This window comes from Sceloporus occidentalis, unplaced genomic scaffold (assembly GCF_023333645.1).
Source record: "Sceloporus occidentalis isolate IW3139 unplaced genomic scaffold, rSceOcc1.0.p SCAF_4, whole genome shotgun sequence".
NCBI lineage: Eukaryota > Metazoa > Chordata > Lepidosauria > Squamata > Phrynosomatidae > Sceloporus > Sceloporus occidentalis.
The window spans coordinates 21,543,002-21,615,090 of NW_028316984.1; positions in this window are offsets into that span (position 1 = coordinate 21,543,002).

A 72,089-nucleotide genomic window follows, 5' to 3' on the forward strand; every position below is an offset into this window, starting at 1 on the left:
GTTTTGAACAAGAACACTTCAGAGCCCTTTCCCACTACACATATAATACTGCTATGATCCCGCTTTAATTGTCATGGCAACATGCTGTGGAATCCTGGGATTGGCAGATTACGGAGGGGACTTTTAGTATCCTCAGCCAGGAAGTTCCTCTAGTTTGCTGTTATTGTTGTGTGCCTTCAAGTTGTTTCCAACTTATGACCACCCTATCTTTGGTCTCATTCACACTCATGTTTTTGTACCAAGTAGATCCAGGAAGATTCGATAATGCGAAACCGAATTGAAGTTCCCACTACTCTCCATGGCATTTTAACCCTATTGACGTTCATACTGGTGGGGGGGGGATGGTAATAGGGATAGAATGCTGCAAGAGATTTGATTGTGGTGGGGAGAGAGAGAAAGAGGAGGGTGAGGAGGGAGGCCGCTGGAGGACACAGCACAAGGAAAGGGTGAAGAGGGAGGAGGATGCAGTGGCTTGGATCCGCATCGATAGTTCCCACTACCAAAGATCCAGATCCTTGCAACGCCACAAAAAAAAAAAAAAACCTCGCTAGTTGATCCGGTCTTAAATGCACTGGGTCAAGTGGGTTTTTTGATACCCCCCCCCCCCCCACAAGCTTCACCAAGTGCAGTCAGGGGCAATGTGAACACCTATGAAATAATCCGGGTTCCACACCAGGTTATTTCATAGTGTGAATGGGGTCACAATGTTCTCTTGGCAAGATTTGCTGTTGCCTTCCCCTGAGGCTGAAAGTGTGCTTTGCCCAAGGTCACCCAAGGGGTTTAATAGCCAAGCTGGGAATCGAACCCTGGTCTCTAGAAACACAATCCAACACTCAAACCACTACGCCATGCTGGTTCTCATTTCCTCTGGTGCCTCTTACGAAACTGCCAATCCCAAGATCCCATAATAAGAATTATCATGCTATGATTATGCTGTGTGAAAGAGCCCTTAAGTTTATCTCCCTGCTCATCTATCAAGCTATGGACTTTACCACATGGGGAAAAGCTGGGAAAAGCAGGGGTTTAAAAGCACATGAAAATTGTGTGATCGCGATGAAGATTTTCACACAACATCCCAATTAAGGAGGACTTATCCTGGCAATAACCAGGTTTAACCAGCAACAAATCATTCATGGGGAAATCCCGTGAATAATTTGTTGCTGGTTATTACCTAGTTATTGCTGGGATAGGTCCTCTTTAATCATGATATGCATGAAAATCTTCACTGTGATTGCACAATTTTCATGGGATAATGTCTGTTTAAAACCCCGCTTTCCCATCGTATGATAAAGTCCTATGAGGGTTTTGTTAACTTGTGTGCCTTCAAGTAATTTCTGACTTATGTTCAAACCTGTGGAGTTGCCAAAGTGAAAACTGGTGAGGGCTCCTGTGCTTTTAATAGTTGTGTTGAAGAAGTAATTTCAGTTGGAGTTGCTTGTTACCTGGTTGCATGACAAGCAACACTTGTCAAATTCCATCTTCTACAGAACCATTAAAAAGACAGGAGCCCTCGCCAGTTTTCAGTGTGGTAACTCTAGCTGAGCAACAGAAAACACTGTCCGTTCAAACTGGAATCTACTCCTGGTTATCTCCAACTCTACATCTTTCTCAATTTTAGTATAATTTAGTGGTAGCGATAGTGATGGACATTTCTTTTTTGAAGGGAGAGCTGCCATTGTCAAACTATTAGAAACTGTAGGAATTAAGGAATTCTCACCTATCTACTGCAAATCACCCAGGGAGCTACCAGTAGATGCCAATCTACCAGCCATTATACTAAGCCTTCCATAACCAGAAAATTTACTTGTTTAGACTATAACTCCAGAATCTGGCTGGGTGGGGATTGTACTGGCTGGGGTCCTGGAAATTATAATCCAAACAAGTAATTCCTCCCAACTAGAATTACACCTAAGGCACATTTGTAATGTAGAATTTTTGACTATGTTTCTTTTGAGTAGAAAGGGGGAAAGGCAAGGCATACCTTTTGCGTATTTACTTTCTTGTTTCTTTTTCTTTTCGGCAGGAGAAAAGATATAATCACACCTGAAAAGAAAGCAGTGGAAGGAGTGTATGTGTCTAAGTTGACCATAATGCGACAGATGCCTCTGTATCAGGCAAAGGTATCATTTGGAAAGGATCTCCTGGAGTGAAATCTGAACCGGTGGTCTTTCCTTCCTTCCTGACTCCTTGCAAGCTGTGACTGATAGGTGAGCTTTTTGAGCAGCCATATGGTGGGAAATCTTGAATGGGCAGATCTAACAGGAGGTCACAGCCAGAAGAGAAGGGGAACGGAAATATGGCAGATGATCTGAAACCAGATCTCTGAGGGAGAAACATCAAGGGGTGGTGGATGTGTGGGTTTAAGATGAATTGTTGGAGGCAATACTTCTTTCATACATAATTTTATTCCACACTTTCCTTCTCTATATTCATCATGACTCAGAGAATCTGGAGATAGAGAAAAGGTTTAGGGTCTTTTGTTCAGAAGTTCAAAGGAGTTCTCACAGAATCTAGCCCAAAACTTGCTAGGCTGCTGTACCCAATTGGGAAAATGGTGGGTTCATTATTTGCATGATTGTTGTTGTTGTTGTTGTTGTTGTTGTTGTGTGCCTTCAAGTCATTTCTGACTTATAGCAACTCTAAGGCAAACCTATCATTTATTTTTTTTTGCAAGTTTCTTCAGAGGGTTTGCCCTTGCCTTCCTCTGAGGATGAGAGCATGTGACTTGCCCAAGTGGGTTTCCATGGCTGAGCTGGGATTTGAACCTTGGTCTCCAGAGTCATAGTCCAACACTCAAACCACTACATTATGCTGGCTCCATCTCTATGATAGTAAAGTACAGTAACATCCAAAATCCACAAAATGGTGATGCCATTATTGATATGATAGTACTAACTCTAGCATGGAAGGTGCTACCAAGTGAACTGCAGCTGGAGCATACCTATGTGTAGTAGCTTATTTGGACAGAACATGGATTTATGTATGTTCTTTTAATTAGTTAAATTCAAATCCCACCTTTCCTAAAATGTGCTCACAGTGGCTCTCCTCCCTTCCTCACAATTACCTTATGGCACACCTTGTGTCATAACTGGGCCCTGCTGCAGTCAACTGCTTTACTACAGCTGCTTTTCTGATGGTTGCCAGGTGGGGATAAGATGCAGTGCTACCTGGCAGCCTTTCATACCCAGTTTTCCACCAGTGAGTTCAAGCTCTCCTCCTCCCCATTTTATCATCACATCAACCCTTTGAGGTAGACCAGGTTGAATGGTTTGCTTAAGATCAGTCAGAGAGTTTCACGGTTCATGATTTGAACCTGGATGGTTCATGACTTGAACCTGGATCTCCTAAATCCCAGTGTAGCAGTAGAACCACTTTGTTGTTGTTGTTAACTGCCTTCAAGTTGACTTTGACCAATGACGACCCTGCTGATGTGATATCTCCAAGATACCCTGTCCTCTACTGCTCTGGCTAGCTCCTGCAAATTCATACTCGTGATTTCCTTAATAGAGTCCATCCATCTAGCAGGTGGCTTTCCTCTTTTTCTACTTCCCTCTACCTTTCCTAGCATTATTATTTTTTCCATTGATTCATGCCTTCTCATGATGTGCGCAAAGCATGACAGCCTTAGTTTTGTCATCTAGGCTTCCAGGGAGATTTCTGTCTTGATCTGCCCTAGGACCCATTTGTTTGTCTTTTGGGCCATCCACGGGATCCTCAGCACTCTTCTCCAGCACCACGTCTCAAATGAATTGATTTTCCTCCTATCTTCTTTCTTAACTGTCCAGCTCTTACATCCATACATGGTAATAGGGAATACAATGGATTGTACAATTCTAACTTTTGTGCTCAGTATATCTTTGCATTTTAGAATCTTTTCTAGTTCTTTCATAGCTGCCGTCCCTATTCTTAATCTTCTTCTGATTTCCTGGCTACTGGGGCCACAGCACCCCATATATTTTTTTTAAAAAAACCCTTCCAATTTTTGTTCAGCCTCCAAATACAACCATTAAATTCACTCAAGGACCTTGAGCAAGTCTCTCTCTCTCTCTCTCTCTCTCTCTCTCTCTCTCTCTCTCTCTCTCTCAACCCGATCTATATCATAGGGTTGTTGGAAGAATAAAGTAGGGAACAGGAGAGTCATGTATGCTCCCTTGAATACACTGATGGAAATGTCAGCCATAGACTCCTAATTAATAATAAATAAAATAACAGCCAATATTTGTTGGAGGTAAAAAAAACCCACCCTCTGTTTCCCTCTTGTTTAGGATTAACCTGTTGCAGCTAAATCTAGTATCAGAAAATCCAGGTAAAAAAATATTCAGGGGTAGTTGTGTTAGGCCATGCAGCAAAATACAACAAGGTAGATTAACTCTCCATTAAAAAAAAAAACTAGGATGCAATTTTTAAACATACCATGCATTTATGCATTTTAAACTTTGTCACACATAGGGCAGAATCTCAATGGTGTCTTTGTTGTTCTTAATTACCACTGAGTTGGCTTTGACTTATGGCAATTTATGAATCAGAAGCCTTCAAGATACCTTATTGTCAACAGCCTTGCTCAGATTCTGCAAACTCAAGGCCATGGCTTCCTTGGTTGAGTCTTTCCATCTGTACTGCAGTCTTCTTCTTTTCCTACTGGCTTCTATCCTACCAAACATTATAGTGTTACACATACATAAGTTCGCCTGTCGAAGGAGTTGGACATTTTTGTCTGATGCACAGAGCCTACATTCAGATCAAGGTTGTAGAAGCAGTGTATTATCTATTTATTTCATTAAAATATTTATATTCCTTCCTATATCAAAAGATCTCAGAGTGGCTTACAATAACATTGAAATCGGTTAAACAGGTTAAAACAATAAAAAAAATATAAACAAGCCCCAAACATTATTTATTTATTTATTAAAATATTTAATTGCACATGCTAATACTGTAGTATTACTGTTTGTGTTTTTCCAGCTGATGTATGTCTGTATGCTCAGCAGAAATCCAGTTGGACTTTCAGTTCTGGGAAGTTACCATCCAATCCAAGAGACATGTAGCAGAATTAGTGTCTATGCTGCACAATCCCAATACAGGATATATGTCTTGCATGTGCAGTAAAATGCAACAAAATCCAATACTCCTGATTATTTTAATCCACTTTTGTTACACTAGATGTGCTGGTCCAAGCTTGCCATGCATATAACTAATTGAAACTGTAATAACTGGCAGAAGCTATAAATACACTTGGCCAGAATTTTTGCGCATAAATGGTTGTTAGTTTTTAATCTTATTGTCATTGGCTGCACATAGTAAACAGACCTAGTGTTCATAGAAATTCCCTTGGGAAGTCTTGTGTAAGGTCTTGTCAGTCAACAGGTATAAACGGTGACATCAGTGGGATTTCTCCAGCCAAAGTAATTTGAAGTCCAGGACAGTAATGAAGCAGATAAAGGTCAAACTGTTATTACTGGACAGGAAGTGACTTGTTTCCGATTTTTAATCCATCATGTGCTGCAAACAGGTTTACAAATAGGGTTGACAGGTTTTGTATTTTTCTTTGCCTGGATGACTCTTCTGGTGCTTTTGATTTGGAGAGATTCAGCATTTGGCATTTCCCCTCACGACTGCACTTCCATGACACCCTCCTCCAGCAAATCTCTCTTGCTGAATTTCTGCTTGTTCTGGGCTATTCATTTAAGGCACAGCAACAGAGTGCCCACATGAAAGCCCCTCTTCCACATCACTATCAAGGGTATACAAACTCAGGCCTCTTCTTTATTTCATCACCTTTTTGTAAGCTTCTGCTAGGGAAAAAGAAAACAAAAAGGTAAAATTGCAGCGAGCAAACGAAAGTGCTCTAGCTCCTTCAATAGATACACAGAAAACAGAATCAGGATGCAAAGGGATCTTGTAGCACCTTTGAAACTAATTGAAAGAAAGAAGCTGGTAGTGTGAGCTTTCCTAGACTTGAGCCTACTTCCTCAGATGCATGTTTGGACAGAAGAGAGAAGTTCAACTGATGTTGGTTTCTTGACAAGCTACATCTACTGATAGATGCATTTACTGTCAAGTCCAGATGTTGCACATCTAACATACATAACTAATGAAGAAGAATGATGGAAGCTCATCCAGTAACATTTGGAAGTTGCCTACCCTGCTTTAGAAAGGACCAGGATGTGTAGAGAATAAAGGCCCAATCCAACTGTTAGTATTGACTAGAGTAGACCCATTAAATCAGGGGTGAGCAAGTGTCAGAGGTTGGTGGGTTGCAGTGCCCCCCTTGGGACCTTGAAGCATCACCGCACATTTAAAAAGTGTTCCAATATCCTCTATATGGGATATAGGGGCATTTTTGCTATGTTTTTGGCCTTTTGTGGGGCTCTTTTAGGTCCAAGAGAGGCCTTTTCTTCAACAAGAAGGAGTTTATTCAAGATGAAATAACCCAGGAAGTCAGTAATTGGATTTAAGGCAATGTTTAGACTTACTTCAGGATGGCCTTTAATTCAGTGCCAGTGTTTGGCACCTATTTTTAATATAAATATATGAGTGACTTGGGCTGCTTTTCAAAATACTTAATAAGGAGAGAGTTTGTATTTTGTAGTCCAGGTGACTTGAATGGATTTTATCTTTCATGAGAATCAGGTGATAAATGTTGCTTTCCTGAACAGTGAACCACTTTTAACCCTTTCTTCTTATGGAGAGGATGGTGAAAAGGAATTGAAGAGAAGCAGCACAGATTTTTCTAAAAAGTTTCACTGTCACTCAAAGACAGAATGAGCAAGTATTGGAGAGAAAGTGAGGGGGAAGAGGAGGAATGGATATACTGGAAAAGGAGGAGAAGGGGGGGAAATGACAAGAGGGACAGAGCAAGCTGATAAATAAAACAAGAGCTTGGTGGAAAGAGTTGCTTTGTTAGAATATAAACATTTCCTCTCCCTTTTTATCTCTAAGGTTGAGTGAGGAGCTTATTAAAGGGAAGTATATATTCCATCCTGGGAGCCCATCCCCACAGGCAGGCAGGACACTGAATCCAATCCTCTTTCGCATGGCCCAGCAGCCAGCGTGCTATACATTTATAGTAGCTTCTCTGCTGGAGGTGAGCCTAACATTGCCAAATAATGAAAGGGAAATCTGTTGTGGCCATTAGAGTTTCTTATCTCAATGGATCTCATGCCACATGTGAGGAGGGCTAGATAAGAAGAACCCCTTGCTCTGATTAAGTCTGAATCGCAGAGAAAGTGGCTTCCACAGAGTTATTTTTTGCTTTTTATTAGGAGGGGATTATGCCCAGCTTGGACTAAGGAACATTTTTTTTAAAAAAATCTTGTAAGAGAGAAAATACATGGACTGAGGGATCAACAGAGAAGGCACAAAGGCTGTATCTGCAGTACTGCACTGAGGCAGGGAAGAGGAAGGTGTGGCCCATCTGGATATTCTTTGACTACAGCTTCCATCATCCCTCGCCACTGGCAATGGTGCCTAGCCTCCTGGGAGGTGTAATCTAACAACTACAAGTTTGCATACTACAGTGCTGTGTGTATCTATAGTACTGCGTGTTTCTCAACCCCAGTTTAAGCTCAAACCCTGTATTGTGAAACCCATTCAGGAGCTTTGCATTTACTCTGATCATGAAAAGTCAGAGCTCAGAAGGGTTACTTTTTTTTCTATTGCAATTCCCACAATCCCACAGCCAGAATGCCCATTGCACCTCCCTGGAAGCACTTTCCCAAGACCTATGAAAAGAGCACAACAGAGAAAAGATGAGGAAAGCCTTGTCTCTGTATTTTCTGCAGCAACCCATGGCCACTCAACTTAGCCACAGAAGAAAAGGTTTCTCTGCTCTAGCAGCCATCTTAGTTTCGCTGTGGGATGCACACACAGGGGTCCCCTACCAGATGTAAATTAAATTAAAAGTAGTCTTAAGTGTGAGAACGAATGATGATGTTATAACCCCATGGCATTATGGCATCACAGCAAGGGGTTGTCTCTTGTGGCTACATGTTTTTAAATACTCACGAGTGCAGTGGGGATTGGGGGCTGGGCAGATGAGCCTAGGGGATGATCTGTGCAGTATGATAGTGATAGCTGGGTAGAGATCCCAGAGGAGAAGAAGCTTTCCTCCTTCCTGCCCCAGATAGTTGCCTCACCCCTTCCACACTCGCTCTGGGTGCACACCTTACTCTAGGGCCAGATATTGCACACCACTCTTCCTACCTCCTATTTCCACTGGAGTCACTGTCACTAACCTCAGCCTCTCCTCTTCTTACATACCTCCACTCTCTCTTTCTCTATCCACACACTCACCAGGCACCAACTGATCCCTTCCTCTCCAGCCCCATGGATTACTGGTTTCCCTTTGTGCTCAGCTTCCTAGGATCCATCCACCCCATCTCCTTGTCCTTTGATGACACGGACTGACATTTCCCCCAAAAGCATAAAAGTGTAATTGAACATACACACAGGACATTGTGGCAGAACAGAATGGGGAAAAGAGGTCATTAATGGATTTTTTGAGTTAATAAAAAGAAGTGTGTTCCAAATGGTCACCCACAGGAGGACAACAGAATGGTGTCATATGGCACAGAGGCACAATTATCCAATGCAATCATGATTTACTTGCCTTGTGTGATAAGGGCCTTTGTAATTTGGTGATCCATTAGAGCTCTCAGGCTGGGAATTCTAAATATCTCTTCCTGAACTGTAAATCTCAGAGTTCCAAAAATTGTTGCCATGCCAGTGCAATCAGAGTGCTATAACTGTGAATCATGAAAGGGCCTTGGGCATGATACTATTACATTATGTACAATAGTCTGTCTCTTGTTTGTATTAATGCCATCTGATAGCACAGCATGTAATCATGCAAAAAGAGTCACAGCTAAAGGTAAAGGTTTCTCCTTAGATGTCTTTGTCTAGTTGTGCTGACTGTAGGGGATAATGCTCAACTCCATTACTAAGCTGAGGGAACCAGCGTTGTCAAAGACGACTCTGTGGTCATGTGGACAGCTTAACTAAATGCCGAGGTGCATGAAACACTGTTACCTTCCCACTGAAGTGGTACCTATTTATCTACTTACACTTTTACATGCTTTCAAACTGCTAGGTTGGCAGAAGCTGGTACTAATGATGGGAGCTCACTCCATCACGCAGTGCTTGGGTCTCGAACTGTGCAGTTGTCAGAGTTGAGCTCTTAACCACTAAGCCACCATAAAGAGTCATGGCTAGCACTATAATTTTTGTGCTAGCTTTGTCCTGCTTTGACAGGACACCCATTGTCTTTAACAAACTGCATTATAGATAGAATTCATTGGCGGGATACAGACGGGCAGGAGAAGACGTCTTGGAGGTGTATTCTGCTGAATACGGAGCCTCCAGACCGCCCGCCCCGGGGGCATGGCTCAGGAGATGGGGCTTCCACATGGGGGGCAGTGAAGACGCCTCACCTGGGGCCGTTTCAGACCCGGAGTTTCCAAACCGCCGCCTCGGAGGACGCTGCAAAGAGAGAGGCAGCTTCCTCACGGGCGGCCAAAAACGGGGCTTTTTTTTTCCTTTGCCGGCTGGCGGATGCGCAGCTGCGCAGCTGCAGCGCTAAGCAGCGGCGGCAGAAAGCCTATGGGCACATTTAAAGTGCCCAAGCCCCTTTAAAACTTTTCTCCCCGCTCTGCCCAAGAACAATGGTGGTCTCCTGCCAGCTGGTGATCAGCTGGTATTGGCATCCTTGTCCACTTGCACTTTGCCAGTGTCACCAGCATCATAGATGCCTCCTCTCCTTTGGTCCCCACGCTCTTGCTGAATCTGCAATGCACAGCCACAGCTGTCGCCGCTGCCACTGCTGTCCCCCTGCCATCCCCCATCACCTCCCTTGTACATATGTAAATATTTAAAGTTTTAGGGGTTTTTTTATTGTTAGGTGAAAATGGCACAGGAATGTGTGTAGGGGTTCACTTTAAAGTCCAAACTTTCCAAGCAGCGCATGCGTACATGTTGCTCTAGGGTTAGGGTTAGGGTTACGAGTCTTAAAATGCGCTGCAGCTGTGCTGCAGCTTCCATACCTGCATGGCAGCTGACGCTGCAATTAAAGCCTGACTGCAAACTGCGCATGTTCCAGGACCCCGACTCATTATGCGACGCAGCAGATACGGAGCTTTTAAATGGGCAACTTAAATTAGCGGCGTAGCAATTCTGGCGTACCGGTGCAGCAGCTTACAGACGGAGCTGCGCAGCTGCGCATCAAACGGAAAAGAAGCGGAGAAAAGCAGCACCTTTTTAATGCCGCTTCTTCCTGCTTGGGGCGTGCGGGAGGCGTGTTCATGGGGCGTGTTCATGGCGGCATTCAGGTAAGGGCCGTCTGAAGGCTCTACCTTCATGACGTCATGAATACACCCCTTTTTGCCTGTCTGTATCCCGCCTTACTCTGCAAAGACATACAGCCACAGAGGAAGCTTCAGCTGTTTAATTCTGTCCACTACACTCCTGTTTATAATAATTTCAGGCAGGCAAGGTAAGGGGCCCAGTGTGGAGTAGAGCACCAACCTTGGATCAGAATGGCCTAGACTTTAGATGCTACTCACAAATTAAAATACATGGATGACTTCATGTTAGCTATTTTTATTTGTTCATTTCATATATCTATTCAGCCAAAAAAAAAAAAAAGCCTGGTCAGGAGCAAAGACCAAAGGAGGGGAGGCCCTGGCGATTGCCAGAGGCCCTGCGCCCTCTTTCCCGGCCTCCGAGGAGACTGAGAAGGAGGGGAGGCCCTGGCGATCGCCAGAGGCCCCGCGCCCTCTTTCCTGGCCTCCGAGGAGACCGAGGCCTCCACAGAGGCCGGGAAGGAGCGTGTGGGGCCACCAGCGATTGCATTATGAAATGTAGGACACGTTTTTTTTTAAATGGAGGCTCCATATTAAAAAAAAAGTATCCTACATTTCATAATTTTGTCCTACATTTTCCAGGTTTGGAGGTCCTGAGTTATGGCAACCCTATCCGGACTCTTAGTATGCATGCATCATTTAAACAGCATACCTCCAAAGTGTCCCGAAGCAGCTTTATTTTGGCCTGTCTGTATGGGGCCGTAGTTAACAAGATACAACACACATTATCTCACTTAGACTAACCTACTTTGTAGGATAAGGATAAAATAGAACAATCTCAGAAGAATGCCACCCTGAACTTCTTGGAGGAAAATGGAGTACAAATGACACTAATCAAAATTGTATTAGGCTTTCCTTTGACTAGTTTCCCCCCCCCCTGGGGTGTGGGTGTTTGTAGAAGATCTTAGGAAATCAGCCATCAGGGTATTGATTAACAAATCTCTGCTGAGAAACTGGAGCCTTTTACCCCAGAAAAGTCAACACAAGACTGATGTGGAGGTTTGGGGCTGGGGGAAAGGTTACAAAACCTATACCAGTTGCTATGATTCAAGAGTGTGGCTCAGTCATGCTTGTTCAGAGGAGAGACTGACTGGTAAGACATTGGCCTAGAATGGTAAAACATCGGAGATTATCGCACTGCCCTTTCCCATCCTTTCCTCCCTAACTAGGCCCAAGATGTAAACTTTAATATGTGGATTTTATTGCACACCTCCGTTCCCAGGTAGGAGGCATCCCATACCTGATCATGACATCCCATATCTGATCTGGACTCTGCACCTCGCAAAGAATGGAAAAATCCCATTCTTTCAAAAAGTGCAGGAGAAGTCCGGATTGGGTATGGTATGCCTCTTGCCTGGCACAGGTGTGTGTGATAAAATCCACATATTAGAGTTTACATCTTGCACCTAGCTCAGGAAGAAAGGATGGGAAAGGGCAGTGCGATAATCTCCATTGTTGAAATACATCACTTTATCAAGGAAAATAGGATGAAGTGGCATGACGCTGGCTTGCATTCTGAAATAAGTAAGCACCTGCAGAGTATATATAATCTGAAAGTGACACAATGAAATTAATGCATGACACCAGATTGCGCAACTGACTAGGGTTATTTTGCCAAGGCTGCCAAGAATATATGCATTTATCTTTAGACATTCCTATTCAATTATTTCATTATATTTTGCATTGGTTTCCCATCCTTACTCTCACTGCAAAGTTGTGTTCTGATTTTTTCGCCCTCTTCCTATTTTATCAGTAAATCCATAAAGCTCATTCCACTGAACTTCTTGGCAGAGCAAGGATTTGAAGCAGAACAAAAATAAGGAGAAGGGACAGAAAGGTCAAAGTGCTTTGGGAGCAGGTTGAGCTTTGACCCTGCTGTAGGATTTCTGAAATAACTCTATATTTCACAGTAACACTCCCGTACTAATTGCGTTTTCCCTGAAAAATCTATTGATTTTGGAGCCACCTTTCAAGTTAGTGTACTTAGAGCTGCTCTCATTCTGTACCTGCTAATTTATATTTCAGTTATAATTGCAACTGGAATGTGTTTTTCCTTCAAGTAACCACAGGAAATGTATGGGGTGTGTGGATTGTTACCTCTTCCTCAGATAAAACCTAAGACTTGAAGCCAGGTCATTAAATATCAGGATCATATACAGTTGTGTAAGACACTACCAAGGAAATAAGAAATCTGTTGCACAGATTAGTATCTCCCAATGAGTTTTCCAAAACATTTTTCAAGGAAAACATTTTGTTGTGAAAACAAAACAAAACACAACCATTATGTCATACACACACACACACACACACACACTGAATGTTAATAGTATTTCATTATTTTAAAGCCTGTTTTTTATTTGTGTAGATATACAGTCAGGCCTTCACATTTGCAGCTATAGTCCAGCTTTGACTTTTGTGGATCTGATTATTCAGTTTGATTAATATATTCTCCCTAGGAATCTCTAGGTTCTCCAGTGCAACTCTGTCAGAAGGCAGAGGCCCTAGAGATTCCTAGTGAAAACACTTACCTAGGTATCTGTAGGTCCTCTAGTGCAATTCTCCCAGATGTTGACCATAGGGTTGTGCTGGAGGATCTCCAGATTCCTTTAGAGGTGTTCTCTCAGGTGAAAAAATTAGTGACCTTTTATTTGCAGTTTTTTTACTTTCATGGGAGTCCTGTGTCCATTGAATGTGGAGGGCCCACTGTGATGTGACAGAACATGGAAAAGTTACTTGCTGGACTATAGCTGTCCTATCTGCTGGCTAGCAGACTCTGGAAACTGACATTTAAAAACAAAACAAAACTCAACTTCAGTCTAACATAAAACAGTGTTCTAGCCAGTTGCTTTGTTTAAAAAACACATACTTTCAAATAAGTATCTTGAAAGATATAGCTATGTTGGAAAATTAGTATGCAAAGGGATCTGGTAGCACCTTTCAGACTTTGGAGTTTAGCGCACAGCTAAATAATCTGTTTTACCTTGCCCGGTCTGAATCCTCTTTTGAGATGCAGAAAGATATTATCATATGCATTTTGCCACCATGCCACCTCTCGCCTAAAACCCGCCTAAACGCTGGCTCCCAGCTGGGCTCAGAAGCTTCCCAGCCTTGTAAATCGGCTGGCTGAGCTTGGATTTAGGCGGGTTTTAGGTGGGAGGCAGCATTGGGAGCAAAATGCATATGATAATATTCAGCTGCATCCCAGAATATGGGACTGTGTCTTATCAATCTCCATGCCGAGATTGTTACCATCTTGCCCTCCTCCCGTCCCTGGCTAAAAACACTTATTTTCTATTTAGCTTTGTGGTATTTTGAGATGGCCCTTGGGCTAATCAATAAACATTGATTGATTGACTTATTTTCCATCAATGGGAGACGTTCCGATTGGGGACGGAATAGTAACAATCTAGGTATAGAGCTGTGCGTTAGCACATGTTCCCTGTCCAGTCTCAGCCCATGCCCAGATCGGGGAAAAGGGAATGCGATAATCTCCGAACTGATAGAAGTTGGTAGCATGAGGTTTTGTAGATTTGACTCTACTTCCGCAGATACACACACCCGAGGAAGTAGGCTCAAGCATACAAAACCTCATGCTACCAACTTTTTCCTTTCAGTTAGTCTCAAAGGTGCTACAAGAACCCCTTGCATACACTCAAATAATGTTAAACAACTTATTTTGTGTAATTTTTTATGTAAGAATTTATGTTCTTGTGGTTCTGCAGTGATTCCCTTCACACACAACTGGCGGCTCCAACAAATAATTTCTATGTGAGCCTCCAGTGCTCTATGACTGTGTGCTCTATGACTGTGTAATACCCCACTGGTGCCTAAACTCCTGTGCCTAGTTCTGCCCCTAATTTTCTCCTTTCTCAATGAACATAGAACAGCTTTTCTCATCCTGCTGCCTTCTAGATACTGTGCTAAATAGAGTTCTAGAGAGTGCCTGACAAAAATCATATTTCAAGGCATAAAGCTGACTTGATAACCTCAGGCCAGCAACTGTCTCTTTCTCTACATGACCTACCTCACAAGGTGGTTGAGAAGAGAAAGTGGAGACAAGGAGAGCCATGTACACGATTTTGATCTCACTGGAAGAAATAGGGGGGCGTATATATTTAATTGATAGCTAAAATTAAAACATTTTGAATTATAGCTTTCAATAGCCAGGCTTTCTGAAGTTGATATGTACACTTTATTGGTGCTTTGTCTCGATGTATGCATCAATAAGAATACCTAAATAACTAAAGGCACCAGATCCCATCTGATCTTGGAATCTAGGCAGGGTCACCCCGGTTAGTATTTGAGCATCTGTGGATGCTCAAGTCCCATTATATACAATGGCATAGTAAAATGTTGTCCCTTATGTAAAATGGCAAAACCAAGATTTGCTTTTGGGAGTTTATATATCTTTGGAATATTTTCAAGCCGTGGATGCTTCAATCCATGCATAAAGAATCCGTGGATATAGAGGGCTAATTGTAATATCTTTTAAGTCTTGATCTTGGAGGACTATTGAGCCATGGCAGAGAACATTTCAGAACACCAGTCGGGACATATGTGGATACTGGCAAAGGGTGTGAATGTCAAACCATAAATCTTACAAAGGGAGAAAAGATTCGAAATATATAAACTCTTCTGAAATGGTACAGCACTGTTGCAGGTGAGCTGTATTATCCCTGCTTGGGAATCAACATATTAAAGACAGACCTGCAAAGTGATGCTATCCTACTATCCTAAGGGAGCCCTAATATTGCATAAGCTCACCAAAGAATTTTTTGGAAAGAACCTGACTAGTTCCTTCCTGCTATCAGAGGTTAATGTTGCTGCACTTATCTTTATTTGAATTTCTTTTCCTCCTTCCCCTACAATCAGCCATCCATTCCATCTCTTTCAGAGAAACTGCTGTTTGTCTAATGGTTATGGAAATGGGTGGCCTTTTGCTTGCCAGGTTGTCTACTGTGCAAATTGATGAAGATATCACCTGTAATTGAGGAGTGGGCTGGGGTTTACTGGAGTCATTACTAGTCAAAAAGCAAAAGCATGCAACTTAAATGTCACCCACAGTGTGTGTGTGTGTGTGTATTCTCAGTCTACCAGGAAAATATATTTATTCTGGGACAGAGCCTGATTTCTATTCTTCATCGCCACCCCATCTTGGATAGATAACAAACAATTATCTTAATCACATTTGATGGAGAGAGAAACAGCAGGGGTTAAGGATGGACTGCATTCCCTAAAGCCTGTTTTTGTAGGTGCTGCTTGCTAATCAATTTTCTTGTTGTATCTTAATCATCCGCGCTGTGGGGCGGAGGTTTTCGGATTTGCTCAGGCAGTGTTTGCCAGAGTAAAATCCTAAGGCAAACATGTCCTTTATCAGGCTTCTGTTTCCTTGCTTGTGGCAGGGGCCCAGTTTGAATAGCCCTCTTGTCTCACAATGACTGGACAGCATCTTTTGAAATCTGTGTGTCTGCTGGCAAGGCCAATTAACAATGGAGGTTTGGGTTGAATAAATACAGTGAGCCCTTGGTATCTGCTACAGTTTGGTTCCAGGACCTCCCGTGGATATCAAAAGTTCCATTAAATACAGTGGCATAGTAAAATGGTGTCCATTATATAAAATGGCAAAACCAAGGTTTGACTTTTGGAATATATATATATATATATATATATATATATATATATATATATAATGCAATTATAAAATATATAAAACTATCAAGCCATGGATGGTTGAATCTGTGGATAAAGAATCCATGGATACAGAAGTCCAACTGTACTACCTCCTTATAATTGCATTATTTACTCTAATAGCTCTAAAACAATTTAGCTGGTATAATCTCCCTAAAACTGAAAGGAAAAATCTGACATTTATTATTTTATTATTATTTTATTCATTTATATCCTGCCTTTCTCTTGATATAGGGACTCAAAGCAGCTAACAACAATTTACATTTTTCTTTCATTCTTCACCCAGTGAGCTCAAGACAGCAAACATGGATCTTCTTCTTCACACTTTATCTTTGCAACATCTTCCAGGGTGCGCCATGGATTTTTCCGGCGCAGCTGAAAGCCGCATATGCAGTGCCCACATATGATGTGGGCACACTGTAATTATCAAAGTGGTGTCATATCTGTTATAGCAGGGGTGAAAATTGTGTGGCCCTCCATGTGTTGTTGTAATGACAAGGACATATGAAACTTTGTTGTTGTTGTTGTGTGCCTTCAAGTCATTTCTGACTTATGGTGACCCTATGGTGAACCTATCACAGGGTTTTCCAGGTCTGAGTGTGTGGGACTTATCCAAGGCCATCACAATGAAGTAAATAGGAGCTATCATAACGAGGAGCTATCATAACGAGGAGTTATCATAACGGACAGGAATGGGCCACTTTGAATCAGACAACTACAAAGTGTTCTACTCAGGGAATGAAAAGACCTCAAGAAATGAGGTGGCTTTCAAACTAAAGAGAAATGTGACAAAAGCAGTCAGAGGATACAATGCAAAATCAGACCAAATCATCTCAATAAAGCTACAGGGAAACCCTATGAATATCACCATAATTCAGGTATATGCACTAATGACAGTGCAGGAAGAAATTGTTAGATTCTATGAAGGAGTACAGGAAAAAACTGACAACACACCAGCACAGGATGTCAAGCTGATCACTGGAAATTGGAGCACAAAAGTTGGAAGCAAAGAAGAATTTAAAAAACAGTAGGCAGATTTGGATTTGGCAAAAGAAATGAAGGAAGCAAGTGTCTGATAGATTTTTGTCTGTACTGACTATGGTACAGATCATGAATTACTCATATCAAAAATAAGAGTAAAACTCAAGAGAAAAACTAAACCAGTCATCATACCAAAATATGATTTAAACAATGAACTTTATAATCTCCACAGAATTCATTGACAATACAGTATAAGAAACAGATTTGCACTACAAAGCATAATAGACCATGAACCAGAAGAGCTTAGGTCTGAAGCCAGGGACATAATAAAAGAGGACAGACAGATACTTCCAGCAAACAAAAAGAAAGTGAAGAAACCATGGGTGACAGATGAAATACTACAAGCAATAAAGGAAAGAAGAGAAGTAAAATAAAAAGGAGAATAAGAATAAACTAAGCACCATTAATGCAATAGTACAATGGCTAATGCATAAAGATAAAGAAAACTACTACAATGACCAATGCAGAGTGTGATGTCCTGCCAGGACTGATTGACTTCCCCCTGCATTTTCTTTCGTGTTGGTTCAGGCCATAGATTATTTTAGTGTAGAAAAGTCATTGTATTAGTTTGTGGGAGGAGCTGTAGGTTTCCCCTGCATTATTTCCAGGTTTGGTTTGCCCTTTCCCAGCATGCTCTGCTGTAGCTAGAGGTTTTTAGTGGGGAGCAGTCTTTGCTGAGAGCAAGCAGAGAGCTGTCTTTTGTTGGCAAGCAGGCCCAGACAGCCGGAAAGGGCATTTCTTACACCTCAGCCAAATTAGTTACCATCAGCAAGAAAATAAAGGAGTTCAGGAGCTGAAAGACCCTGCACCAGCTCCATTGAGTGCGGAGAGCAAACCATCAGACCCAGAACGATGACAACCTGAAGATTGCTGCAACTGTAAAGTACCTTTTGTTTAGAGCTGGGGAGGAGAAAACTCTTTATTTTGTCCTTTAAATTAAATTTCCCCCCCTTTTAAACTTTACATTCAGCTTCAGAGCCTTTTTTGGGTAGAAGAGTTTGATCTCACCAGGGTACCGGCGTTGCACACCCAAACCTGCCACCACCTTTAGTTGGGTGTGTCTTCACACAGAGAAATTGAAGACAACACCAAAAAGGTAAAAACAAAAGAAATCTATTCCACAAGATTTGGGAAATCAAAGGAAAGTTCAAACCAATGATCTTGATGTTCTATGACAATAGAAATAACACAATTCAAGACCAGGAAGAAATAACGTTGGATGAAATACACAAAAGAGTTATATAAAAGAGATGATAACCTGAAGGACACATGGAATGAAGAGCCATATGAACACGAACCTTAAATTATTGCACACCTCTGTGCCCAGCTCAGAGGCATCACGTATCCTGATCTGGACTTCTCCCGGACTTCGCAAATAATGGGACTTCTCCTGTTCTGTGCAAAGTCTGGGAGAAGTCTGGATCGGGTATGCGATGCCTCTGGGCTGAGCATGACAGCATGTGATAACATCTGTTTTTAAATGGTTTAAATCTGTGTCCAGCCCATGCCCATCTTGGCAGAAAATGGCATGTGATAATCTCCATTAAAGACAAAATGCAGTGTGAATAATTATATTTTAAAACCCCAAGCCATTAAAGGACTTATTTTATATTTTAATTTTAAAGGGAAAGGGGGAAAATGTATTACATATTATCTCCCATCAATGATTAGAGTTTAGCTTCGTGCATTTAATCTTCCTTTAGTTTTCTTCCCTCTGGTTTTACTTTTTTATTTGGAAAATTATTTTTAAAAAAAACAACCTAAGGCTGCTCAACGTTTATTTCTCCAGGGACAGGGGCCGATGTTTATTCTTATGAAAAGAAAAAGGCCCTTTTGTCATACTGACAAAGAAATCTGTGTGAGGATGGCATAGTGGGAACAGGACACCATCCAGCAGTCTCTGGTCGCCTTCCCAACAGCTGGCTTGCTGTTACACCTGAAGAAGTAATTAGAAAGAAAGGTCAGAACACTAATTTGCTACATGGAGGCCTTCCAGGAGAAGGTATCACCATCACAAAAGGAAAGAATAGACCCCTTAATCCAAGCAAAGGGGAACTGTCCACAATTTTTCACCCCATTTGATGGCAGCTCAGGGCTGACCTTTAACCTGTTCCCACCAGCCTCTTAAAAGAAGGGACAAGATTCAGATGAGGGGAAAAAAGAAGGCTGTCAGTATACAAAATGTTGGACACACTTGTCTTTGCCAAAGTGGCAGTGATTCTGATCCCTAAGCTTTATTTTCCTTACTTTAGTTGTTAGCAAAAAAGCAACAAGCTTTGCTACTATACCTGGACCCAGTGTACTTGGGTTTGCAGAAACAACATTCAAAGGGGGGCTGGAAAGGCAAGCTCTGACTGTAGAGTCAGAACGACAGTGCTATTTATAGTACCATATTTATAGTATAGTATGTAAATATTAATAAGCTCACAGCACAACCATATTAATGTTTATCATGAATCAGTTCCATTTCCAGCAATGAAACTTACTCCTAGATCATGAGATTGTGGAACAAAACTTTTTTTTTTTTTAATGCTAGAAAAATAGTTAAATTTGAAGTTGAGACGGAAGCGAAGTTTGTTTGGATAATGTGAAAGCTAATTGCCTTTGAATGCATTTTGGGAGTAGAGTTTTCAAAGTTGCTCTTGAAATAATGCCAGATTTGTTATGCTTGTAATAAAACTGGCTCTGTCTGTTCCTTTAAGCAGCCAAAACAGGCCTTGATTAAGACCCTTGTAACTCCTCAGAATATTTTAGGCTACCAAAGGGCAGACATTGTCAATAATCTTGGATGTGGTTGGCATGACATTCCTCCCAATCTGCAGTTCCATTCTTAAGAGTAATGTTATCAGTAATGATAAATGGCAGTTAATTGGCAGGAAACAGCTTGACCTAGGTTCTTTCAGCAGGGAGAGTTTCTTTCATCCCACACCACAAATACTCTGTACCACAAATACCACACCATAGATACTCTATACACAAATACATGTGACAGTATTTGAGGAGGTTAGATGATCTCCAGGGATTATTCCCCCCCCCCCTCCCAGCAAGGTCTACTTCAGCTTTCCTCACCTCACAAGGATCTAGAGACCAGCCATTTTCAAAGAGGTCTTTGTTTATAAAATGGTGTTTGGTTTAGAAAATGGTTTTCTTAGATTCTTGTGTTACAATTTCCTGATTCAGCGAGGAGAGAGCAGATACTCTGGGTGCATGCGTGCAGTTTAAATGCAAAATTTATCTCCTTCCAGAGAGAAGACAGAAATGTTATAGGTTGAAGATGATATTGCACGCCAGGTCCAACTCTGGCAATAGTTAGAAAGAGAGAGTAGCCAAAGGCGGCAGATGTGGGTGCATGAGTAATGGCAGTCGCCCTTGTCCTGTTCTATCCTGCTAAAATCATAAAACTGTCCTGCCCCACACTCTCAAAGCGTGTGCCCTCAGATATGAAGCAGAATGCAATCCTGTTTGTGAATGAAATTGCAGTGCCATCATTACAATGGCCTGAGGCAGGAATATATTTTTGATTGATCCAGGGTGAGAGTAAAGAAGACATTTGATAAGACTCAGCTAGTCACACTCTCTCAGCTTCAGATAGGGATTCCATATCCCGGTGGCCCCCGGGACAAACTCGCTTTTGGGCCCCCCCTGCCTGCCCCGGTCCTGTTCCCCCCCACCCCAGCCTTTGTCCCGGCTCCGGGCCTCCGCTCATGCGGCCATTGCTGTGGCTGCTAATGCGGCTGGCCGCCAACCCACCTCCTCCTCCTCCTCTTCTTGGGCAGCACCGCCCTCCTGCTCCTGGGCAGCGCCGCCGTGCCACCCATGGTGGGGCTTTCCCGCCCGCGCGCGGGGCTATGACGGAAGAGCTCGTCCCTTTGGGCCAGCTGGCCATTGGCCAGCTGGCCCAAGGGGACGGGCTCCTCTTTCCCTGCGCGCGCTGCCCCGGCTGCAGCATGGGCCAGCGGCAGCACGCGCACATCCCCCATTTATGCATCCTTGCACGGGGCTTCCCAAGGAGCCCTTGCGTCGAGGAGGAGGGGGAGGATGAAGAGGAGGAGATGGGGAGGATGAAGAGGAGGAGGAGGAGGTGGAAAAGTGAGTCAGTGGCCATTTCAGGTCTGCCTTGGGTTTGTTTGTTTTTTAATTAATTTTTAGAAATATAAAATACTTATTTTTTGTTTTTTTATTTTATTAATTTTTATTATTGCTTTTTATTTTATTTCATTTATTTTTATGATTGCTTGTTTTTATTTTATTTTATTAATTTTATTGCTTGTTTTTATATTATTTTATTAATTTTTATTATTGCTTTTTTATTTTATTTTATTTCATTGATTTTTATTATTGCTTGTTTTTTATTTTATTACATTAATTTTTATTATTAAATATATACACCCCTGCCTTGTTTTTTATTTTTTTCCGCATTATTTTTTATTATTAAATATATGCAAGTACATTTTCTGTGTATTTATGGTGCTTTGAATGCTAACAAGTCTGCCTTTCTTGGACAATTATAGTGATGATGATGATGATGATGATGATGATTATGATGGTGATATCGATATCAACAAGCCTCTGAAGCACGGCCAATGTAACTTGCTGTGATTTTTACAAACTCATGCGCAGTGAAGAAAAACCACAGTCCCTTGATCAAGTACACACTTCTGAGAAGTACAGTTGAACTTGAGGGCAAGTCCATTTTTGCCATCTGTCTAGGAATAATGCCAAAATGTCCTCCATTTTGATCATGCCTAAAAAACATGCATTTATATTAACATTTTAAAAAAATCCTCAAATTTTTTGCGTGTCCTCCATTTTTTATAAAAATATGTCCTACATTTGAAAATGTTGCCCTACATTTGTCCCGGTTTGGAGGTCCTGACTTATGGCAACCCTAGCTTCAGAGTTGGGCAATAGCAAAACCAGAAACCTGCCCAGAAAGCCCTATGATAGGGCCACCTTAGGGTGGCCATAAGTCAAACGTAACTTGAAGGCACAGACCAATGGATAACATCCAGTACAGAGCTCAGAAAAAATAGAGTTTTATTAAAAGCAATTTTTGGCATTATGTTTGTTTTAAAGGGGGTTGCACATTAATGTCTTTTGTACCTTTAAATTATTTTCAAATCAATTAAAAAGTCCTCAGATCCCTCCCTTATCATGTCAGTGTAACCAATGTTTTCCCAATAACATCCAAACAAGGATGCCTTAATATTTGCATCAGTTACAACACTTAAAGGAATCACATCAGCACTTATTAAAAGTAACAGCAAGTGATTTTTAAAGAAGTCACTTTAAAGCTCTGATTGGAATTCTACTGATGCAACAGAATTTCCTCCTTATTCTCCTCCCTCCTGTAGCCATGGGCCTCCAAATCTGATCTAGAGGGCCCCTCAATCTTTAAAACAGATTTTGGAGGGCATGGAAGGGATTGTAAGGGGAGGAGAACTTTGTTTGGCAGAGAGATGGCATTCCACGTATATCGCTGCATACAGCTGTAGAAATGCACCCAACTTTATAGACAAAAAAAAAAAAAAAAAGAGTTCAAAGTTTTGTCTCTGACAGAAAGTCATGAAGATCCATAGAGTCTTTGGATCACAGATAACCTGATCAGTCTGAGGGTGTGATGGTGGTCAGTACTGGCCACTGTAATCTAGATCTATGGTTTACCTCAAGTTGGAATTGGAACCAAAAAGAAGGGCTAACCAGATCTTCACGTGTATGGATTCATGGGACAGGGAGGGCCTTGATTCAATTCACTCACATGTACATATACACCCTACTTTTTTTAAAAAATGGTATTGAAAGAGGAAATCATTTATGATATTATTTAGTTTACCTGCAAAGTGTTTCCAGCATGAGGGCTCCTCATGCTAGAAATTACAAAGCACGGTTCAGCTCTTCTGCCTTTTCCTCTTTAACAGTGGCCATGCTGGCTTAGAGATTCAGGGAGTTACATTTAAAAAAAACTTTTCCAAGCTGGGCATAACATCAAATAAAAAAAGGCAGAGTGGTGACATAATAAAAGATTTGATAAATGAGAAAAAGAAGGAGAGAGAGAGTGTGTGTGTCTGAACTAATGTTCAAATTACTACATTTTGGCTCTGTTCCTTCTTTGTAATTCTCAAAGGTCCACTTCTGTAAACAGTGCAGACTGCAATTCCAGAAATTTCTGATAATTGCCCTTGAAAAAGAAGGCCAGTTGGTGATAAGTCCAAAATGCATTGGGATTTTTTAAAAATAAAAGTTTTTGACCATCATATAGCACGTGGGACTTCGTTTCCTTTCTTTCTTCCTTTGGGAAATTAAAAATAAAACAAACTAATCCACACTTCGAAGGCAGAAGAATCACCCTGTTGACTGTATGGTCAGCTTTCATAAGGGACCGTTTGATTAGTGATTTTATATTTCTCCTCTCTGTCAGCTTCTTGAGTTCAAACGCTAACCCTTGCCATACACTACATTTGAAATTATAGAATCATAGAATTGTAGAGTTGGAAGAGACCGCAAGGGCCATCCAGTCCAACCCCATTCTGCCATGCAGGAAATCTCAATCAAAGCATCCTCTGTGACAGATGGCCATCCAGCCTCTGTTTGAAGACCTCCAGGGAAGGAGACTCCACTACACTCCAAGGAAGGAGTGTGTTCTACTGTCGAACAGCCCTTACTGTCAGGAAGTTCCTCCTAATGTTGAGGTGGAATCTCTTTTCCTGGAGCTTGCATCCATTGCTCCATTGGGTCCTAGTCTCTGGAGTAGCAGAAAAATTCCTCTAACACTTTTTGTATTTGCTGTCTACCATTTTCTACTGAGGGAAGAGGATGCATCTGCAAAATGGACAAATGTGTGAGTATGCAGGGGAAATTGTTTCTTCTTCTTTTTTAATGCCATGGCTCTCCACAGGAATGTATGCATTCACCAAGTCACTGGGATTAAATAGCCACAATTCTAGGTATTAGTGTGTGAACTGATGTAGCTGGTTCCCACCTTATATGCTTCATTAAGTACAATTTTAATCATTTGCAAAGGAAGCCATAAACTGTAAAGTGAGAAGCTACCTCAGCTCAAATGATATGGAACCCCCTCCTAGTAGAGATCCGGCTGAGACCATAATTTAAATGCCACTTGGAAACCTATTTATGGCTGTGTACTTTCAGGAGACAGGAAAATACCACATTTTATTTATTCCTTTATTGTGTGCCTTCAAATCATTTCCTATGGTGACCCTAAGGTGAATCTATCATGGAGTTTCCTTGGGCTGAGAGTGTGTGAGTTGCCCAAAGTCACGCAACCTGTGTTCATGGCAAGTGTGAATTCGAACCATGATCTCCACAGTCCTAGTCCTATGCTCAGACCACTACACCAAACTGGTTCAGATATTCTTTACAGAAGTTTTTATTATATTTTAAATCTGTGCCCATAGATTTGTGGTTTTAATGCATGCTTCTGTGTTATACTGTGTTTTATGTCTATTATCAGATGTCCTACACTTTCTGAGTTGTTGATGTATGCCTTCAAGTCATTTTTTATTTATGGGGACCCTAAGATGACACTTTCATAGGGTTTTCTTGACAAGATTTATTCTGGGGAGGGGGGGTATGATAGCATATGAAAAACATGGTCCTTCTTTTTTCTGTTATTTTTTGTTGTTGTGTGCCTTCAAGTCAGTTCTGACTTACAGTGACCATAGGTAGGTTATTTTGGACATTTTTTTTCAGAGGGGATTTGCCACTGCCATCCTCTGAGCGTGAGAGAGTGTGACTTGGCCAAGGCCACTCAATGGGTTTCCATTGCCAAGTCAGGATTCAAACCCTGGTTTCCAGTGTCATAGTCCAATGCTCAAACCACTATACCACAAAGGCATTTTTATATTTATGTATAACATTTGACTCTATTCTTCAGGGGAAATTGGTCCCAAATCAGCAGAAATAAGGGCATTAAAAACAAGACAGCACCTATATGGAGCCTAAAGGCAATGGAAAACCTCTTCTGAAAAAATATTTCCAAGAAAACCCCATGATAGGGCTTAGGGTAGCCATAGGTTGGAAACGACTTGAAGGCACACTACAAAAAAAGCAACAAAATGTAAAAAGTATAGCAGGAACAAATCATGAGAATGGAAGAGAAAAATAAGCAAACCTAGGCTCCAATATTGAATACCTGGACTTCTAAGTAGGAGAGGAGCCATATGGAGTTAATCTCTCAGCAGAATTTATGGAATGGTCCTGGTCCCCATCAGTCCAAATATTGGTGGAATCACTGAAATTCCCATTGGTAAGCTATAGTGTATCTAGAAAGAAGAATAGAGTGGCACTATTACTTCCCTTGATCATTCTAGACACTATACTTCTACTTATGCAGCCTAAAATTGCATTGGCCTTTTTAGTGCCGCATCTCTGTGTTGACTCATGTTCAACTTGTGGTCTAGTAGGACTCCTAGATCCCTTTCACACGTAGTCTCAATCAGCCAGGTGTCCCTAATCCTATATATATGCATTTTATTTTTCCGCTCTAAGTGCAGTATCTTACATTTCTCCTTGTTTAAATTCATTTTGGCGCTTTACAGACTGCCCAAAAGGTTGGTCTGAAAAGCGCCGTCATTTGCGGCACGGAGGAGCCCCAGCGGCCAAACTGCGCGACTCCTCCGCGCTGCAAAAAAGAAGCTGCAAAATGCAGCTTCTTCTTGCGGCACGCTAATGACGTCGCAAGGCACCAGTGACGCACTCGCGACGTCATTAGCGCTGCGCGATGTGCGGACACTAAGCATCCGCTACGTCATGATGGTGGCGCCGAGCACATACTAGGGTTAGGGGCGTCCGAAAAGGGCGCCCCTTTCTAACCCTAGTACGTTGTTAGCTTTGGCCCAGTTTTCCAATCTATTCAGATCTTCTTGAATTTTGATCCTATTCTCTGGGGTATTAGCTACTCCTCCTAGTTTGGTGTCATCTGCAAATTTGATAAGCATGCCTTCTATTCCTGCACTCAAGTCATTGATAAAGATATTGAACAGCACTGGGCCCAGAACAGAACCCTGTATCATCCCACTGGTCACTTCTTTCCAGGATGAAGAGAAGCCATTGCTGAGCATCCTTCGGGTTCGGCTGGTCAACCAATTACAAATCCATTTAACGTTACCTTGTCTAGCCCACATTTTACAAGCGTGTTTGCAAGAATGCAACCTTACTGAAATCGAGATATGCTATACCTACATGGAGTTCTTTTATAGCATGTGAACAGACAATAGATCTTGCATTACATTTCTTAGAATCCAAAAGAAATACCTCCCTCCCAGTGTGTTTCTGAGATAATATTTTGGGGGGATTTGATCCTGCTTGGTATAGAGGGAAAATCCATCTTGATTGGTCAGCATACAATGCTCAATATTTAATTCCTCTATTGTTATCAGGAGATAATTATCTATCTACATGAACAAAAGGTAATAGTAACGGAGCCTTAGTTCTTCTTTTACTCTTCTGGGCTATTGGGACACTTTCCTGGTTTCATGTTCCGGTACGTATCTATTAATATGTATGTGCAGGCATATTCTCATTAAAATTCCTTTGCATATAGGCATTCATTATTACAGAATTTAAATAGCTAGAAGGTATTGTACCCTCTGCTACCTGTGTTAGTTATTCATTTATATATTTAAAATATGTTCTTCAAAACACACACACACACACACACACACACCTTCTTTTAAGTTTTCTTTCTCTGTGCCCTTTCTCAAAATGGTTTTCGGAATGAGTGTTTCAGTATGGAAAGTGAAATGTCCGAATGAATTGAGGTTGTTCAATTTAGAAAAACTAGAACAAATCAATGAACCACCCAGGAACTAATGCTCTCAGTATTCTCAGTGATGGTTCCACAACATCAAACAGTATGGAAAACATTTTCAAGGTAAGCCCTCTGTATTCGGAAACTGGTCCCTAAAGGCAGAAAGAGATAACTTTCTTGGCCTACCTGCTATGGTCTGCATTCATAATCAGATCAGGTTCATGAAAATTTTGCTCATAAAAACTTATCTTTAAGAATGCTGGATTGCCCACAGTCTTCTCAGAAAGGAACTTGATGGTAGGTATGTTCTGACCATTGGAATCATGGGACATTTGTTCCAAATGTGGCCAGAGGGGAAGATAGACCATAAGTGGTTGAGTCTTCCCACAACTGCTATAACTTGTTATTGTCCCCTCCCTGACAATTTCAGAGCAAGGAAAGGTTACTTTTGAGGGGCCAACTCTCAGTGGTCCTGCTGGACAGTGGATTCTGAGGGTTATGGTCCCAAATGTAACTTTTCTAAGCTGTGCTTTTTATTAGTATTACAATGGCACCCAGTGCTTGAAATGCTATGGGGACAGGGAGTGGCTGAGGGACAGACAAATTGGAACAAATAAATGCTTGGGACAATGGTTGCATAAAAGTGGCCGGTCCTGCTGGGAATAGGGCCACTGGGTAATGAATGGCTAATCTGGCCTTGGTTAAAACAAACAGTCATCCTATGAATGAGCCTGTTTGCTTACGTCAGATCCTGGATTATGAATACAACTTGCTAAGGAATTTTACAAAACTAGAGGTGGCAACCAAGGTAGTATTTGTGGGGAAAATAAAGGAAGTGGGATTCATTTATTTGTGGTTGCACTGATCCCCCAATACAAGGACAAGCAATCTTCTTTTTTTCTGGTGGGGGGCTGCATGTGAGTGTTGGAAAAGGGTGGGCAGGAGTAGGGTTAAGGAGAGGTGGTCCTTCCTCTCTCTCTATCCCCTTCCCCTAACCTAAGATGACAGATTGCTCTTTCCAGCAATGTGAAGCAATTGCTTGCTGAGAACTTTTGAAATCAGGCTGAGGGCTCCATGAAATTGAGGTAAAGGTCTCCAGAGGTCCTAGGGCTACAGTTTGCTCACTCACCCTGTCTTAGCAGCTGTGTAAGCACTGGTGCAACAGCTAGCAAAAGCCCATTTTTGTTGTTGTTAACCACCTTCAAATTGATGCCGACTTATGATGACGCAGTGGATAAGACATCGCCAAGACTCCCTATCTTCCATTGCTCTGCTTGGATCCTACAAATCCATACCCATTACCTCCTTAATAGAGACCATCCATCTAGCATGTGGCCTTCCTCTCTTTCTATTTCCCTGTAGCTTTCCTAGCATTATTGTCTTCTCCAATGAGTTATGACAATCAAAAAGACACACAAGGTAGAGCAATACCTAGGGGCAATAAAGTGGTAATGAGTCATGAAAGTGATTGTGCCTTGCCTTGTGCGAAAAGAATAAAAGATCTGAGCCTGAACTTTGCACAAGTATAAGAAGGGGCTTTCACAAGCAGTCAAACTTTGCAATGATGCTTTTTAGGCCAGCCCAAAGTTCTTTAACCTGAACAGAGGGCATCCTTTGTCCATGTTCCAGTGTGGATCATAAACTACTTGGTCACTTTCCTGTGTAATAGATCCTGAATCATACAACTATCTTTCTATATAGCAGAGAAGAACTAGAGATGGGTTGACTAAACAAGGTTTGAACAACAGCCTTCAAATTTCCCTATAACAGAGTTTTGGATTGAAGGAAGCTCTGCTGAATGCTCAGATACAACAGCTGGGAATCTCCCCCCCCCCCCCTTCTGTTGTGGTTGTGTGCCTTCAAGTCCATTCCAACTATAGCAACCCTAAGGCAAACCTACCAAGAAGTTTTCCTGGGAAGATTTGTTCAGAAGGTTTTGCCCTTGCCTTTCTCTGAGGCTGAGAGTGTGTGACTTGCCCAAGGTTACCCATGGCACAGTGGGGATCAAACTGTGGTCTCCATAGTCCAACATTGTGCTTAAATATTTACTTTGGAGATGGCACTTTGTGCAAGGATCGCAAGCAGATCAACATTGCCAAGATGTGCACATCTTGGCAATGCTGATCTGCTTGTGATCCTTGCACAAAGTGCTGTCTCCAAAGTAAATATAAGGCTTCTGCTGGGAATTTTTAACTTATTTTTGCATGGCTGATAACTGAATCAAAAGCTCTCTGTTTGTTGAAAGAAAGAAAAATAGTATTGGAGAAGTCCTAAGACCCATTCCCACTTACATTTATATCACTTTGTGAATCGTATTGACACCGGGTCACGGAATCGATTCAGGCCGATGCGTAGTTCCCACTATGGAAGCAGATTATGTCCTTAATCCATGTAGTTCCCACTAGCAGGAATGAGTGCCTTTATGCCACAGCTCCGGGGGGTGGGGGGTGGGTGGGAATGGGGATTAAGTTTCCCAGGCTCCAAGGGGATGGAGGGTTGGCTCCAAGAAGGAGGGTCAAGTTTGGCCCCCAGACTGCCCTGATGGAGGTCCCTCTCAGCCGTAAGATTGTGGCAGAGGAGCGCGGAGGGCTCACATTACCGGTGGAGGGGGCTTCGGGGTGCTGGGGCAAGTCCATGGGGGGAGGCAGACTAGGGGGATTCCCATCTGCCATCCCCTGCCCGCGGGGCTCCCAGCAGCTGCACCAGCCTGGTCCAGAGCAGCTACCCAGTGCCTAACCTCTCGGTGGCAGAGGGGAAAGCAAGGGAAGAGGAGGAGGAGGAGGCGAGAAAGGAGAAGAAGGAGAAGAGGCACTGCCGTTGTGGGGGATGGATGGAAGGAGGAGAGCGGCTAGGAAGAGAATGCCCGCTTGGAGAGGATCCCGGAAGAGTGGGCAAGGCCAAACCAGCTGAGCAGCCCTGACTACTCTGAGGTGGCTGCTGGGCTAAAGAGGTCCTGCACTAGGCTCGCTCGCTCCATTCCACCTATATCCTCCATGACCACAGTGGCCCCAAAGCTGGGTCCTTGAAAGTGGGCTCTGCTCTGCCAAGTGAGGGCTTGCGAGACCAAAGGAGCTCAGCTCACCACCCTCAACTTCGGGGAGCTGAACTTTGGTGAGATGCGAATCAGATCTGTCATTCCCACTGGTTGAACGCTCCTCTGAATCAATTTCCCCCCCCCAAAAAAACTGCCAAAAAACTAGTGTCTGAAAAGAGTGAGTTTTTTGCATTTGTCTCACTTCCAAGTAACTGAACATTCACAGTCGCTTCTGAAACCATTTCCAATGGGAACGAGGCACATATAAAGCGATCAACAAATCGCTTCAAATCATAGTGGGAATGAGCCCTAAATTGAAACCCTTTTCCACTTGCATGCTATATTGGGGGGATGTGTTTGATATTTATATATTTGAATGCTTCTCACTCCCCCACATTTGCAGGCCAAAGTTTATAGTCTAACCACCACTGTACTATGTTTCTAAACCTTTTATTTGGCCCCTGATTCTTAGAAATTTTCTGCCTCTGAAGCAGGGAAAGAGAGGAGGGTGTGGCATTTTGAGTATTGTGGCAATGGCAAACTCCATCTGAACAAATCTTGCCAAGAAAACCCCATGACAGGTTCACCTTAGGGTTGCTATAGGTTGGAAATGACTTGAAGGCACACAACAGCAACAACAAGTTATGAGAATACATGGTTACTATTTCTTGTCCCTTTGGCTAAGATTGAGTGTAGAGGATGTGTGGAGTACAAGCTTTATTGTACTAGATAATCAAAATATGGAGAGCCAGCATGGTGTAGTGGTTTGAGGGGGATTCGAGTTTGAATCCTCCCTCAGCCATAGAAACCCACTGGGTGACTTTGGGCAGGACACACTGAAGTTTATCGCACTGGCCCTAAAATGGCCCCAGTGCGTTCTAAAATGTGTGTGCGCGCAGGTGCACACAAAATGGGATAAGGCAGAAAATTCCTATTTCACTGCACACTGGAACGCCGCCTTTGCCGCCGGGTGTTCCAATTGCGTCCATGTTCCGTTCCAGAGGGCACCATTTTTGAGAACTGTTTTAAAGCGTTCTCAGAAATGGCGCCCTCTGGAACGGAACGGGGACGCAATTGGAATGCCTGGCAGCAAAGGCGGCGTTCCAGCGTGCGGTAAAATAGGATTCTTAGCCCCATCCTGTTCCGTGTGCGCCCGCCCATGCACACACGTTTTAGAACGCACTGGGCCCATTTCAGGGCCAGTGCGATAAACTTCACTCTTTCAGCCTCAGAGGAAGACAAAGACAAACATGAAGGCACAATACGACCACAATCATATACATACCATTCCTGTGAAACAGAATATCTGGTTTTAACATGCTCAGACATATACACATGACTTCAGTGGTTAAAAATAGTAATCCTTAGTGCTTTCTGAGAGAGCCAGTGTGGTGTAGTGGTTTGAGTGTCAGACTATGACTCAAGAACAGGGTTCAAATCCTCCTTCAGACATGGAAACCCACTGGGCTGATTTTGGGAAAGTAACATAACTCTCAGTCTCAGGAAGGCTGAACAAATCTTGCCAAGAAAACCCAGTGATAGGTTTGCCTTAGGGTCTCCATAAGTCAAAAACGACTTGAAGGCACACCACAACAAAACTATTTTCTAAACATCAGTTTTGAAACCCTCATCTGATTTCTACTTCAGAGGCTCTAAGCACTTATCAATACCTGTAGAGTTCAAATATATATATATATATATATATATATACACACACAAGTTCCCTAGACATCTCTGAATATCAGATGCAAGAAGTCTCTAGCCTTAAGTTGTCACTTTTGAAAAACTATTGCTTTTTTATTCATTCAGCTGCCACCCATATTTTATACTTGTCTGAAGCTGCTCTGAGCTGAAGACAGAAAGAAAATTCCTGATTTATACCCCTGGATAGAGATCACGCCTCAGGTTTTTGTCTCTGGGCAAATGCAAGCCTCTTGTTTCCTAAGTTACAACAGAGAATGTCCAATAGTGACTTAAAACAACAACCATCCCAAAACAATCCGGACAAAGAAGCTGCAATGGATTGTGTTACTGGATGAAAAGATGGGTGCATGTGTGTGAGAGAGTGAACCATTCTTATATCCAGAGCTTCTGTGATGTTGAGTATTTTGGAAAACACAGTCCTCTTGTTTAAAAATGAAGTAATGAGATTAATATATACAGCAAATGAGAAGAAAGCAAGGCGAATTGGAGCCAGTGGGGGAGGGATGGCAGGGGGAAGCAAAAGAGCAAAGGAAGCAAGCTCTTTCCCTGTTAAATATTTACCATTTGTTTTCTTAAGACTCATTGCCTTTTGGTAACTGGAGAGATGGCTCCCTGTGACAGTAGGATCTGTGGGGGCTAATGTATTCCTCCCTCTCAACCCACCTTGCCTGGGAAAAGCCAAGGGTAACAAAAAGCAGACTGTTCCTTGTTCATGAATATTAATCCATGAACTCCCCTTGGTATTTTAAATCGCAGGCTCCATCCCTCGCCCTCCTTTTTCCAGGCCGGGCGGAAAACCTGAGATGTCCTGGGAAAGCCATCCCCAAGAGAGGCTGCCCTGACTTAAGCGGCCTTCCAGGCAGTGACATATCAAACGCTGGGGTCAGGGGCCAGGGAAAGGAGAGGAATCGCCTTTGTTTCCGCTGGGGGTCCCTGAAAGCTAAACCTTTCTGGAACATTCTGAGATGCATTTGGGGCTATTTAGCTCAGGAAACAAAAGCCTTACTTATTTCCCCCCTCCAAAACACACACGCACAAACACACACTCCCCTGCATCAAGTTTTTTTTGTTGTCGCAAGTTGACAGCAGTGACATATGAAGGGACCCTCCTTCACAGAGGCCCATGCCTGGCTAGGCTGCCTTAGCCTCCATTTCCCCCCTCACAAGAAGCAAGGAGGGTTTCATGGCACTGTGGTGGAGATTGGGATCAACTGGCAATTTGTAGGAGAAGATCTTAGGGGTCATTCAGATGTCTTTTTTTTTTTTTAGTGTGACGATGTAAATAATCCCACTCACACATTCCTGGGTTTGTTATTTATACTATGGAACTGCATTGATCCACATTGATGCACATCTGTGAGTTTGGTTGTTCACACATGTCAAGCCTTCGAATAAACATGGAGTTGATGAAGTGAATGCATTTGGAACCCTTTTTTTGTATGCAATGTTTTATCTCGGGTTTATTCCTATTGGTTATTCACTCTACCAGCGATGATGATGATGATGATGATGATGATTTATTTATATAGCACTGTAGATGCATATCTTTTACAAAAACTAAGGGGAAAAACTGTTATCCCAGATTAAGTGGGTTTTTAGGCTGCCCCCCCAAACATAATCAGGTGCATTCAGGATGTGTGTGAACAACAGAGATTTAACTCAGATTCATCCTGGATTATTTTCATAGTGTGAATAGCTCCTTAGAGGATTTCTGCTTCTCATTTGAAAAAAGAGCCGCAACTTTCCACTACTCAGTTATGCATTGACCCCCAAAATGGTTGTTGTGACTGGGAGGTTATTCAGATGGTGAAAATAACCTTGGCAGAATGTGGGTTGAATCTTTGTTTTTCCACATGCAGTTTGAATGCATTTGATTAAGGTGTTTTTTTTTTGGGGGGGGGGGGGGGCTGCCCAAAACCTTACTTAAGCCAGGATAATCGAGGTTAGGTTTTTTTCTGGGTTTTTCTAAAAGATTCACATTCTCAAATAGACCTGGGATAAATCAGGATAAAACTCTGCATGCCTTGAACGTGCTTCGAATACAGCTGCATCATTGTCTCCATCTTTATTTGCAGTGCTGACATGGGTGAGCAACCAAATTTGCAGATATGTGCAGAGATGTGGTTTCAATTAAACATTGTGTAAACAACAAAACCAGAATATGAGAGCAAGTTATCCAGATAGTCATGCTTAAAAACAGCAACATCTGAATAACCCCTTTAAATCATTTCTAACTTACAGTGACCCTAATGCAAACCAATCACAGGGGTTTTCTGGGGCTCAGAGTGTGTGACTGACTTTCCCAAGGTTATCCAGTGGGTTTTTATGGCTGAGCAAGGACTCAAACCCTGATCCCCAGAGTCCTAGTCCTACACTCAAACCTCTACCTCACATTGGTTTTCACCGACATTTCACCTAAAATTAGAAGGTTGGAAGAAATGTCAGGGGGGCAGGAAGTGAATTTTATGTGAAGGAACTCTGAGGCCGAACTCGGTTTTGGTATTAAAAAAAATAAATCCTGAGCTGACATTGCACTCAACAATGTTTTCTTGGGAAAATTACTTCTATTTTTGGACTACAATTTATTTATTTATTTATTTATTTATTTGAATGATATCACTATCTGCCTCCAGAACCTGAAACCCAAGATTGCAAGCTTAAAAACAAAGTGTAAACAAAAATGCAAAAGTTAAAATACTAAAATACAACAGTCCAAATATAATGTTAAATTGTGCTAGAACTAATAACAATTTTAAAGAATTTTTTTTAAAAAAAGTACCCATGCACTGAGTGCACATTTTTCAAAAGCCAGTCTTTTTCCAAAAAATACACCTGAACATCTAGGCTGACTGGCAGATTCTTGCACTTAAAGTCCAAAAAAGTAACTTTAAATTCACATTGACCCTTGAGACCTCTACCCTTTTCATAGTGTGACTGCTAGCATCACATGAATCATCTATGTGGATAATACAAACATCTGTAAATGGATTTCTGATATACTTTACAGGTTTTGGCCTCCACTCCAGTTGGAAACCTGGAAGTCCAAATATTGGCAATGCCTGTACAGTTATGTACATGTTGGCTCCCTTTCTAGCAACGTGTTTACCATATGCATGGATGCTTAGAGAGTCCTTTTTCAAGCATAAATCATTAAGGGCTACATTGCCAGAATGAAAACTGCATACAGCTCTTGTACCTTAAATGGTTGTGTAGAAGAAGGAATTTCAGCAGGTGTTGCTTGTCACACAACCAGCTAGCAAGCAACACCTGCTGAAATTCCTTCTTCTACACAACCATAAAAGGTACAAGAGCTGTATGCAGTTTTCAATGTAACTTTTAAACAACATTGCCATCTTCTTAGTGGCAGATTATGACCTTTTCATTTACTCTAAATTTAATTTAATTTGCATACTCACTTAGCCTGGCTTGAATGTTTAAATCTTTTTATCATATTTGCTAATGCAACTGCTTTATTGTAATATGGCTTTTAATACCTTATTTTCTATATTTGTTTTGTCCTATCCTGAAATTCAGACTGATGAAGTGCAGCAAATAATGTATTTTTATCTATGAGTAAATATATAAATAGTAAAGTGATAAGCAGTGGGCAGAAGGGTAGTTAATGGTAGATCTCTGAGTGATTTGCAAGAGATCAGGAAGCATTTCTGGTTCCTCTTTGTTTAATAATAACAGCAGCAACAAGGTGATTGCCCTGATTTCTGCCATTGTACACTAAATTATATTGAAATTAAGAAAGCTGGAGATAACTGACATTTCAGTTTTGTTATTCAAATGAATTCCTGGGCTCAGAATTCTTTGATTCTTTGTCTTTTGGGAGAGTGTTGACTCTGAGAGGCTAGAATCTGTACTCAGCCATGGAAACCCACTGCAGTCACACTCTCTCAGTCAAAGAGAAAGCCAATACCAAAGCTCCTCCAAAGAAATCTTGCCAAGAAAACCCTAAGATAGGTTCATCAAAATTCACAGTGACTTGAAGGTACATCAAGACAACGTTTCTTTTGGAACAGGCTCCAATGGCTGGATTTCTGGATTCTAACTAAATGTGGATCCTTCATGAAGACCTGTCCACATGCTTTTCAATAGCTTGCATGTTTCTGGTATTTTGGTTGGTTCTAATGGAGGTATTAAACAGCTCTGGATCATTAACTATATCATGGCTATATTTGCTTTTGTATTTTAGGCAGATGCCACAGACTGTCTGCTCCTGGTCTATATTGTTGTTGTGTGCCTCCAAGTTGTTTAAGACTTACGATGACCCTAAGGCAAACCTATCACAGGGTTTTCTTGGCAAAGTTTGTTCAGAGAAAATTTTCCTGATACATACAATGAATTATTAACACCCAGAAATTTAGTTGTAACGCAACATTTCAGATCAAGCATTACAATAATGCTGGAGGTATTTATTCAAAAAGAAGACGCATCATCATGTCAAATATTCAGAGATACATTGACTGTAATTTTTAACAGTGTGTGTTAACAGTGTTTTTCCAGTGCTTAAATGGTTTTGTGTGTGTTTAATCTATGTTGTACCCCACTTTGAACCTTGGAGAAAAGCAAATAGGTTTTAAAAATTATTATTATTATTATTCTATTATTATTATGATTCCCTCACCTCTGGACAGGACCAAAATATGTAATAATTATAATATATACAACAGGCACTTCATTCATTCATTCGCTCATTCTAAACAGTGTACATAATTTCAGAAATGTTGTGTGACAGTGCAAAATTAAATGGCAAGAAAAACAGAATGCCTTCACCCGTTATTTTATTAGTTACATTTATTTATTTACTTCATTTATATGGGGGACCCAAGGTGGTTTCCAGAAACAGCACATTTTACAGCGGAACTTGAACCTGGAGCTGCCAAGTCTCTGGAGTCCACCGAAGATTATGCCAGGAATTTCGTTCCCTGAATCTCAAAGATGCTACACGATTCCTTTATAATTTTTTTACTAAATGTGTTGCATATCTTATGCATTTCCTTTTATGTATTACAGCTGTGGAAACAAAGGTTCAGCTCCCATGATTTTGGCATGTACACATGGAAAAACAAGCCAAGCCCTCAATTTCTGGTCTCACTGATCTCAAACAAAATATCTGTATTGTCCTCTTTGTGAAATGAGATATGGAATGGCTGTTGGAAAAGGTGCATCAAGCATCTTCATATACATCTTTCTTATCGAAGGGATTTTCAGACTGCCGTTGTTTGCTTAGAAATGGCAAGGGGGCAAAGCTCAGTCAAGGGTTGAAAAATCTGGTGGTTTGGAAGAAATCCAAGGATTGTACAACAAAACAGTCTGCTTTGTGGTTTTATAGATTGACCAGCAAAGCAGCCACCAGTTGGACGGTATTACAGGAATGCTAAAACACTAGAGAAGGGCAGCCTTGAGACACTGGCCTTGCCTATATAACTACATGGCGTGGTACTTAGGCATAGAAAGAGATGATTCTGGAAACCTCTCTGCACTGGATATTGAGACACATTTGAATGGCTATTTATTTCAAATACATTATGAATTTTTCAAATACATAAGAGAGAGCAAATATTGTAATTTAAAATTTTCTTCTCCTTCTGTCCCTCTCCAAATCATGAAATTGTGAACCATACATATGGGCTGTCTTTCAAAGGCTTACATGTTATTTACATGTAAGTCATAATCTTCCATACTCATTTTTCGAAAATCTCTCTTGATCTAAAGAGGGTTTAAGTCCAGTACTGCCACCAGAAATATACTTAACATTAATGCTGTAAGATCTTTATTTGGCAAATTTTCATTTTCACTTTCATTTTTTAAAAAAATCTAAAATCCATAGAGTAGTGTTGCCTTTATTGGCCAACTAAAATGCATAAAATATAGGCCTACATTTTGTCAATATGCTGTTTTTGTTGTTCACAGTTAAGATGGTACAGAGGGATGTTCATGTAGGCAGATGCCAATCCTCCTTTTTGGCCATGCGAGCTCTGGGAGACAAAGAATTCTCAAGTTCAGAAAATATAATTTAAATTTCAGTGACTCTAACACAATTTCAGAAGGAGGATGAAGGACCCAAGCATACAGACACAGAAAATGGAAAACCTCTTAGAATCATAGAATCATAGAGTTGGAAGAGACCGCAAGGGCCATCCAGTCCAACCCCCTGCCATGCAGGAAATCCAAATCAAAGCATCCCCAGCAGATGGCCATCCAGCCTCTGCTTAAAGACCTCCAAGGAGGGAGACTCCACTACACTCCGAGGGTGTGTGTCCCAGTGTCGAACAGCCCTTAATGTAAGGAAGTTCTTCCTAATGTTGAGGTGGAATCTCTTTTCCTGTAGCTTGCATCCATTGTTCCGGGTCCTGGGTCTTAGCTCTAATGAAACTGCTTCTGTCTCCACATTTTGTATCCCTCTGTATCACATCCTCTACATGAAAAGCTACCATTCCTGCTGCTCAGACATCATCATAAATAGACAAATATTGTTCATCAAAGAGGCTTCCATCCATATGGCAAACAAACCTTTATACAGGAGACTGGGCCCTGCATTATTCAGAGTGATCGCTGGGAGAACATGGTATTTGGCTCCTGCGGACACAGCCTAAAACGAACTAGAGACTGGGCCCTGCATCATCCAGACTGATCGCCAAGAGGATGTGGTATTTGGCTCCTGCGGACATAGCCTAAAACACCATTGGAATACAAAGCTTTCTGCAGATCAGTAGTATTTGTGGGTCAGTCTTTAATTCAGGGGTGGGAAACCTTTTGGCCCTGAAGAAGTTTGACCCCACAATTCCCATGTGCCTCATCCAGTATGGCCAGTGGTAAGAGGTTGTGCTAGACACTTTTTGCTTGTCTCTTGTGCTTGATCCAGGCATATTCCTGTAAGAAAATTCTCCCATTTCAGAGAGGCCACATTCTCCCAGTTCTTAATCTGCAAAATATCATATCTGGTGAATGCGACTTTCCCCCTCTGCTGGGTGTGTATATCTCTGTATCTGGAGCTTTGTTTGGAATGTGGCTGCAGGAATGCCACAGGCACTCAGAGGTAAACTGATAAGGACTGAGGTGACATTGACAAGGCTTGTCCAAACTTTTGTTTCCAAGTTGGAGGTGCAAATGACATCAGTAACCATAAATGCTAAAACTCTCCTTTTCTTTGCCTGTATCATAATGCGACCTAAACAGAGGTACTCAACCTGAAGAAAATGAGACTCATTCAGCAATGGATACATTTGTAGACTGCAGCTCTCAGACACTTCCAACAAGCATGGCCACTTTCATCTAACATGGCTGGGGAATTCTGGGAACTATAGCCCAAACTGCTTCTTTTATGACAGCACATATTGTCCAATGTGGTGTTGCGATTACCGTTGGAGGTCCAGGTCCAAGTCCCACATGATTCATGAAACGTAGGTTACTGTGGCTCAGTCATACTCTCTCAGCCTGATCTGACACATAGGGTTGTTGTGAGGAATCACTGGAAAGCAGGAGAGACAGGTATGCTGTCTTGGGCTTATTAGAGGAAGGGCAGTAAATATTAAATAAGATAATTTAAAAGAAGGTACAGCAATAACAGCATGCTTGCCACTGTATGTGTTATATCTCCACCACGTCTCCAAAGGTTGGAGCAAGATTAGATTGTCTTTTCCATCCATATACAGCTGTTCACTTTGAGTAAGGCTTAGAGGAACAATCCTGCAAAGGCTAAAATATAGTGGAGGAATAGTGTTTAAAATTTTATTATCTATCTGTCAAAATTCCTAATTATGTAAATTCTGGGGAAAGCTGTTGTATACCATACGAAGGCTTAACAGAAAGAACAAAATTCAGTGTGGGCCTGCTCTAAGAGCATTTGTTTGTATTTTCAGGATGGAGGAGTCATGTGGATCCACACATATGCAGAGGCCAGTTATTATTACTGGTTAGCTTTTACAAAAGGCTAAACTTCTGTGGCCCTGCACCAGTTAAACAGTGTGCTAATGATCCAAAGTAATTGAATATTTCCAGTTCTTGTGGGGTAGATTAAGTATCATACAGCAATGCAGCTTGCTTTGAACAACCCTGAAAACTGTATTTCTTTTTTATGCTTAATCTAGATTTTTTGAAATAGCTGAAATAGCCCTCTCCCTTGCTATACCTTCCTAAACAAACCTGTTATGCCTTGGGGGAAAATAATCCTTTCTTTTGACATCAGCCCTTTACAAATGTTGTCTGTGCACTCTAATATTAGATTCTACAACTTACTATATTAGGAGGATAAGCAGCCAGATTTAATCATTGTCAAGTTCCACTGAGTTCGATGAAAGATTACAGCATATGCTGAAATCAGTTCCTTTGAAAACACAAGGGTCTTAAAATGTTAAACTGTTGACTGGATTGTGCCACATTAAACAAATGAAGAAATTTACATTAAGAAGCTGTACTGTATGTGCTTTCTGCCTAGACCCTAGAGTTATAATACAAGTTGAACATCCCTTCTTTGGTTTCTAAAATCCAAAATACTCCAAAGACTGAAACTGTTTGAGTGGGTGAGATAGTGACAACTTCGCTTTCTGTTGGTTCAATGTACACAATCCTTTAGGCTATCTGTATACGGTATATATGAAACATACATTATTTTTTTGTGTTTAGGCTTGTGTTCCCATCTCCAAGGTATCTCATTATGTACATGAATGCTAATACAGGTACGTACTTCAAAATCTGGGGGAGGGGAATCCAAAATACAGAAGATTTTTGGTCCCAAGCATTTTGCATAAGGGTTACTCAGCCTGTACTGCAATTTCTCATGTTTCCATGCAGTATTGCCTCATTGTCTAACACAGAATGTTTAAATGATAACATGTTTAATTTTTATGGGTCTCTATAAAAATAATTATACAAATTGTAGAAATGGCACCAGAGGCAAGAGTCTGTAAAGGATTAATCTTTATGGACTCAATGTCTGCTCCCTTGGATAACACATAAAAGCAATATTTCTCTGAGTAATAAGATTGTGGATAGATACTACAGTATACCTTATTTACATTTACATTTTTACAGTGCTTTACAAAAAAAAGTATGCTTTTCTAAGTGTCTTATCTTCTGTGGTGTGTGTGTGTGTGTGTGTGTGTGTGTGGGAGAGAGAGAGAGAGAGAGAGAGAGAGAGAGATCATTTCCATTGAAATGCAAACAATGGTGAGATGGAATGCACTGTTGGCTTTCCAGGGCAATTGGCCCATAGACAGCTATTTGTAGTCAAGAACAATGTATGTTTGAGCAATGTTGAGGGGAATGTTGAGTTGAAGAATTTTCAGGATTATTTCCCTTGCTTCTTTAAAAACATGTTGTAGGCTTATGTTCTGTGATGAGCCTCTCCCTGTAACTATTGAAGGGATTATAAGGCAACAGGCTGAACTACATACTAAGAACTCACCTATAATTAAAATATTAATAAATATGCTGTCTTGTGCTGTGGAGGTGGAAGGAGTAATCTTTCTGCTTCTAGCACTACATAACAAGTTGACCAGATCCAGGTATTCTTGCATTTGCCTTATGGAGTCATAATTGGACTAAAATAATAATAATAATAATAACAATAACAACAACAATAATAATTATTATTATTTGTATCCCGCCTCTCCCTGTATTGGATCAAGGTGGGTAACAACAAACAAAAAGACAATGAAAATACAACACAACAAGTCACAAGTAAAAACATAGCAAAACAAAGTGACAAAGAGGCTGCTATTACATACATTTTGAAGACTGCTTCTATTGTGAAGTAGAAGACCTCCAGTTTTTTTGTTTTTTTTTGTTTTGGTGACTATGCCCATTTGATCTTGGGAGCTAAGCAGGGTCAGGCCTGGTTAGTATTTGGATGGGAGACCATCAATGTATATACCAGGCACTGTAGGCTATATTTCAGAGGAAGGAGCTAGGAAAACCACCTGAGTTGTCTTTATGTGAGAAAACCCTGTGGTATCATGAGGTCACTCTAAGTCGACCGGTGACTTCAAAGGACACATACACATAGGGTTGCCATAGTGCCGGACCTCGAAACCGGGAAAAATGTAGGACAAAATTTTCAAATGTAGGACACACAAAAAGTGTGTCCTACATTTGAAAATTATGTCCTACATTTTACCGCGATCGCAGCGGGGAGCGGAGGCCAAGCGGCAAGGGAAAGCCTCCACTTAAGGAGGCTTTCCCTCCCCGCCTGGGCCCCGCCACAATCGGAGGCCAGGATCGGGGCCTCGCCTCGTTCCTGGGACCCTCAGGGACCAGGAAGGAGGGGAGGAGGCCGGCGGCGATCGCCCCGGCCTCGCCTCCTTCTTGGCCCCCGCAGGGACCAGGAAGGAGGGGGGAGGCCGGCAGCGATGGCCGGGGCTTCGCTTCCTTCTTGGCCCCCGCGGAGGCCAGGAAGGAGGGGAGGAGGCCGGCGGCGATCGCCCCGGCCTCGCCTCCTTCTTGGCCCCCGCAGGGACCAGGAAGGAGGGGGGAGGCCGGCGGCGATGGCCGGGGCTTCGCCTCCTTCTTGGCCCCCACGGAGGCCAGGAAGGAGGGGAGGAGGCCGGCGGCGATCGCCCCGGCCTCGCCTGCTTCTTGGCCCCCGCAGGGACCAGGAAGGAGGGGGGAGGCCGGTGGCGATGGCCGGGGCTTCGCCTCCTTCTTGGCCCCCGCGGAGGCCAGGAAGGAGGGGAGGAGGCCGGCGGCGATCGCCCCGGCCTCGCCTCCTTCTTGGCCCCCACAGGGACCAGGAAGGAGGGGGGAGGCCGGCGGCGATGGCCGGGGCTTCGCCTCCTTCTTGGCCCCCGCGGAGGCCAGGAAGGAGGGGAGGAGGCCGGCGGCGATCGCCCCGGCCTCACCTCCTTCTTGGCCCCCGCAGGGACCAGGAAGGAGGGGGGAGGCCGGCGGCGATGGCCGGGGCTTCGCCTCCTTCTTGGCCCCCGCGGAGGCCAGGAAGGAGGGGAGGAGGCCGGCGGCGATTGCCCCGGCCTCGCCCCAGGCCTCAGAAAGGCCTTGGAGCCGCGGCGGCGGCGGAGGTGGCCGCGGTGGGCGGGGCCGTCCCGGTTTGGGCGCCAAACCAGACCGGGACCGGGATGGCACCGCCCAAACCGGGATTGTCTCGCCGGGGGGCGGGATATGGCAACCCTACATACACACATGTGTAAATGTAGTAGGGATGTGGGATAAATCCACTAGAAGCTATATATTCCAATTTTATATTCCTCAAAGGTTGTTGATTTCAGAGATATATTGCAGTACAGCATCTTAGACTCAGAAACCACCAAATAAGCAAATTGACCCAAAGTACTGCTTTACCAGTGAAATCCTATGCATGCATACACAGAAATAAATCTCACTGAGTTTAATGAGACCTACTGTTTTCAGGTATATATGCAGAGGACTGCAGCCAAATCGAGTTATGGTGGTGTGAACTTTTATGGGCAACAGCAGCCTTTCCAAACTTAGGCCTGTTACAGACAGCCAAAATAAAGCTGCTTCGAGTCACAGTGGAGGTATGGTGTTTCAATGATGCATATGTCCTAAGAGTCCAGAAGTCGCACTAAAGCCACGCTCCAGACTGGAGCATGGCTTTGGTGTGACTTCTGGACTCTTAGGACGCATGCATCATTGAAACACCATACCTCCACTGTGACTCGAAGCAGCTTTATTTTGGCTGTCTGTAACAGGCCTTAGTGCTACCCTGATGTGTTATGTGCAGTTTCCACCATTTCCAGCCATAATGGCTGGGGGTAGTTTGGAAGTTATAGACCAATACATAGGAGGAAGATTGTCTGACAATATCAGATGCATGATGTGGGATTAGGAAAAGACCAGTGTGTACTCATCTGTTAAACTGTTGCCAAGTTTAGGATTAATCAACACAATTCCCATTTGGGATTATTTTTTTCAACAGGTAGAGAAAATAAAGGATGCTGTGGATTAGTGGCTAAGATGCCAATTCTGATGATCAGAAGATCAGAAGGTTGACAGTTTGAGGCCTGAGTGCTGCATGATAAGGTAAGCTCCCATCACTAGAACGTAGCAGTTCGAAGGCATGGGAATGCAAATAGGTAGGTACCACTTTGGTGGGAAGATAACAGCATTCGGTGCAGTCATGTTGGCCACGTGACCACCAGGGCAGTCCTCAGACAACGCTGGCTCTTTGACTTAGTAAAGAAGATGAGCACTGCTCCCTACAGTTGGTTATGACTAGACATTCATGTCAAAGGACTACCTTTACCTTTAGAGAAAATAAAGAAAGCCAGCATGGTGTAGTGGTTTGATCATCAGACTATGACTCTGGAGATCAGGGTTTGACCTCAGGCAAATCACACTCTCTCAGCCTCAGAGGAAGGAGAATGCAATGGCAAACCTCATCTGAACAAATTTTGCCAAGAAAACCCCATGATCAGTTTGCCATAGGCCTATTACAGACTGCCAAAATAAAGCTGCTTTGGGTCTCTTTGGAGGTATGCTGTTTAAATGATGCATGCATCCTAAGAATCCAGAAGCTGCACCAAAGCTGCACTCCAGTGCTTAGGAATGGAGCGTGGCTTTGGAGCGACCTCCAGACTCTTAGGACCCATGCATCATTTAAACAGCATACCTCCAAAGAGACCTGAAGCAGCTTTATTTTGGCAGTGTGTAACAGGCCATCGAGTCACCATAAGTTGGAAATGACTTGAAGGCACACAACAACAACAACAACAACAACAAAGAGAAAATAAAGCACCAAATACTGTCTTTTATCTTTCTCTGTCTTGCAAAAGTAGTTTTCAAAGAAAAAAAAAATCAAAGAATCAAATTATGGGTAGGAACTCTTGTTGTAACTAACTGCCAGTTCAAGTAAATAGTGGGTTTCAGTTCAAGAACCATCTTTGTTGTCCCTAGATAATGGTAATTCACGAGCACACCAAAAAAGTGTTCCAGTGCATGTGAATGTGTATGTACCAGAACTGTTAGACTGTTTTATCTTAAGAAAAGTGTGTGCGCAGGGGCGGGGGGGGGAATATAAAGGGTGATGGAGGAGGTGCTGAATACCCTCCAACTGTCCCAGTTTGGAAAGAACAGTCCCGATTAATCCTTAATGGTTCCACTTTTTAAATGTCCCACTTTCTCTCTCATCTTCCCACTTTCCCCCATTTGGCCTCAGCTTATTTCAGCTGCAGCAAACTTATTTCAAAGCACAAAAGTAATTTACATTCAATTAACTAAGCAGAGGAGGAGAGCAAAGCAGAATCTTGCCCTTTCTAGTAGAGTCAGGTGAAAGCAAACTGCTGCAGCCTTCCCTGGTTTGTGCATTCTTCCTCATTAGGAACATTTGTCATCTTGACCACACTGATATACACTTGGCCACACGCGCCTTGGTTTTCATCTGTGAAATGTTGGAGGGTATGACCTACTACCACTGCTCTGCTTCACATTCCTTTTCTCTTCTCCAACCTCTGCCATGTGATTACAAACCTACTGCAGCAGTGCTGCTGGTTATGTACACAGTCCTTTCTGACTTCTACCCCTTTTGTGTTTCAAATTGTTTCCCCATCCCCTGCAGCTGCTATGCACAGGCTAGGATGATTCTGTGACACATTTATACAATCTCAAAGCCTGAGTACAACTTATGCCAAGAGACAGATAGATTCACTCCACTCTGAGCAAACCATGGGGTTCCTTCCTTCCTCTATTTGAGTCCCCATAGTTAAGAGGGACAAGCTCATGTATCTCTTTACTATTTTTACTCCAGAGAGAAGAGTAAAATAAAAGTGCCTAGCCTAGCTGAATCACTGGATATGAACATGGCAAATATTGTGTAAGTTTCTTTATATAGCTGTTCTTGTGAGGCTTGCCACTGATGCTCTATGTGCTAAAATTCAGTGGAGGTAGAAAAGGACAGAGCTTAGAAAAACTACTTTTTGGACTACAACAGCTAGAATTGTTCACACTAGGTTGTGGTCCCTAAACTTTTTTTTCAACCTCTGGGAAAGACTGATCAACTCACAATTTAGCTGTTAAATTGGCAAGTCAATTAGGATTTTTCAGAAGACAAGAAAATGATATTATCAGTATAGTCTTATACTAGATACATGCCGACACAAAAAGAAGTCCCACTGAGTTCTGTCATGCTGACTTCTAAGTGCAGTATGTTGTTGGCATCTGCATCTAGCATAGCAATGTCTGTCTTTCAGTGAATCTGCCTACTGTATCCTTCAATACAATAAATACACAGCTGTTCTTGGTCAGGCAAATGATGGTAGGAAGCTTTCTCTCCATCTGGCAAAGAGGCTGGAATCAGTTGGCAGGCCCTACAGTCATCTCTTCCCCATCCTGCCTCTTCGGCTTCTTTACTCTGGTGTCATCTTGTTAACATTCTGTTCTTCTGATCTTCCTGGTTTTTCCTGAGTGTTCCTGAGAGATCATCCTAGGCCAAAATTAGCTCAAAGGCAGCAATATCCAATCTAGTATCATGCCATCTTCATGGAAAAGAAGGTTTTGAAGCCATGTTTAGACTGCCTTGCCTTATCTGAATAGGCAACCCTATAGCAAAATGTTTTTGGACAGCTACATCCTTCTGTATGACACTGTTTCAGATGGGGAAGAACTTCATTAAAAATGCTGAACTGGTCTCATTCTGCAATGTAAGGCCTAGATTGAATTTATGTAGATCTTCTTTGGTCATTATTTTTGTTTTCTTTATGTTCAGCATTAAGCCTGCCTTTACACTTTCCCCCCTTGATCTTCCTTAGGAGTTGCTCTAGGTCTGCGATATTTTCTGCTAGTTAGTAGTGTGGTATTGTCCAAATATCTTAGGGTTTTTATATTCCTTCTTTCTATCTTTACTTCTCCTTCTTCTGTGTCCAAGCCTCTTCAGATGATGTTTTCTTCATACAGGTTGAACAGACAGAGTGACAGAATGCAGCCTTGCACCCTTGCCAAATGGGCATCATTCTGTTTCTCCATATTTCAACCTGACAGTGGCCTCTTGTCCTACGTGTAGATTTCTCATCAGGAACATTTATTTTGGCCCTAGTTCCATAATACAGCTTTCCAACTTGATTTCCCCCCCCCCTCCCTTTTAACTGGATTTGGCAAGCAATAAAATGTCAACCCAGAGCTTCTAAACCTGCTATGAACCTCAGGATCAAAGCAGCTATCCATTTGATATTACTGCATATTTTCAACCTTAATTTTGAAAGCACAGAAGCAGCTAGCATCAACCCCAGTCCTACACAGCCATTATACACACACAGGAGAAGTGTAGTCTACTTATATTGGGCCCTCAGCATCCACGGGGGATCCATTCCACCCCCCGCCCCCCATGGATACCAAAATCCACAGATTATCAAGTTCTGTTCTCCCCAATGGTAGTGTGTGCGTGTGGCCGCACTGCCATTAGGGACAATGGGACTTCCAATGTTGCCTAATGGCAGCACAGCCACATACGTGCACCGCCACTGGGGACAATGGGGCTGTCCCTAATGGCAGCACCACAATGTGCATGTGCCTAAATCTGTAGATGGCAAGTCTGCGAATACTGAGGTCCCAAACAGGCTTGGGTCTAGGCTATTTGAAGGATTGTATCTCCCTTCTCAGTGGCTGCTCCCAAGCTTTGGAACTCCCTCCCTAGGGAGGCGAGGATGGCTCCATCCCTGGTGTCCTTTCGGCGGCAGGTAGAGATGTTCTTGTGTTGGTAGGCCTTGACAAATTGATAAGGTCTGGGAATGTTGTGCTATTTAAATTTTATGTTGTATTATAACATTCAATTTTAATGCATATCTGTTTTAACTTTTAAAAAGGGTTTAATTTTTTTAAAAAAATTATATTTATACATTTTAATGTTGTACAGTTTTTAAATTGTATTGTTTTAAATCTTCACTGCCTTGAGTCCCTGTATTGGAAGAAAGACGGTATATAAAATAATAATAATAATGATGATGATGATGATGATGATGATGTTGGTGCTGAATCTGTTCACCCAACAAAACCAACATCCTATAGTTTCAAATGAAAATTAATTTGCTTCTTCAATCAAAACTTCAAAACACTTCTCTAACAATACATACATGCACTGTGCGACTCTCATTAGTACCAGCAAGCATAGCCACTGGTTAAGAGTGCTGGGATTTGTAATGCAAAACACCTGGAAAGCACCATTCTGGGAAGGTCAGACTACAGTTATGTATAATCAATTTTAATAATTATTTTTATTAATTCCAGAAACTGGTTGGGACTTGGACAGGCTGGACATTTTAATTTCACTGAAGCGTTTTAATTTTTTTTTTTAAGGTTTACATTGTATTCTGCTATTGGAATAATTTGTTGGCAGAAGGTCAAGGTAGAAGGTTAAAAATCAGTAAATAAATACATCAGAGTGGATGGCTGGGCATGGTGTGCCCTTTAGTGTCTCGCATCTGGAAGGCACTAGATTGGAGAATTTTGTACTGAAGCAACAGTAGTACCAATTTCTTTAGTTCTGTGTGGGATGGGTGGGCAGTATGTTGGTACTAACTGTAAAGGAATAGGACAAATTTTTCCTGAAGGCAGCAGTCATGTAAGTACAATTCTAGGATTTGGCAGCTGTTTTGCTGTGTCATTCAAGTCATTTCCAACTTACAGCAACTCTAAGGCAAACATATCATGAGGTTTTCTTGGCAAGATTAGTTCAGAGGGGGCTTTGCCATTGCTTTTCTCTGACGCTGAGAGACTATGACTTGCCCAAGGTCACCCAGTATGTTTCCAGGTCGGAACAGGGATTCGAAACCTGGTCTCTTGAAATCCTAGTCCAACACTCAAACCACTACATGACCCTGATTAATGCTGAGGGTTTTTCTTTATAAGGAAGCAGAACAGGAACCATTTGTGTGTGGCACTGACTCTAAGGAAGACATTCAAAGCAGAGTTCTTGTTTACAAATCCTTCATCAGCCACCTTCTTATTATTGCTGTTCCACCCACCTAATTGGAAAAGCTGTATTAATCCTAATGTCTCTTATAGACCTTGTAGAAAGTCAAGAGATTAGAAGAAGACTAGAAATGGGAAAAGCAGCCATGAAAGAGCTAGAAAAGATCCTAAAGAGCAAAGATATACAACTAAACACTAAAGTTGGAATCATCCAAGCCATGGTATTTCTCATGAGAGCTGCACAGTGAAAAAATGAGATAAAAAGAAAACCAACTCATTTGAGATGTGGTGCTGGAGGAGAGAGCTGAGGATACAATGGACGGCCAAAAAGACCCTTCAACAGATCAAGTCTGAAATCTTCCTGGAAGTCAAGATGATCAGATTAAGGCTGTGGTACTTTGGACACATCAGAAGAAGGCACAACTCATTGGAAAAGACAATAATGCTGGGAAAGGTTGAGGGTAGTAGAAAGGGAGGAAGACTACACACCAAATGACTAGATTCAGTTTGGTAGGTCACAGGCATGAGTCTGCAAAATGTAAGGAGAGCAGTAGAAGACAGGGAGTCTTGGAGATGTCTCATCCACAAGGTCGCCATGAATTGAGATTGACCCAAGGGCTGTTAAAAAGAAGGAATCAACAATGGAATTCACAATGAAATGGCCCTTGGGGTACCCTGAATGAGGGGTGTGCAGGGGGCAGCAAGAGGCTTTTTCTGCCAGAACGTTGTTTCCAACCATCTTCATTGACTCTTCTCTGTATTGCGTGCCTCCTCCTTTGCTGCATGTGAATGAGAATAGGCCAGTGGCAGGTGGTCCCAGGGGTTGTATGAATACCTCTGATTGTCTTGGTGTTAAAAGGATGAGCTGCAAGCAGAAAGAGGAATTAAAAGGGCAACGAGGGACAGTCCTTCCAGGTGAATGAGCCATTTCCTTCAAAGACTGATCTTAGCAGGTTAGGAGTAGGTGGGAGAGGAACCATGTGTCTTCCAGCAGTGTCAGATGTATCGGAATTTTTCCAAGGTGAACCTGATGATACCATACTGACTGAGATAAGGCTACATAAACAAGAGTGGGAGGTGATGTGAACTGGGGTTTAGAATGGATGGCCTTGCTTTAAGTTAGTAAACTGCATGGAATGCTATTTCAAGGTAAACACTCCAAGGCCTTTGCCTCTGTTTAATGGCCATACTATACTTGGCTGGGATTTAATAGCTGTCCACTTACCCCAGGGAGGGAATCATGTAGTTGTCCAGATCCAACATAGCTAATGGTGAAGAACTGCATGCCAGCAATGTCTGTAGGGTTGCATAATCACCCCCCCCCCCCAATTTATAGCATATTCTTTGCTCAAGATGTTCTTTGTTAACAATTTCAGACATCATATTGATCCAATAAACATGTGATTGTAGTTCATTTGCTACCAATATGCACGGTGCTACAGAAAACACAGATGATGGGTGCCCTTGTCCAAAGGAGCTTACAATCTAAAATTTAGAATGAGAGCCAATAGAAGGAGAGGAGCAGAGGAAAGGGAGATCTAAATAGGGTCTTCAAACAGAGGCTGGATAGCCATCTGTCGAGGATGCTTTGATTGTGATTTCCTGCATGGCAGGGGGTTGGACTGGATGGCCCTTGTGGTCTCTTCCAACTCTACGATTCTATGATTCTAGGGAAAGAATAGGCGCTTGTTGTAGCTACTCACATTTATATTTAATTTCAGGCATAAACTAGACAGTTCTTCAAAGACATAGTTTGCATCTACACTGCAGTCTGGTGCCACAACAAGCTACCATTCCCATTGGCTGTGACAGTTAAACTCTGGATGAAGTGCATTGGAGACATTATAGATCTAGGGCCTTAAGGGAGAGGAAGGGAGCTTTAACCTTTTGCTCACTTGCACCTGTAATTTTTCATACCTAAAATACATTTAATACATTTATTTTATTAGACCACTTTTTAGCAGTTTTCAGGCACAGGGGCCTCCCTGATCCACTTCAGAACCACAGCAGAGGCAGTGGGTCCCCCCCTTCAACAGGGAAGTAGCCAAAGAGGGGTTCTTGGGGTCCGGACCCCTCCTTCCATTAGAAAAATGAATGGTGTGTGCTGCTGCGCTGCCGCACCGAAGCCCCATTATAATGGTGGCACTTAGTCTGGACCCCCCCCCTTCCTAAAATCCTAGCTACATCCCTGCCTCCAAGCTAGGATCCAGATCGGAGTTACTATTCTAGAGCAGGAAAGAAGAATTTAAACCCCCCCATGGTTCCAACTGTACCTTTAATGAAAAAATTGAATCTTGCTTATTATATTAATACCGTAAAACATTACTTAATGTATTAGAAAGCTTGGATCAACCATGTTTTAATGCTCTATAACAGTTACAATTCAAAGTTATTAGGCTTTGCTATAATTTACATTTCTCAATAAAACTATATATTGGCAATTTGGTACATTATATAAGAGTATAGAAAAACATCAATAAATGATTAAACCAGAAAATTAAGTAGCAAAATGCAGTTCAGATGTTATGGCCATTAGCATAAATAATTATTGTTCTTTAAAAAGTGCTCTTTTAAAGCAACTTGTTTTGGATGAACTTAAGTTAGTTGAAGTATTTGTTTCTACATGGCATTTCTTGCACTATGAAATAAGGTGAATAAACAACTCACACAGGGCATTGGTTTAACGATGAACATCTGCCAATAAATAGTAAAAGTTAAAATGTTTACATTCAAATAGCCATTGTTGTTCCAATAAGATGGTTGTAGAATCGTCATAACAGCCAGACATACATATATATATATATATATATATCAGTAATCATTTTTTTAAACCCAGACTTGTTATTTTTTTTAAAAGTCATTTGATTTAAACCAAGGTTTAAACCAGCCAGCCTTGGACCCTGCCATGCATCTTCTGTCTTGGTTCCAGCTGTGGATGGGCAGCCTCAACATTTTCGATCCGCCCTCTTTTATGGTTCTTTATTTTTAAATCAGACTTGAACTGAACAGACCTTCAAATAGAAGACAACTTCAAAAAGAGGCCTCACAACCTTTCAAATAGAGGATTGTCTTCTGTGAAAGATTGTCTTCCATCTCTTCCCTAGTGGAGGGAGTGGGGCAGGGATGATACAGCTGGTGGATGTAGCTTTTGGGCTAGAACAGCAAAAAGATAAGGAGAACCGCAGAAGACAGGACTGTAGAAGCCTCCGAGAGTGAAGGTGAGAAATGAATGCAGCACTTGAGAGCAGACAAAAAACGAATCTAGAGATTTAAGAAGTGTGTCACATGATCAAAGTGAAATGCAAAATGAGGAGTGAATGGTTTTGCCAGCACAGTGCTGGATGAGGTGAGATCAGATCCGATCAGACAGGGGGCTATGGAGAGTTTTTAAATGGTCAAGGCAACTTTGTGATCTACATTTCTGCCGAAAGAGCAAGAGCGGAAGGACCATATCTTGCCATGCTGTAAGAGGAGGAGTGACACAGTATGCAAACAGATTGGAATTTATGACTGCGTAGAAGCCTTCAGCCTCTGGATGAAGAAAGTCAGCATGGCATAGTGGCTTGAGTGTTGGACTATGACTGGAGACCAGGGTTCAATTCCCTAGTTGGCCATGAAAACCACTGGGTGACCTTGGGCAAGTCACATGCTCTCAGCCTCAGGGGAAGAAAATGACAAACCTCCTCTGAACAAATCTTGCCAAGAAAACCCCAGGATAAGGTTGCCTTAGAGTCATCATAAGTTGGAAGTGACTTGAAGGTACACAAGAACAACAACAACAGATCGTAAACCAGTCATACCTCCTGTTTCCAGCTCCTTCATGTTCCATATTCTTAAACTCCCTTAGCTTGACCTAAGCACACACTTTGGCTCACTTCTTGACTGTTTCAGAAACTTGTAGGATTGCTCTCCTATCTACTTCTTGGCCAGCCTCTGTCCCTTCTCTCTTGAAACTCTGATGTCTTCTAACTGCTCATCCTTGTCCCTGGACAGACTCATCCCTGGTTGTCTCCTGCACTGTGAATTTCCTTTGGGTGAGCACTTGATGCCCAGGAACAGGGCAAAAGAGAATATGAGGCAGAATTAGTTGAGAGGTAAGGCAGTGGTAATGTTTATTGATGTCGGAGGCCAAGAAATGTTACAGAAGTTAAAGAGGAACCAGCAGCAAAAAGATAGTCCATTTATGCGGTTACAAGCTTAATAAAACATCAGGGTCCTTAATTTTCTTACTCCTAATAAAGTATGTAAAGGATTTTGAACACTGGGAAAGTTAGAAAGAGAGAGGGGTACACACATTCTTCTTATTGGTCCTTCTCTGCTTCTGGTCTCCTTGTCTTTTACATCTCCTTTTAATCTGGGAAGGTGCCTGCAGCACTTTAGTTTGAGCAAAGTATTTCACGGACAATTTCTTGAGAATGGATGTATTAATTGGCCTGGTGTTTTCTGCCAGACAGATGGCAGGTTTATTACTGTGCACTTTCCAGAAGAAGATGGTGGGTGACAGTGTATGCATTAATTTCCTTGGAAGCAGCACTCTTATTTAGTGGCAGTGCAGGAAACATATTAATATCTCCTCTTCAAAGGTGGATTGACACTTTCATGCTAGAGGCTGACTAACAGCATCCCTGAAGAAAAATGCTGATGCCATTGCTTGCAGGAGCTGGATGAGAGAAGCCTAGTTTTTCCCAGTTTCTGGTGCTTGCTGTAGAAGCTGCTGGTATTTGAGCAGTAACAAGCTGCCCTACTGTGAATCCCTGTCAGTGTCAAGTGTTAAGGGCAAGTACCCATAGTGACTGAAACACAGAAGTGGAGCTGTGCTTGGTTGAGCAAGATCCAGAAAGCACAATGATGCATTGCCTTCCTCATCCCATAGTAAGAATTATTGTCAACATGGACCACCCAAAATTCCAAAATATTGAATATTGTGATATTGTGGCCAAGGTGTACATGGAAACATCAGGCACACTGAAGGGAAGGTACCTGGGAGGGCAGCCTGGGCAAGTGGTGGGAGCACACCTCCCTAATGTCCCTCCTCTGCTGGGTGCCACCACCTTCACTGTGCTTCCGTGGGGGTTTGCTTGTCCTCCTTTTCTCTTTCTCCTGTGGCTGGAGTGCACATTTTTTACATTTGTTGAAAGTGAATTTTCTTTTTCTATTTTAATGTCCAGTTCCTCAGTTTGGAGATAATTTTTTGGAGCTCTTCATAATCTGTATTTCTTTTTTCCCACCCAAGTAATAATATCAACACAACGTGCCACCACATTGTTGTTAATTGCCATCAAGTCAGTTTTGACGTCTGGCCACCATATGAATCAGAAGCCTTCAAGACACCCTGCCATCAATAGCCCTGCTCAAGTCGTGAAAACTCAGGGCTATAGCTTCCTTGATTGAGTCTATCTACCTTTCTCTTTTCCTACTGCTTCCCACTTTACCAAGTATTACCATCTTTTCAAATAAGTTACGTTGTCTCATGATGTGGCCAAATTATCATAGCCTCAGTTTGGTCATTTTGACCTTTAGGGAGAATTCAAGCTTGATCCACTTATTGGTCCTTCATATAAAGGGATCTTGTAGCACCTTTGAGAGGAACTATGCCAGAGAAGTTGTAGCATAAACTTTCATAGATTTGGTCTACTTTCTCAGATACATGGCATGCATTTATACTTCATACATCTGAGGAAGTAAACCAAGGGGTGAAGCAGACGGCCCTGTAACATCAGTATGCAAAGGGATATTGTAGCACCTTTGAGAATAACAACGAAAGAAGCTGTAGCATAAGGTTTCGTAGACTTGTGTCTGAAATGCACGGGCTAAATAAAGCAGCTTCTGGCCACTTTGGGGGCATGGCATTCAGATTATGCATGCCCCCAAAGCAGCTGCAATCGGGCCAGGACCACGATGACCACACAGTCCACTTCCAAAGTGACCACATTACCTGCTTCCAAAGTGGGCCACTGCCACAGTCCCAAGCCAGCCGCTGCCATGTCTGCTATTTTTGCTCCTATCTAATCTGGTCCAAAGGACCAGATCACAGCACCAGAGCAGCTTACAGCTCTGAATGCCATGCCCCCAAAGTGGCCAGAAGCCACTTTATTTGGCCTGTGCGATTCGGCCTATGAAACCTTATGTTGCAGCTTCTTTTGGTGTTAGTCTCAAAGGTGCTACAAGATCCCTTTGCATACTGGTATTACAGACTAGCAGGGCCATGTCTCTGAATTCTTCCGTGATAAACTGTTCTCCTGGACTTCAGCACAGAACCTTTCAGTCTCCTCCTCTTCTGTAGCTGGAACATAAACTTGGATTATGTGCAAATCGATGTTTTCCATGGCATCTTATTCATATTATTCTATCAAACTTTGCATTATATTCCCTGATTCCTTTTGCTACATCTTTCCTCACTATTAATACCACCCACTACCTCTTAGATTTTTATTTCCTGAGTGAAATACAGTGTAGTAATCTGATTGAATATGTCTCATTCCTGTCCATTTTAGATCACTCAGCCCAAGTATTGCAATTTTTATACATGCCAGACTTTCCAATTCATGCTTCTCACATTCCATGGTCCTAACATAAGGGGTGTACAGCTTCAGACTTTCCTTTCACATCTGTGCATATCAACAGCTGAACATCCTTTCATCTTGAGTTCAGTTCCATCTTTAGAAACAGTGCTACTTATAGTTTTCCTCTGCTGTATTCCAATAGCTCATTAAGTGCTTTCCTACCTGGGAGTTTCATTTTCTGGCACTATCTCTTTTTTCAGTTTGGATTGTCTTATCATAGAGGTTTTATAGTAAAAGACACTTTAAAAGGATTCACTGTGCTTCCTTCTGTGCACTACTAACACATCTAAGCTATGGTGCCACTGCCATTGTTTCTGATAGACCCTCCGCCAGTGTTACCCACTACAACTGCTGTGACCCAGTAGCTGTTTGGCAGATTTAGTATGGCTCCTGAGCAAAAGCCTTTCTGTTGCAGAAGACCTAACAGCAGCAGGGTTACCAGCAGCATAGACTCTTGTCTCACAGGAGAAGGCAATCCCGGCACCATGAAAAGGTAATTCCACATTACTCACTCCTAACTCTAGGACTTGCACCTCAAGATCCTTTATATCTCAAGCTTGGTAGATAAGCATGTCCTGCATTTTCTTTTAAGAGTTTTGTCTTCAGTTCTATATATTGTAACATATCTGCACAGCTTTTACTCTTAAAAGAGGGTGCTGTTGGAGGGCAGGATCTGTTAAGAAACTGTATAGCCGTCCTTGCATTTGCTTAATAGGGTCTTCCGTATTTTCCAGTTGCTTGCTATACTAACTATACTTTAATTTATTGTGCAATATTCCATTTATTTATTTATTTATTTATTTATTTTTGTCATTGTCTTCATGTTGGGCACATTGTGAACAGCTTCAGTTCAGATGACTGTGATGATGATGGTTCATAGTATCCTCTGTTTTCATTGTATTGTAAAAACATACATGCAAACAGCCAGAATTCATAATGATCTACCTGCTAGTCTTGAGCCCGACTCCTTACCTTAAAAATAGCTCCAACAACCCTACAGCTCTTTCACAGTAAGTGCTTGGAAAAAGCTGGTTTTGGCACCTCTCAGAGTGCCTTCATTCCTCCCAGCAAAAATACATGCTCAGAAGTGGTTTGACAGTGTAGAATACCTGAGAAGAACACAAGCTTTCCTTGGCTAACCATAAAAGAACTTCACCTCTTGGTGCCCTCTCTCAGGCTTTCTGACTTGCTTCCCCAAAAAATCTCCAATCTCAGAGGCTTTCTGTTATAAGCAGTCGAGAAGAAATTTGTTGCCTAGTGGTCTGATATTTTACATACATACATACATACATACATACATACATACAAGGAGAGAGAGTTATGGTATGTTATATCTTAGAACAATGCCACTGAGTTCAAATAAAGTTTAATGGTAGGTGAGTCAGCAGAGAGGAAGTAGTCTTTCACACAGCACATAGTTAAACTATGAAATTCTTATCCACAAAATGTGGTGATGGCCAATGGTGGTGGTGGTGGGCCTTCAAGTCATTTCCGACTTGTGACGAACCTAAGGCGATCTTATTGTGGGGTTTTCTTGCCAAGTTTTCTTCAGAGAAAGTTAGCACTATCTGCATAAAAATCTAAGAAGAGCCTGCTGAACTACACCAAAGGTAGCTGCTTAGTGCAACTCAGGACTTTTTCACACGGGGGAAATTGGAAGGTTAAACTGATCACAATGCAGACTCATCCAGGGCATTAGGGATAATTTTGCAATTGCTTTTCAGAGGCCACTGTGCGCAAACCTGTCAGACTCCAGAGAGAAAGCGAGATGAATCAGGGAATAAGTATTTTTGCAAAAATACTGTGTTTTCATGTTAATTTCATTTGCGAATTCGCTCTCTTCACATAATTGCAGCAATCTGAAAACCATGTCCCGGATTCTCCCTGTTCCCAGATTTCTTGAAGGGATATATACACACAGCATGTTCTTGAAGGGATATACACACACAGCACACACCTCTCTTTCCCTTGTGCGGGTAGTCTCTTCCTCCTACAGGGAACAGCTGATGGAGAGCAAGAGAGAGAACGTTTTGGAATTCGTCCTGTAATGGAGGGAGAAATGGAGGACATGTCCTGGAAAAGGAGGGCATCTGGGAGTTTCAACCCTCACTGAAATCAGGCAAGTTTATGGACCAGTCACCTCCTCTTTTTCTCTAGTGTGTGTGAGTGTTTGTGTTTGTGTGTGGTTTTAAGGGAGTTTGCAAAGGGAAACCTCAGCCTGTCTTCCTCTAAAACAGCTTCTGGGGCAAAGAGGATTTTGCTCCCCAGTTTCCCTTCCCTCTCTGGAGCATGTGTGTGTACTTGTGGAAATGACAGTTTGGAACATTTGCAAAACAGTTATTTCCAAGGTAGCAAGGGGATTTGTCCTCATCCGTCTGAAACCCAAATTCGCTTTCGTCCCACTTTTTTGTCTAAGTAATGTGCTTTTAATCCCTTGTTGTGCTCTGTGTGTGATAAGCATTAGCGAATTTGCTTGCTCTTCCAGGATGCCAACACTTTAACCATTTTCAGGATGGAAGCACATAGGTCCCCGTGTGAAAAAGTCCTTAGTGCAAGAATGGCTCCTTGCTTATTCCTACAGTATCTCTAGCTCAGCTTCCCAAAGTGTAATTAATGCTGAACATTAAGAAAACAAAAATAATGCCTATGAAAGATCTACAAGAATTCCTCCTAAATGATAAGGAAATTGAAATAGACAAAGAATTCTTAGTTTGGATCAAATATTGATCAAAACAGAAACTGCAGTCAAGAAATTAGAAGAATAGAAATGGGAAGGGATGCTATGAAGGTTCTGGACAGGATCTTAAAGTGTAAAGATAGAACTCTGAACACAAAGTGGGGCTCATCCAAGCCACCTGTCATCATGTACAGATGTTGGAGAGTGAAGAAAGCCAATAGGGAAAAAATCAACTCATTAGAGATGAGATGCTGGAGTGCTGAGGATACTCTAAATGGCTAAGAAAATAAATGGATTCTGGAACATATTAAGTCCAAGCTTCCCCTGGAAGCCAGGAAGACTAAATTGAGATTGCCATACTTTGGCCACATCATGAGAAGGCATGAATCATTGGAAAACACAACAATGCTAGTATAGGTAAGAGGGCAGCACAAAGAGAGGAAGACTCCATGCCAGATGGTTGGATTCAATCAGAGAGGCCATGAACCTGAGTCTGTAGGACCTGAGCAGACAGGGGGTCTTGGAGATGTATTATCCACAAGGTTGCCATGAGCCGAGGTTGACTCAAGGGCAGTTAACAACAGCAAATGAGAGTCTTGCTGACATAATGATTAGAGTGTCAGACTGGGAGATTCAGTTCAAATCTCTGATTAACCATGAATTCACTGGGTGAGTTTGAGACAGCCTGGCTTACTTCACATGGTTAATACTTTTGGTGTAGGATGTGGTAATGAGAGCATAGCAATATTCGTTTTGGAAAATGACATAACAACTGATAATGTCATCATATTTTACTATAATAAGTTATATTTACTCATTATTACTAAACGTTTGAGTTCTAAAACACGGATTAGATGGTATCATCATTATTATTATTTTATTTTCTTAAAGCCCGCCTTTCTCCCTATATAGGGACTCAATGGAGACATTCTGGTTATATTTTCTAGTTTTTAAATTTATTTCTGTAAAATAATAATATATAATATTGTACAATATTTTATTTTATGTTATGTTATATTATACAGAGGAAAGTAGAAAGAAAGGAAGGGTGCATGCTAGATTGATGGACTCTATTAAAGAGGTCATGGGTATGAATTTGCAGGACTTTAAGCAGAGCAGTGGAAGATGGGTTCTTGGAGATGTCTCATCCACAGGGTTGTCATGGGTTGAGATTGACTCGAGGGCAGTCAACAACAACAAATATGTAAATATATAAAATATATCATGAATAATAATAATCAACATTGTAACATTACTAGCATGCAAAGGAATCTTATAGTACCATTGAGACAGAGAAAGAAGTTCGTAGAATAGGTTTTTCATAGACTGGATCTACTTCACCAGCTGCATGGAGTGAAGAGAAGATGCATCTGGTGAATCTATGAAAGCTTATGCTACAAATGTCTTTCTTTTACATAGTCTTAATGCTGTTACATGGCTATGTGTCTGAATTCATTACTAGCATGTCACTCTTAAAGCAACTTGTAACAGCTGACATGCTAACTCTAAAAAAAAAATGAATTATGTCTAATATAATACTTATAAGTTAGAAGCTCTGAAGCAGAATTTTAACAAGATGTAGTGCTAAATATTATGGTTACTTCGCTGTGTGCAGCTACAAGCAAACTCTTGTCCTTCCTTTTAGAATCTTTCTTATTCTGTCATGTTCTTCCAGTCTAGTACAAATCCTGGGATGGAGTAGCCTGTCATTAACTTTATTAATTACAGAAATATTACAGGTTTAAAAATGTTAATAAATAAAATAAATATGGGCTAGGTTCAGTCAGTCATTACAGTGAGCCGTTCCATATTGTCATTCACTGTAGACAAGCAGCTATTTCAGAGTGAAGACAGTCTTGAGGAATTATTAATTCGGAGGAAGACACAGTAGTGGTTGTCGTAAAACGTTTATTGCATTAGTCCTTAGACCATAGCAGGATAAAATGAAATGACAGGATTCATATAAAGATAATGAATTGTTAAAATTAATGAAGTTAGGGAATAAATAGTATACATACACATAGTAATAAAGTACAAAATATTACTAACAGGGGAAAGATTCTTATAAAATATGCAATAATACTGACAGAAGGCGGGAATGATTTTTAAAATTTATGTCAGGAATATTTCTAAGCTGGAAGTAGTGTGTTTTCTCTGGGTATGACAAATTCCCACACAGCCTCTTTTATCTTCAAAGTGCCCAGATGCCTTCAGCGTTTACAGGACCCTGGACATGCAGTTGGGAGAAATTAGGATCTCAAGACAAGCATCCTATGTCCCCAGTCAACCTTCTTTCCTACAAACTGTGTGGGGCTATTTACAGATCAATTTCTACTTACTTCCTTCGCTTCCCTCCTTCCAAACTGGTGCTCAAATGTCCACAATATTATGTGTTTCCAAGAAGGCAGGGACGTAGCCAAGGGGAGGGGTTCTTGGGGTCTGGACCCTCCCTTCCATTAGAAAAATGAATGGTGCATGCTGCTGCGCCGCCGCACCCAAGCCCCAATATAATGGTGGCACTTAGTCTGGACCCCCCACTTCCTAAAATCCTGGCTATGAAGAAGGGAGTGAACATAGTCCAGTCTTCATTGAGCCATTTTGGATTGTTATCCTCTTTCTCTCACCCTTCCCTGCTTGTTGTTGCATGCCTTCAAGTCATTTCCAAGTTATGTTAAACTTAAGGCAAACCTATCACTACGTTTTCTTGGCAAGTTTCTCCAGAGGGGGTTTACCATTGCCATGAGGGTGAGAGAGTGTGATTTGCCCACTACATCATATTGGCTCTCTCTTAATTTTACAAACTAATATTTTTATGCCTTCCTGTGAGGACTAAGTATTAAAAACTTCCCATGTCTGTGCATGACCCTGTACATGTGCAGTTGTGATAAGGATGAAACTGCCAGGTTTCCTATTGTGAGGGACATAGCCAGGAGGGTGGTCCAGGGGGTCCAGACCCCCCCTTCCATTAGATACAATGAATGGTGCGTGCCGCCACACTACTGCATCCAAGCCCTATTATAATGGTGGCACTTAGTCTGGAATAAGTTGTTCAAGTTGTTCTGACTTATATCAACCCTAAGGCGAAACTATTAGAGGGTTTTCTTGGAAAGATTTGTTCACAGGGCCTTTGCCTTTGCCTTCCTTGAGTCTGAGAGAGTGTGATTTGCCCAAGATCACCCAGTGAGTTTCCATGGCTGCGTGGGGATTCAAATCCTCATCTCCAGAGTCGTAGTGCAGTGCTGAAACCATGGCCTGTTACAGACAGCCAAAATAAAGCTGCTTCGAGTCACAGTGGAGGTATGGTGTTTCAATGATGCATGCGTCCTAAGACTCCAGAAGTCACACCAAAGCCATGTTCCACTCCTAAGGACTGGAGTGTGGCTTTGGTGTGGCTTCTGGACTCTTAGGACGCATGCATCATTGAAACACCATACCTCCACTGTGACTCGAAGCAGCTTTATTTTGGCTGTCTGTAACAGGCCCATGATACTATGCTTGTTCATGAACTTCTCTATATCCTTCTTAAAATGCGGAGTCCAGAACTGAATGCAGTACTCTAGATGAAGTCAGGTTAGAGCAGAGTACAGTGGGACTATTACCTCCTTTGACTTGGACACTATTCTTTGAATAATGGAAACTGAAACAGCATTCACTTTTTTTGTTGCAGCATCACACTGCTGGCTCATTTTCAGTTATGATCAACCGTAACCCCCAGGTCTTTTTTTGCATGTAGTACTTCTAAGCCATGTATCCGCCCATTCTATAAGTATGTGTTTGTTTTTTGTGGCCTAGCCCATAAAGAAGAAAACTTCTTTGACAGGACAGAAGATGTCAGAGTTCTTCAAAAGGCTACTGCATGGTTAGAGAAACTTTATTTCTTCAGATTTTTGTACTTTAACTCCCAGATATCAAAGCCAAGGTGGTCAATTATTAGAGTCCATGGGAGTTGCAGTCCAAACTTGTGTGTGTGTGTGGGTATTGGTACCTCTAGCCTAGTTTTAAGATGCAAGGACGTATTTTTCTCTTTCTCTGACACTGCTTTCTCTCCTTCTGGTCAAAATGGCAAGCTGGTCGTAATTTTGTTTTCTGGAAAAGGGCAATCAGAAATGACAGCTGGGTTTTCAAAGTAAAAAAAAACAAACTCTGGACCTTAGTGAAACATCAGGAGCGGGGGTGGGATAGAGAAGAAAATAAACAAGAAAGCTCTTTTAACAAGATGAACTTTTTCACCAAGCAGGGGGCAGATTCACATCAGCGTGGAATTTCAAATTGTATTAGAACACATTAGGTGGCACCCTGCTATCCATCCACTGGTTTTTCTCTGTGCCATTTCGGAAGAATATCCAACATCGCACATGAACCTGCAGGGATTCTCTGCAGAGGAACCTTCAGGGTGGCCAAAGTGAGTCCATTGGATAGGGATGGCCTTGTTTCCTCTCCCCATTCCCCAGGACTTCACTGATAACATCTACTCGTTGAAGCCCATTTTCAGTTTTTAGCATGATTCCTAAAGTGACTAATTTCATCTTTCATCCCCATGGTGCTTTGCAGCCTACCTTCCCTGGTGTGTGTGTGTGCATGAGAGAGAGAGAGAGAGATTCCATTTTAGTTTCACTTACAATGCCAAGGTACATAATTGTAACAACAACAATCTGCTGCAGTCATATTCCTGCAGGCTAAACAGCTACAGACGTACCTTTGAAAATGTGTGACTCAGCATCACTCAGACTGTCATGAAGAACCAGTATGGTATAGTGGATACAGTATCAGAAAGGGGCTTGGAAGATCCATGTTCACCTCTGAGCCATAAAACTTACTATGAACCTGACTTAGGCCAGTCACTTACATACTTTGCTTCTCTCATTCTTTCTTTCTCTCTCTTCTTGACCTGCCACACAGAATGGTTATGAAGATAATGAGGAAACTTAATTATATAAATTTAATTACATATATACATTTCTATGATTCTGTTCCCAGGGATGTCCCCTTCTCTGGACATCTTCATAAAGAGGCTGGACAGCTGCCTGCTGAGGATGTTCTAGGTGGAGATCCTGCATTGAGCAGACGGTTAGACTTGATGGCCCATGAGGCACCTTCCAACTCTCTGATTCTAAATACAGATAATTTGAAAAGTAGTGTGACTGTATTTTCAGATTGTTTTCATTTAGCTCCTTTGTACTTGCAATACCTATTGGTCCCTTAAGGAGTGAGTGGGAATATACATACTCATGGGGTTTGGGAGAACATTAGGATGTGGACGTGGATGCCTATCAATTCAGTGAGGGATGGAGCAGAGAGCCCATTTTCCTCTGAGATCTCCTTTGCTGGAGCAAAGGTTTGTACCAAAATACCTATCTTTCCCATCTTGAGAATATCAGAACCTTTCCAGATAGCTTGAGGCATGTCTGTGTCTCCTGTAGGCATGTGAAGCAGGAGCAGGCAGTTGTCGGAGCGTCCCACAGGAAGACTTGCCAATAAAAGCAGATGTGAAAGCTAATAAACTGAAAGGAACTTCCTGTTTCAGAGAGACAGGATATTTTCTGTCTCCAGTTGAATAAGAAAGATGATTGTCATATAATCAAAAGTCATCTAGGGTTAGAGTTCATTTAAGGTTTTGTTTTATTGTTTATGTTAATAAATTGTTGTTGTTGCTACTACTACAGCTACACTTTTTAAAAGCATGCTTCTGACTAAAGATTGCTGGCCTAGTTGTTCTTCACCTGTTATTGAGAACCATGTGTATTGCAGATAGCTGATAAGCGTTTCTTCATAACAATTCACTTAACAGGAGTAATTAATTACTTCATTAAAGAAGTTTGTGGCATGTTAAAGGCCAACAAGCAATACTCAGACATGAGCTTGCATGGAGTACAGACTACATGATCTGACACACGAAACTCTATTTCACAATAATAAAATTTCCAAATAGGAGCCTTGTTGGTCTGTTGCAGCAAAAGGAACAAAGCTTCTTGTTAAGTATAAACCAGCTTCATTTGGCATGAACTTTTGTAAAACTGTTGGTTGCAGGTTATAGATGTATATGCCAAATAGGTTTGCTATTTTATAAGGGCCCAAAAGACTCTTTGGCTTTCACAACTGTCATTCTTACATGACTCCATATATAATGCTCATAACTACTTAAAAGAAAGAAAAGGAAATGGTGGAAGAGCACAATCAATTTGCCAGGTCCCCTGGACTCTTACTGCACTCCAAATGACTTTTCCCAAGGGGATATGGGTTTAAGGGGATGAGAAGTCTTAGATAGGGCTGAAGACATTTTGCGTTCTGCGGCAAAGAACAAAATGGCATCCTTTTTTCAGTCCACATGCAGAAGCTGGCTGGGTTGGCAGTTTAACCTTCCTTGAACACTGCAAAGAGGATAGCATCCTCCACCACACCTAAAGGATGTTTTAAAGAATGTGGAAGTGTTTATGTGGCACACACAACTCTATCTTCCAGGAGGGGAATGGCTCAAGAGAAACAGTTTGAGGGGGCTAACACTATTAGCTCTCATAATGTGCAACCAGAGGTGGCTGTGGTAGTGTTGGTCCTAATCTTAGATATAGTCCCATCTAAACCCCACTATGCTATTTCATCCACTGCTGGTGCAACTATACAAGCTTGCTAGAAAGAACTGCACACTGTCTTTCTTTCCTTGTAATTATTCTTGCCAACTTTGATCTTACTTTTGTTGGGCCCATTGGTATTCCACCTGCTTACTGAAACACAAAGAGGAGGGACCTGCATAAAAGAGGACTGGCCAGCCTCTTTGTACGGCTGGGTCCAGGGACATCTAGAGGCTTTTGTGTCCTGTGAATCTACTCTGGGTTTAAAGGTGTTGCCCAGTGCACAGAACTTATTTCAGCACTTTGACTAGTTCCTTCAAATTCTGGATCAGGTTCACCACACTCCTGACTCCTGAACCCAGCCACCAGCATTCCCTGGCTGGGTTATTAAATGCTAGAAATAATCAGCAAGCCACCCACCTTCCCACATACTGACAAAATCTTCCCCTTAGCTGCCTTGTGGCTTTTAATTAATATAGATTCCATCTATATCCATTAGAGTGGGGGATAATACTGGAAGGAATTCAGTCTCAGTGGGATTTCTAGCCCCCTCTTTTCCCTCAAGCCATTGCCAGATAAGAGATTATAGTTGCTACGGAGTTTACTTGGATCAGCATGATTCAAACAGCTGTAATCCACTGTTGCAAATGATGGGGCCATACTATTGAGGGAACAAATTGAGAAACAGACGAGAAGGAAACACCGAGTCGCCTTAATTGGAAGGAAGACAATCCTTTACATTATGAAGTGGAATAATTATATAGTACCAGTGCAGCTGCTGCTTGAGATCTTTAAGCTCATTTCAGCAGAGTGTAAGAAAAGGAAACAACAACGGCCAAGATGTTGCATCTTACCATTTGTATGTTCTTGCTTGGGAGCTTTTGCAGGGAGAGGCTTGGTTTCACTTTGCCACTTTTGACAGCAAACTTTAAAGATTTCCCCCCCTGAACATGCAGATCCATCCAGTGCGTGTTGACTGAAAAGTAAGGCCCAGACCCACCCAGTTCAGTGACATGTTTTCTGAGGTAGGTATGTGCACAATTGCAGCCAGAGAAACCAGTTCAGTTTGTTATTTGCTCAAAAATCCTGTTGGTTTCAGTGGTGCATACTTTCAAGTAGGCATGGTTAGAACACACTGGTTTTCATTCTGAGTCTAACTAAAGTTATTGGGGCTACAGAGCTGGATCCATTTAATAGGGTAAAATCTCACTGAATGTAGTGGTCCCTACTCTCTGTAGCAGCATTTTGACCCATACAACTATGACATCATAGTTTTCAGTTGGAATTACAGTATAGCCCCATGTTATTCAGTGGGACTTACTCCAAGGTTAAAGTGTATAGGACTTCTATCTGTTGGTGATCCTGAACAATACATATTGTTTGAGGCCATTTTAGTATTTTTTTAAAAAAAATATTGAGGTCATTTTGTTAAATCCTGTTTTAAGGGGGGGGGGGAATTTGGGACATAATGTTGAATGTGGATATTTTAATGTGTTGTGAGCCGCTTTGATTGTCTCTCTCCTAAACCATTGTTAAGATGAACCACAGTTCCAGCTTCAGATACACCAACAAATCAAGACTAGTTGAAAACAGCAGCAAAAGCTTCCCTTTTTCTTCTTTCTCTTCCAGTTACAGCTAAACTGGAGATGGAAAAAGAGTGCATGAGCCCATAGTTCAGGACATCAACCCACCTACTATCTGAGACAGTATGTTGCTTATGTAATTCTAGAAAAGGTACATTTTTGAACTATTTTTGAGCTTCCAAACCCTGCCAGCCAGCAGCATGACACATAATGCCTTTACATTGATATACATACATACATACATACATACATACATATTAGCATCCTATCTGGAGTTCACTATTAGCTACCTTGAATTTCTAAGGTAAGTTGCACACTTTTACTAAAATAATAAAGACGTCTGTCTGTCCGCCTGTCTGTGGCAGTCATTACTCATGAGTACAGCATGCTCTGTGCCTCAACATGTGACGGTTTTTTTTAATGTTACTGTCCACATTGCAGTGCTCAGTTTCAAATTGTAATACCAAAGAGAAAGCTTTCTAGAAGCAAAAAAAGTGGGCTTCCATAACTTATCCAGACATCATCATTGGTGCTTCAAAATTTGACAGACTGTTTCTGGCTGTTACCCAAGTTGCAGTGGCAAGTTTCTGTTCTAAATGTGGGACTTCTGAGTAACAAAAATGAGGGGCTCTCATTAGGAAATTGATTTTAAGGGGTTAGAAAACAGAGAGGGTTCTGTGAAGCAGTGTTTGTGAGATTCCTGAAGCAGGGAAAAAAGCAAAACAGGAAAGGATTGAGGCACTGACGCTAAGATTCCTGAGTTAATGAAAGGGCATGAAAATGTGAGAGGGCTTTCTTAAGTAATGTTGGTAGGATTCCTGAGATAAAGGGGGGCAGTGGAACAGAGGAGGTCCCTTTAATCCCCTTTAGAGAATCAGCACAGATCTAGGCAGATCTGGGTACAATTCAGCTACGAAATAGGAGAGGGCTCTCTAAGGCAGTCAAAAGTTGATAAGAAGACTCGGAATGGGAAGGACAGCCATGAAAGAGCTAGAAAAAGTCCTAAAGAGTTAAGATATACAAATAAGCATTAAAGTTAAAACCATCCAAGCCATGGTATTCCCCATCACTATGTATGAATATGAGAAATGGACAATGAAAAAAGTGGATAAAAAGAAAATCAACTCATTTGACATGGGGTGCTGGAGCCGAGTATACTGTAGACATCCAAAAATGACAAAGAAATGGGTCCAATCCTGAAATACCCCTAGAAGACAAGACGATCAAACTGAGGCTGTCATACTTTGGCCACATCATGAGAAGGCGTGCCTCAAGACAATAATGCTGGGAAAGTTGAGGGTAGAAGAAACAGAGGAAGACTGCATGCCAGATGGATAGATTCATTTAGGCAGGTCACAGGGCTAAGTCTGCAAAACTTGAGCAGAGCAGAAGAAGACAGAGAGCCTTATCACACAGAGCTTTTTGCAGCTTTTTGCAGCTCTGATCCGATGTGATTGCGGGTCCAATGATGCAACTTCACACGATAACGTGATGTATTATCACATATGATTCCTTGTTATGGGAGTTCCTTCCGTGGCGCTTCTGCAGTGAATCCAAAGTGACCCCTCATTTTGATGAATTTGGAAAAAAGTGAATTTACAGAAATTGCTTCCAAATTCACTTTGATTTTACTCCGAATTGGTCTGGTGTGGAATGCAACTTTGCATCTGCTTTGGTACACCACCGCAACCCCCCCTGGGTTGCAAATTTCCCATTATGCAATGCTGCAATTTCCCCCCATTTCCTTTTGGTGGTCCTTTCACTTTCAGGGCAACTTTCAGGGCAACTCATTTTTTGGGTTGCCTTCCCTTGCCACTGTCCTGGAGGGAGGAACGAAGCAAGAAGAGGAAGGTAGTGTGCTGCCTTCTGATGCACAGGCAGGTAGGAAGAAGGAAGGCTGCAGAATGGAGAGGAGAATCCATGAAAAGGTGATGGGAAAGGGAGACAGACACCCAGAGAAAGAGAGATCAGATGGAGGGAAGGAGTAAAATCAGAAAATGGAGGAGCAAATTCATGATTTTTTTTTTACCTGTATTCAGGTAAGTTTTTACTACAATAAAGTAATGTAAATGTAAACAAAAAGGTAGCAGTTAATTAAAATAAATAATTTTTCAATGTGAATGTAATTAATGTTCAGTTTTTGTGTTTAGTGTAAATCTAAAATACTGGCACTTGTCACTAGCTTTCATCTCAGGTAAACAACAATTACTGGTAGGGGATGAAAGAAGATACTTCACATTTTGTTGTGGGCAAAACTCACATCTCTGTCCTTTATTTTTTTTTTGAAAGGAATAGTTAGCTTTGGCTCAAGTAATTGTTTCACCAGTTTTCCCCGCACCCCACCTCCAGTTTGCTCTTCCGCAGAGGTCTCTCTAGTTTCAAAGTCTTTCTGTAATTAGAAGGAACAGCTTAAATCCTGGCTTCAAATGTAAAGCCAAGCCACAAATCTGCTGTGTAAACAGAGTTTGAATGAGCTCCCAAGAGGGACACTAAAATACATTCTATTGATCCATGGGAGGGGGACATGAGGGGGGCACACACAAAAGAATATAAATGTGATCAGGTCGCAATTAATCAATCTAGTCCGCTGCAAGTGATAAGGCCTATGGCGGTGGGGACACTGCCATTGTGTACACACACTCTGCAAAACAGCATAAATTAAGCCTATGTCTATCTTGAATTATGTATCCCAGTAGTATAACTGGGAGCCAGCATAGTGTAGTGGTTTGATCACTGGATTATGACTCCGGAGACCAGGCTTTGAATCTCGGCTTGGGCATGTAAACCCACTTGGTGATCTTGGAGATGTCTAACTCTCTCAGCCTCAAAGGATGGCAATGGCAAACCACCTCTTAAGAAACTTGCCAAGAAAACCCCATGATAGGTTTGGCATAAGTTGGAAGTGACTTGAAGGCACACAACAACAAGAAATATGATGGAGAGAAGGAAGAGTGCTGAATGGAGGATATATCTATGATATAACCAGGAAAAGAGCTGAGATATATTCCAAATATTATATGCACTTTTAAAAGTGGTAAAAAATATACATTCAGCTCTCAGTATTCGTGGACTTGCCACATGGATCCAAGTATCTGCTGCTGGGAAGCCCGCATTGCTCCCAATGGCAGCATCTGCCCATGGCTGCACTGCCATAAGGGACAACCTTGCTTGTCCTGTGGTGGTGCATGCATATGCCGTGCCATAATTAAGTTTGGTTATCCCCAATGACAGCACAGCTGCATGCATGTGCTGCCACAGGACAATGGGGACTGTCCCTAATGGCGTCATGGCCATGTGCATGCGCCACCATTGAGGACAACACAGGTCTGGGCATCTGTGGATTTTGGTATCCATGGGGGGTCCAGAACAGATCCCCTGTGGATACCGGGGACTGATTGTATTAATGCAGGACTAGGAAACCTGCTGCCCTCCAGATATTGCTGAACTCCATCCCCAGTTTGTCTGGCCAGTGATAAGATATGATGGGAGAAGTAGTTCATCAGCAACATTTCTCCACTTCTATGTTAAAAAATATAGTGCTTTATTTATAGTTAGAATATTTTAAAATCCTTTCAAACTGGTTGGAGAATAGCCAGATATTGCCTTCCTCAGAATGGCAAGTAGCACCCTTGCAGGGTCTCACTGAAGACCGGGCATGTCAAGAGGAGGGGATGTACCTTGGCAGAAGCCATCCTTCTGTGCTACTGTCACAAGGACATAAAGGCAAACAGAGATGAAAAGACACTGTGAAGTTATCCCATCTTCCAGTTCGTAATGAATTTTCTGTGGAAGAGATGATGGAAAGACATAGGTGAGTTACAAACTAAAGAAGATTGATGTCTGACTCCCCTCTAAAATCCTGTAAATTAGGCAATGGCAATTGCACAGTTAAATGTGTGCTTACTTTTTGACCTCAAGGATGGTGGAAGTGATGTTCTGGGAAAACCCTTAAGCTATTGCCCAAATCATTAATTTATTGCTTATGGTGTGCTGGTTTACATTTCTGCTATCTCTCATTAATCAAGATGGAGTATCCATCCATCTATTTTTGTGATAATGTACAACAGGATGTGATTCAGATTTTAGCATCCTCTTTAATAAAACATTGGAAGCTCCATACTTTTCAACATGCATGAATTCCTATAAAGTAAAAACTGCCCAAGATTCATCTTCAGTCCAAGATACATCTTACCTGCACATTTGCTGGGCCCTCCTTTGGGAACTGACAGATAGTTTTTGAATATTGGGGTGATAAAATGGTACATTTATTCATTGCATTTCTGGGCCTTCCTTTCTTTATTAAGCTTGGCATGCCACATACATCCTTCTCTCCACCGTGCCTTTTATTCTCACAACATCTCATGGTATAGTAAAATTACAGGTTACAGTTAGTCCAGGGCCATCCAGTGGACTTCATTGCTGAGAAGAAGTTTGAATCCAGGACTTCTGGCACTTTGACTCCTGTAGTTGTTTTCCTGTCTTTCATCTCCACCTAACATGTCAGACACCTGGAAACTTGCTCTCTACAGCTAATGAGAAATACAGAGCTTAGAAAACTACTTTCAAGGCTAACACATTAACACATTATCTGTTCCAAGGCCTGAAAAAGTTAGTTACCATTATAGCTATAACTTTCTGAAAATGTGACTCTTTACTTCAGCATTTCTCATTATAACTACACCAGTTGTTGCTAGTTAACTTTAAAAACCTTACCTTTTTGTACTAAACACATTTCCCCCCACCCCTTCATCTTGTTGTTTCAACACTCAACACTCATAGCAGAGCATGAGGCTAGAGCATGAGGCCAGTATTCGAATCATGTGATATTTGTCCTCCTGAGACCACATTCCTACCACCAAAAAGTTAGTTACATGGCAAAAAGGAGTTACATGGCAAGAAGGAATAAATGTTTTTATTCCTTGTTCTGGTGCTATCTCAATGTAATTTAGATATTCCTTTGTTACTAGAAAATCTACTCAGTTTCAAGGAACTACTTATTATATTACTATCTGTTTCTTATTGCTGTAGGGAAGGGGGTACACAGAATGTTTGAGGCATTTGAAACCAGAAGTCTATCTTTGCGCCACAGCCTTAGTTTTCCTATGAAACTCATGAGCTGCGCGGGTGGAGAAAGTGTTAGTCTAACTTGGGCTGAGAGTGATGAGGAATAATTGTAAGAGCAGAACAAAAGAGGAAATATTCAAGAAAGCCTCATCAGGAACATGCTCCTGATATGAATACAGTCGGATCCAGCTGGTGAAATAAAATGCTGGCCCTAGACAAAGCTGTTCACTGTAGGCTGGCCTGGGCTCCTTTGTCTTTAATACAGAAGCTTCTGTGACTTTAAAAACTTCTCTAGATGAGGCAATTTCAGCAGGTGCATCTTTTCTTATCCCCGCGTAATGAGCTGTATCTGTCCAAAATGCACTGTGCTCAAGATAATGGGGGGAATCTTTGGTGGAGTTTGGTTAATGCCATTTAATACGATTCTTTTCTCTCTCTCAAAAAAAGGCCTACCTCTAGTTTCCTTTCTTTTCTGCACACACACACACACACAGACAGACATGCATGATACTTTTTGCAAATATTTTGGCACAAACCCCTTGCATCCTGTGCAGAAATACAGTAAATGAGGTGAACCCACTCCCACCCCTGTCGTCTGCCCACCCCCTCTCTCTTTTTTGCCTTGCTGCTCACCCCAAACCTTCGCATGATGAAAAACTGCTGAGAAACAACTTCCACAATTAATGATGAGGTCACACTTAGTTCAGCACCATTGGCTGCTTAATTGGCTGGCCCTATTACCGTTCCCCTTATCTGCTTGCCAACATAGCTTCTGACAAGCCGCTTTCTGGGTAATTAATCCGATCTGAGACGTCAGATTCCTGAAGCTGGGGCTGGTTTCAGGGCATGCTCCTCTGTATAGTTCTTCTCTGTGAAGCTCGGAGGTGAAGGTCTCCCTTGAAGAATCCCAACGCTGTACTAGATGGATGTGCACAGAGGTTTTTGTATGCAGGGACACACACATTATTTTATACATTGAGATTGGGAGGTAATTTGATGAATAGGGCATCCAGAACCCCCAAATCCAGTTTGCTCCCCATGCAGGATGCTGTGCAACAGACAAGTGGTGTAGCTATCCTTCAAGATGTTTTGGTGTCTTTTTAAAAAAGTCCCTAATAGTATGCAAATCTGCATTGTTATAAAGAAGAGAAGCCTAATGAG